This window comes from Melospiza georgiana, chromosome 4 (genome assembly GCF_028018845.1).
Source record: "Melospiza georgiana isolate bMelGeo1 chromosome 4, bMelGeo1.pri, whole genome shotgun sequence".
NCBI lineage: Eukaryota > Metazoa > Chordata > Aves > Passeriformes > Passerellidae > Melospiza > Melospiza georgiana.
In genome coordinates this window covers 12,679,475-12,749,032 of record NC_080433.1, presented here as the reverse complement: position 1 = coordinate 12,749,032, position 69,558 = coordinate 12,679,475, and the positions used below count along the sequence as shown (strand labels likewise).

Here is a 69,558-nt window from a genome sequence, read left to right as displayed (position 1 = left end):
TTGTATGTTAATAAGCTTTAACCAGTACCATGCAAAGCATAGAGGACACTTAGTGTTTGTAACACACCAAGTACCATGTAAATATGTCTCTTCTAGCCAGGGATTCAGCATAAGCACAAACTGAAATGAGAAGTAAATGAATCAGTGTCTTTTGTTTCTTAACATCTGACATTTAAAAACTAAATTTAAGGAGTTAAATGTCTTTCAGCAGATCACTAGTTAAAGAACATTTCAAAATTAATTTTCTCTAATAAACACAATGTTTGGAGAGGGAAGGAAAAGTAAAGGGAATTGCATTTAGGTATAATGTAGATTTGCTTTTGCTGCTGAAATCAGCAGGAACATTGCCATTAATTTCAAGGGTAGAAAGACTGAACTAAGTACAGTACAGTTGCACTAAATGAATAAACAGAAATATTTCCTGCCCATGGGGTTAAAACACTACACTAAAACACAAATATTTAATTTGAAATCTAGTCTTTAAAAAATAAAATTATCACATTACAAATAATCAAGACAGTTCTGCACATTTACATGCAAGCTTAGTCCAGAGACCACTGAAGTCAACTGACAATTCTCAACACATTTCAGCTGGTTGAAACTGCCAGGTAACACTCACTATTGGCCCATTATTGAACTTAGATATTAACACTTGTGTTCCATTAGAAATGTTTACTTCAAATTTATTTATTAGGCTTTTTTCCTGCTATACAATAAAACAATGCAATTGCACATAACAAATTCTGGCATGCTCCCAATGACAGTATTTTGTGAGCCTTATTGTCCATTTTCCTGGGTTTCATGTTAGTCATTAGCCCTGGTGCTAACTGAGGGTAAGACAGAAAAACAGTGGGAGTTGTCCTTCATTTTCTTTTCATTGTCTCAAATGACTATATAAGAATTTGGGTCCATTGAAATATACTGCAAAATTCTCCTTACCTCATAGGAAATCCAATCCAAGTTATGTGAAACATTTTCTGCTGTGGAGATTACTTTAGACATACTCTGTCCTTCAAATAAAATGAAAACTAGCAGACAGTTAACATGCACACATGTACTAACTAACCATATAATTATTATTTTAACATGTCATTTATTAATGTGCAAATTCTTTTGACTCTTCATGGTTGTGTGAATATTAAGATCCATGTTTGAATCATGCAGTTGAAATATACTGGTTTTGAAAAGAAAGGTTTTAAATAGTGATTTAAATTTAAATTTTGGCTTTCAAGATCACTTTTTGTCACTAGATAACTCAATTTAATTATTCTGACAAGTAACACCATACACTCTCACTCCTTTTCCTGTAAGACAGGTCTTTGGCATACTATGATGTATTGTGGAGCCACTGGTCTTTATGGAAGGCATATTCCTATGGAAGTATCAGCTTAGGAGAAGGGGAGATGGCACTTAACTTTCACCAAAAAATTGAGTTTTTCACTTAAAAGAAAATCAATGTAAAATTTTCACTTAGTGCAATCACAAGCTGCACCTGAATTCCAACATGGGGTCACCTTTGTGTTGTTTTAAAATTACTCTGTAATTTTTCTGTTCATTTAATCCCTGGTTTCTGTATTGGATTCATGTAAAGTCTCCAAACAGAAGAGCTCAGAAGGCTTAACAAGATATGCAAAATGGAGAAAAGCAAACTGCCATCTTGTAACAATTGCACAGAAAATGCAAGTAAGAACACTAAGTTTTTACCAAGCTTTCTTAGAGGATATTTCAGGGTCTCAAAGTAAGTGCCCCAAGCACCCTCTCAAGCTCAGAATGTCTCCTCTTCAATATTTAGGGAGGAGTGCTTATTTCTGGCTTTGTGGCATCCAGAGTGCTCAAAGCATTAGTAGTAATTACTATTAGTTATGAGTTATACATTAAATTCATTATGGAAATTAACACTGAGATTGCTGCAAGAATGAAAATCATCATCACATTCTTACTATTCTCCCAAACTTCCTGAAGTACTAAGCAAAGAAGAAACAGACCAAAACATTTCAAAAGAAATGTTTTGGTGGTACCAATTGTGTCTCCTTCTAAACAGCCAGTTTGGCTTCCCAGTGAGAAGCAGGGAAAATAAATCTGCTATGCTGATCAGAAATGTAATTCTCAGACCACATTCAGTTCATATTGAAAGATATCCATGCACACACAGGTCTCTCCTCCTGTGGGGAAAAGAAAACAAGGGAATGAAATTTCTTCTCTAAACTAAAATTTTTATTGCTCCTAAACCAGCCCTTTACAGCCCCTTTAGAATCTAAATTTCAAACAGATTTGCCTAGCCCCTCTGATGTATTCAGGGCAACTTATAAACAGTAAAAGAAAGGTAATATAGTGGAGCCTCTTTGGCTGTTTGCCTGAATCCAAACACAAATCATCTGTTGGCAAGAGAGGAATGGTTTGGTTATGTCAGAAGTGGCATATGTTACTTTAGGAAACAAATTTCCTCTGCAGCAGGAATTTAAACACAAGTGCAGCTCCAAAGTATCTGAACAGTGCTCTTAACTGAACAAGAAAACTTGTTTGAATGAATGAATGAATGAATGAATGAATGAATGAATGAATGAATGAATGAATGAATGAATGCATGCCCAACACACAGGAAGGGATGCAATCTGTCTGAGGATTCAACTAATATGCTAGAATACAAAAAAATTCTAAATGCCATCCTGCAAAACAGTTACTACCATTGTTTATTATAGCTAAAGGATGAGAAAAAATTAAAATAACAAAATTATGATCTATGCTGCTTGTAATTTAGACTTGAGTCTTAGATGCACTGATATTGGGAGAAAAATTCTTAGTGAATGTTCCCTCTTTCACTCCAAGCTTCAAAAATATTCTTATTCCAACTTAAACATTTTGAATTCCTGCACTTTATTATTTACTAGATAGGCCAAGAAATCAACTGTCACATACAATGTGATATTATTTCATTACACGTTAGTCAGACATGAAGAACTAAAGTACTTTGCTAACTTTATAGAACATTATTATTATTATTATTATTATTATTATTATTATTATTATTATTGTTGTTGTTGTTGTTATTATTGCTGTTAGTTTTGTCAGGGGTCAACATACACTGCAGACAACAAATAACATAAGTAAAAGACTTAGTGTAGTAAGAAAATTCTTAATTTTGTCAGAAATGCGGTAATGTATTGCTAGATTTAACATATACTTGTACATATATAAAAATACATTAATTTCATAATCAGCAGGAGTCTTTAGGTGAACTCAGCATCCTAGGGTGCCAACTATAAGCCTCATTTAATTGTTAATCCATTGTTAATGGTGGACAGCATGCTAGCATCTGGATAGACAGGGAATTTTCAGTGAGTAGAAGAGTGATTTCCCTATTTATCCCTTCATTTTAGCTTTATGCTAATATAAAAATATTATTTTCAAAATCCTAAACTTGCATAAATCTCATGAAGTTGAACAAAAAAGAGGATTAATTCCTGTTAATAGAACTAAGCTGAAGTTAATAATGTAAAATATACTTTTCTTAAATCCCTGGAATCCATTAAAGGAAACTGTGTTGTGGCTGTGGTGGACTGAATGTTAATCTAGCACATATGTTTTGCAAATGCCTATTCATACATAAATTCTCAGATGAAATATTTGAAAGCATTATTATAATCTTGTACTGGAATATTCTTCTAGATCTTAAACTGGGTAGTTTTAAGAAATATATACCTTAAGGAACGACATAATTTTTGTTGAGTTTTAGCTGAAACCAAAAAAACACCCCAAGCCCCAGTAGGTTCTTCAGAAATAACCCTTCTAAAGGGTTTTGCATTCTAGACTGCTATAGCAGCCTCAATGAGTCAGCAAATGAAGAAAGCACTATTCTGCTTGAATGAACATCAGCTGGTTTTGAACTCCTTTTTCTCATACCAGGCTTTTAAAACAGAAACATGAGTTTCTACTCACGCTATATTGAAAATATGTATGGCAGATAAATAAGCTTAAAAAATAACAAGACATAAATCCTAATTAAAGTGCCAAAGTAAATGTAATTTTTACTGTAATCAATACTCTCTGATATTGTCTGTACAGTTTTTTATGCCTCAGTTCTCAGTGACAACAAATACAATGAAATGTCTAAACCAGACTGCAATTTGGTCAGATTTGGAAGCCATTAAGTCCATTTAAGTAATTTTGGAAGTCATTAAGTCCCTTAGTATTTTACAAAAATATCAGCTCTAAATTCTTGCTTGGCTATCTCAATAGTCTAATAATGCAGTGCACCACATCCCCAAACAGGTGATTTTGGTCTTAAATTGTGTGAGTTCAGTCTTCATTGTTTTTAAAAAAGAAACACTTTATTTGCACTTCTTAGGAACAGGAATTCAAGCCAGGGGGCCATTTAGACTGGTTTGTTTTGTTTTGTTTTGTTTTGTTTTTTTCTAGCTGTAGCTGTAAGTGGATGCTCATTGAACAACAGAATAAAAACAGACTTTTCCTTTAGAAGTCCCTCAGTTTCCAGTTATATGCAGGTCACATGATTTCCTAAGCTTATTGGAATTTTTTCTGTTTAGTAATCTTAAGTGGATTCCTCTTCAAAGTGTTTGTCCACTTCCCCCTAAAATCCACATAAATATGAGCATCTGCAAAGCCTCCTGGTGAGCAGTTCCATGGGGCTGCTACTTTTTGCATAAAGAAATGCCATACTGTATTTGTTCTGAAATCAGCTTCATCTGATGGTCCTCAGTTTTTCTATGAAAAGAGACAGCAAACAGCTGACCTGCTTTAACTATCCCTGTGAAATCCTGTGGATTTCTTATCAGCCCTCTAAATCACTCTTTTCTGCTAACCTAGTAACCCAGTCCTTCTAGAGAAACTCCATACTTTTGTTACCTTTTTTTGCCTTTGCTGAATATTTTCAAGTTTTAATACATTCCTTTTTAAGACCAAGAGATCAGAATTTGCACAATATCCAAAAAACCATGATTGAACTATAAAGGTACATGGTGGCATAACGGTGTTCCCTGTTTTATTTTCAGTCCTGGAAATGCCTAGCAGTTGATTTGGCTTTATGACTGTCACTGAGCAATGAATCAATGTTTTATGAAACTAAAGATCATAACCTCAGAATCTTGCTCTTGAGTGGGAACAGCTGGTTCAGTTTTATGAGACTCCTGAGTTGTTTCTGCCATGTGTTTGAGTTCACGTTTACTCTGAATTTCAGCTGCCATTTTACTGCCTGGTCCTTTAGTCCTATAAGCTCTCCTTTACCATCTCCTCTTCTTCCCTCTATCCTGAATAACTTAGTAGCATCCAAACTTTTAATCTGAATGTTCACATCTGCTTCTAGGTTATTTATGAGTACATTGAAGAGAGCAGATCTTAACACAGGCCACTCCTGAAATTTTCAAATGACTGTTCATTGTAAAAACTACATTTTAGACTAATCCTCCTTAGCCAGTATTTTAGGTGACTTTTTAGCTAAGCAAGGACCTTCCTTTTTGGTCTCTGCTGATTCATTTTCTTAAAAGCTCTCAGTGACAGACTTCTTTAAATGCACTGCATATCTACATGAACTATGGCCTGAAAAAACAACATGGTCCACAACTTCACTGATCCTCTGAAAGATCACCCAGAGGTCCACAAGGCAAAAATCTCTTGATTCTCTTACATAGATCATATTGAGTTAGGTTTCCCCATTTTAATTTTTATTATGAATTTATAACTGAATTCTGCATGGAACAGATAACTGCACATTAAAAACAGGAAGAAATTAGTATTTCCAAACCCAAAAAGGTACTATTTTACAAATGTGGGGCAAAGAAAGAAAGAAAGGAAAGCACTCACTCAGGGAGGTTGTGGCTGCCCCATCTCTGGAAATGTTCAAAGCCAGGCTGGCTAAAGCCTTTTGCAACCTGGTCTAGTGGGAGATGTCCCTGGACATGGTAGGGGAGGTTGGACTATATGACCTTTAAGGAGCATTCCAACCCCTTAACATTCTAAAATTCCATGATTCTATGAAGCTGCCTTGATTTGGACTTGATGATCTTGGACACCTTTTCCAACCTCAGTGATTCCATTTCTATTCTAATGGGTGGTAAACTGAATTACTTGGATTTTACTATCCCTGGAATGTACCATTCTGTAAGCCAAAATCACGTTTTACCAAAAATGTGACCTCAAATGATTAATTCTTTTCCTTTAATTCATAGAAGAAAAAAGACTAATTAATTCATTAGGAAAACCTAGAAACCTGGAAAACTAAAGTTGTTGAGGAAGAAAACTCATATCATTATTTCAACCCTTTCAAGTACTTGCAAAAACCTTCAAGGAAAAATACAGCATTTAATTGTGATTATTTTCCTTCCCTATGAAAGAATTTTATTTAAAAAGAACTACATTTATTACAATTACCTTTTTAAAGTGATACCCACAGCCAGTGTTCCATAGCCAGCTACACCACCCAGTATCCTCTCCATAAAACACTGGCTCATAGTCCCCTGAAAGCATATCCCAAACTGATACTGTTTTTCTACTATCTAAAAGACATCAAATCTCCTAGGCCCATCCATGAAAGCTCCCTATGATGCAAAATCAATAAGTAAAAAAAATACTGCCTGGATCATGAGATTCCAAATGTATTGGATAAATTTCTAATTATTATTTAAATTGAGTTGCTATATTTATAAAGGCATTTATTTCTTTCTGCATTTGACATTAATTATCACCTAAGTATATTTAAAACTCCACCATGTAGGACAAAATGGGAAACAGAATTCTTTTTAAATGCCAAAAGTATACATGGGCCAAAATACTTCTGATTAAAATTTAGGACAGAAAAAATCAGTGAGAGGTAAACACACAAATAGAGCACAAGCAAACAGAAAGATGGCAGTATTCACAGAATTAAATTGTCTTGCTTGTAATAATAGATGAACTGCTTACCCCCTCCCAGTGTCTTCAGTTTTCATTCATTTATCAATATCAACCCTAAGTCACTTATCAAAGGAACTGTAAAGTAAATTTAAGGGTGTAAAAGGACAAACAGTGCTGGTAGAGAAGATGCAGATCATTGTGCTGTGTGTGGGCAGCAGTTTTACATGTACAGAACATTAGATTTCAATTTCTCCTTTTTAATGAAGAGTAGTTCAGTGCAGATTTTTTGCAAAAGGGAACTGGTGCAAGACACAAGGAGTAAGGAACGTGAGTTTCTGAAGCTGTGCTGTTCATGTCTGGTTGGTGACAGCCAGGCTTGGCCAGCACTGAAGTTGGAAACCATATGGGAAGTGTCACAAACACTTGGAAAATACTGCTCTGAAAACTACTCGAGGCAGTGAGGAGCATGTTCCAATTACAGCATCATACTGTAAGTCCAGTTGGCACGGATGCAAGGCAGGATGAAAAGCAACAGGCTGAAAATCAGAATATGTTAGGGGCAATTGCTGGGACTTTGTCATAAAAGCTGTGCACATGAGTGAACAACTTTTTGGCCTTTAGTAGTTAAAATAATAATACAATTAAGCACCAGGCATAGAAAAAATATGGTGTGTTTTTTACTTTTTTTAAAACTTAAAATTTGCTGTAATCATTTGAGACCGCAGTGAGTTAAAGACTTGATTTATTTGCAGGGTATCTCGAACAAAATACATCAAAAAATATTTTTGTCTAAAATATTAGCAAATCCCAACATCCATTCAATATCATTCAAACAAATCAAATAGCCACATCAGTGTCTGTTCTCCACTCAATATATTTGCTCTATGTACAACAAGATGTGCAGTTCCCCAAAACATTTTATACCCAGATGTAAGAACTGAGTGTGGAAAGACAATGCTTTGTTTTAACATCTCTGTGAGCACAAAGCCTCAATTCTGCACCAATTATGCTTCTACTAAACTGCTGCATTAGGAACACTTAGCAGTCTCTGATAAGAGAGGCTTATTTTCCTCCAGTGCAAGTTTGAAATTCAGTTTACCCACCTCTTCAGTGCACCATAAAATGCGGGATGAAAGAATTTTCCAAAAGACAAGAATCTTCCTAAGAAGAAACTTCTATACGTGAATAATCCCATTAGAAATCCCTCTTTTCTCTACCCAAACACGTAACTCCAGGTACAAATGCCACACCTCAGCATCAGGTAACACTGCTCTCTGCACAACAGAAAACCCGACCTGCCTTAGCAATGAAGGGCAAATGCTTCCCACGCTGCTGCTCCTGCATTTTGTTCCATGCCAGGGAGCCAGTGTCAGGGGAATGTGACAGGCATTGCTCTGCTCAGCACATTGTCACATTTGCAAACCAGTTTTTACCCTGACATGTCTAAAATACCCATTCCTGCTCTGTGTTACTGCATTACTGCAATTTCCTTTTATATTTAACTCTGCTGAGTGATTTCTAGTTGAACTTGTATAAATCACTGTAGATCAGAAGTCTTGTTCTAGGGCAAACATTAAAGGCTAAAAAAAAATAAAGAAACAGAGACAAAAAGGAAGCTAGATTGCCTAAAATACTTTTCAAAACAAAGTTGCTCCTAGTGCTTTCACACATCTCTCTCTCTTGTACATTATTTTCACAGACTGGGCCAAATTCAATAGACACATTGAATGGCCCTATCTGATCTCAGGTCACTACTTAATTAGATGACAGAGAATTATTACATGACAGGGAGCTGGTGAGAGAAAGAATAACCTTGGGCAAAAACAAAACTCCAAATTTGAGATATAAATACACATGAAGCAAGCACCACTGCTTGTTATTTTGCACTTTTTCCAAAAAACATTAGTGCTAAATTAGGAACTGGCATAGTGAACTCCGAAATGATCACACACGGTTGCCTTGGATTCCCAGAAGCAGAAGATTCAGATTTATATGAGGAAGATTGCATTATAGATGATAAAAGGTTTATGTATCATGCTCTAGGAAAGTTTATTATTTCCTAATCACTGGGAAGAGTCTGTGGACTGGAATGTGACATGGGGAAATAGACATTTTTGTGTAAGAGGCCCATTATAACAACCGAAAATAAGCAACTCGATCTTGGCGTCTGTCACTGAAAACAAAAAGCACAAGTTGAAAAGATGGAAGAAAATGGAAGTTTTTTCTTCTCATATTTTTAAACAGCAAGTTGTGCAGAATCTACACATCTTCATGGCTGCCTCAAATTGTAAGATAGAGTGAGACAGAGTAAGATAGAGTTTCCATACTCTCAAGAAGGTGGAGATACACAGGGTTATACATTTGCTCTTCATATTCTAAAATAATTTGGAATATTCTACCTCAGCTGGAGGAGAACACTATCTCACAGCAGGAGAAGACAAAAAACCACCTTCTCTGTCTCTCAACCTTTCCTTCCTCATCTCATGGAACTGCTTCATTTGTAGTCTGTGGGTACTATTTATGCATCCTGGAGTGTTTGTCTTTGGTTACAATTTAAGGGGTGTATTCTTCACCACATACATCACTTTCTGATGAGCTGTCACTGGCTGGTTTTTGCAACAGCTGCCCAATGCACACTCAAACTAAAAGGGGGCCATGTCTGCTAATAGGGCTCCCAGGGCTTCCCAGAATGACCCACAGAATTACATCATCCTATTGTGAAAAGCCCCACTGGGGGTGGTACTGAATGTTCCTACCTGTACAAAATCTGGGGCCTGGGACCCCTCAATACCACCACTGGTGCACAGAGGGAAAGAGCTCTCAACAAGCACCACTGGACCTCCAGAGAAGGACCAGACCTTTCTACAGCATCACCACTTCAACAGGACCACAACCATCATCCCAGTTGGGCTGCTGCCAACACCCTGACCAGCAGGATGCCAGGCTGTATTCTGACATTGTCAGTGTAAGCCAGTGTTTCTGTACTGTTGCCTTTATTGTAATTTTTCCTATTAAATTGTAGTTCTGACTTGGAATCTCTAGCAACATATTTGTGTGGAGTTAATTCCTCCTGCTGGTTTGCCTTCAAAACAATACAGTGTTTTTTCCTATTTAAAAGATAGAAAGACATTGGTTCTGCTCCCCTGGAACTTCCAAGAATGTGTAATTTCTGAGAATTTCTTTGGAAAACCTACATTTTGTATATATGTATTTGTATATGAGTTGACTCATTATGAAAGTAGATTGATTAATTCGGTCCAGAATAACACTACTGAGTAAATAATCCCAGAAGGGATTAAAACTTCCTGGTTTTACATAGAAGAATTTTACCCCATCAGAGTTTTTTGCTGTCAGTGGACAGCATTACTTTTACTACAGTATTAAGTTAATGAATTTAATTTTACTTCATTTTACTTCATTTATTCCATGGAAGAACAAATGAAAGCAATGAGAAATCAACCTATGGAAACTAACAATCTATTTTACTTGTATATTACTTCAAAAATGACTCATAAAGTCTGACTTGCCTTGCTAAATTACACAGTTATCCAAATGGCCCTGAGGTTGTGCTTTAGAACTGTCTAGTACAGAGCTGACATACAGATGTTCCTTCTCTGTTCCTCTGAATGTCACAGTGATATTGATATAAAAGGCACCTAGATACACAAAGGAATATTTTCAATGAAGAAAAAATATATTCCCTTCATTTTTTTAGAGTCAAGAAATGAAATCATAAAATTACAGAACAGTTATGTTTGGAAGCAACCTCTGAAAATGATGTGGAGACTCCCTCAGCCAAACAGAACTACTTAGAGATGGTCACCCAGGACTGTATCCAGATGAATTTTGAGTAACTCTGAGAATCAAGGCTCATTTGCTCTGGGCAATCTGTTACAGTGCTCCACCATTCTCCTGGGAATGACTTCCAAGTACAAAAGTACAGCCCCATGCAAAAATTGCACCACACACTGTCCTATAATGAAATACAATCATTTAGAAAAAAAACACAGAAAAACTAAAACTGAAAATTCACGTTAGCAGTCAAGTAAATCATCACAAGAATACATTGCTCATTTTACTTCATATCTATTTGTGTGTACTTACCTACTATTAGTGATAATACTCTCAACCAAAAGTTTCAGTCTCTGTTTATTTTCTGTGACATGAATATTAAGATAACTCTACATATTCACATTCAATACCATCATATCCTTTGATTAAATCATCAGCACTTGATAAAGAAACAGAGGACACCAAAAGTACTGAGATCCCACTGCTGACTTCAATACCTTTGAATGTGGACATAATCCACTCTGAACCAAAACTCACAATGTCTCCTCAATGTAAATGTCCTTCAAGATTCCAGAAAGAAAAGACATCAGTAAATTTGTATATTGATGCAGCATGCAGCATAATGACAATTCTATGGACTATACATATATTTTCTCTAGACATTCCAAAAAAATACAGCTAATACTGATAAAGACAACTATACTTTACATAGAAAGTAAGAATGAAAAAAACCTTTTATGATATTTAGTTTGTGCACAGATTATTCAGGGCCTGAAGCTTCAGCACAGTCATAACTCAGCTCACAGAAGGACAGTGCTTTTAGGCAGACGAACAGAATTTGATTATTCTGTGCATCTAGGACCTCACATTTTAGCATATTAAAACTATTAACATGGCTCCATTCTAAAGATAAACAACAGTTTCTAGACACAACATCTTTTGTTTGCGTAAATGCTTTTTACTGAATCTGAGTAGAATTTGAAAACCATACATTTTTTGTTTAATGTTCCTTGCCAAGAATGAGAACACCATTTGGACTACAAGCTCAGTGACATCATTGCTGAAGTATGAAATTATTTTCCTGGCTACTTAAAAAACCTGGATACTATATAACATTTTTTAAAGTGTCTGTTCCTAGGATATACATGTCTATATAATTGACATTTCCCAGTGGGAACAGATCTTCTGTTTTCAGAGAGGTCAAACAGACCATGAAGAAGATAGGGCTCATAATTCCTTTTTCCTCAATGCACTACAGAGAAAAGAAAAGAAAATGGTGGAAATTGCTCTTCACAGGAAAATATAAGAACATAACTCATTGGATCAGACCAGTTGTCCATCTATCATAATATCCTGCCTTTGACAGTAACCTATGCATTAGAGGGAAGTAAGAGAAAGGCATAATAGACACCTTCCAAAGAACCTGCCCACAGCTGAACTTCCACCACTGAACTATGAGCTTCTGAGCCAGTGGAGCACTGAGGTATGCTTTATCTTTGAGTATGAACAGCTCCATTCCCTTGAATGAAATCATGCCTCCTCCCAGCCTCCTTTAGTGATTTATCACACAGTGCTCCTTAATAATTTGTTTAAGCCCTGAACACAACTCCTGACATCATAATTTTCACAACATGCCCAAAGTGGTTCAATAGATTCTTACTAAGCATATAAAGAAATTGTTCAATTTTATTAAACCTTCTCAAAGATTCTATTTCCTTACTTTTTGTGTTGCTTTCCAACATTTCCTTCTTCAATGGAAAGCATATTGCCTTCCATTTTCATTGTCTTCTCTTCCCTTATCAGAGACTCAGCAAGACAGCCCATTCACTGTGCTCTCAGTTGTAGCATTTGTGCAAAGCTCAGGCTGGAGACACCTGAGCTAACCCAAACCAGACCTAATCTGGATTGCAACTCTGCACAAATGCAACTCCTCTACTCTTGAGGTTGGCTGCATTTCAGGAGCAGTTGGTGTTATTATGTTGCACAGAAGGCAGCTAAACAAAAGTCACTTAAAACCTGAGGATGCCCATGAGAACTACAAAACTATTAAGTAAAAATAATATGAGACCTTTAATGGCTCGATGTATGTGGGTATTTGTTGAGATATTCAGGCCTACCAGTTACCCAGTAGAACTTGACATCTATTTTACCTATCAGTTTGTCTTATGTATTTTTAAATCTCTCTCTAATGACATAAAATCTTTGGTATATTTATTGGTTTTTGTTCTAATCAGTTCTTCTGCTTTATCTGTCTTTATAATTTAATGCTATTATTTAACTTTATCATTTGACTGCAGTGCTGTGAAATAGTTGCTTGGAATTCAAAGTGAGCATAGAAAATAGATCTAATCTATATATTTGTTTATACTGTTTGCTGTTGAATTGTTCTCATTTTGCAGATTAGAAGTCAAACTGGAGAAAGCTTAAAATTGTTCCGGTCAGACATGACATGGGGCACACCAAGGACACACAATCATTTTCCCCACCGTTCTGAACTATTGCACAAACTGATTCTTTCTGAGATTCAAACATTTTTTCTTTCTCATCTCCAAAATGCTCTCTTTTGTACTTCAGAATTTTTTGGCAGAGGACACTCACTGCCAAGCATAAGGTATTGGGTCATGTTACCATGCTATGTCATTCCCCAATCAGTTTGGGTTTGGGGCTGTGACAAACTGGCTAAAAACTTTTCCTCATCAAGTCTGTACTTGTCTCAGCTCTTTTTCTTCAGTGGCTACAATTTCTCTTTAATAGGTGTCATTATTATTTTTAGCAGCCATTGTCTTCCACTAGCTTTAAGGTATTATCATGCTGCTTACTGGCTTTATCAGTGAAGTGTTGTATGTGCTGCCATTGTAAAAAAACACTTCCTAACATGTCTTGTTTTTCAGAGACCTGGGCTAGGAAAGGTTTGATATTTGTGCTTTGTCCATAGATCCCTGTGACTTGCTTTTTTCCCTATGGTTATAGGACTTGCACAGTGACAGAATCTGTATTTCCTGTCCTGCATTCCATTCACACATTGAATCCCTTACCAGTTTCAACCCAAACAAAAGAAGGGAAAGTTTTCAAACAGAAACTTCTATTAGATTCACAAGCTGAGCTTGGAGAAGGTAGAAAGAAAAAAGGTGATGGATCTGTTCGGGGAAAGGATGCAGCAGTTTGATACTTCTGTTCCATGTGGCTTCTGCTCCACGTGCCCTGTCAGGCAGCACAGATGCAGATCTGAACAAAGCACAGCTTGTGGGCAGGTGACACAGGAGAATTTTACTGCAAAATAGCATCATCGAGTAGAAGTTAAAATACCACTATGTCATTTATGAATTAATTTCCATAAATGCATCATAATATCCAGAATACAGTAAGTCTCATGTGCTAGAGATCTACTGTACAAAATGATTTTCTTTAGTAGAGATGCTGCTATTACTCAAGTACTTTCTCTTGACACTTACCTTCATGACAACATCAACAATCCAATCCTACATCAGCTAGTTAAAAACTACAAAATTTTCCAGTAAACTGTATGAATTAACACACACAGCAGAACTGAATAAGCATTTAAATTCATAGTAAGGCAGATCTGTAGGCCCTGGGACAATGATTGTTATACAGGTATCTTTAAGAGTTCATCTTATTAACAAATAATATTAGAATAAATAGAAGTAATTCACGGTGCTGGCCAAACTTGTTATACTCATTTTTTGTTCATTAACTTTTTTAGTAAGTTCCTCTTTTGTACTGAAATATGACAATAAAACAGTTTCCTAGCACTTAGGAAAGCCCTGAAGGAGGAGGCTGAGGCCTTTCTTTTTCCCCAAGCCTTTGGTATGTTGAGCTATAATTGGTAACTTCAGGGCACATGGGTTTTCTCTGACAGAAAAGAAAAACGTACTTTAGCACAAGTCACATTTCTAGAAGAGAAAAATATGTACTATTTCTTTAAAATCTTTTCAGCCTTACTTATATCTAACAGAAGGCTTTTTTCTGCTCCTTGCTGATAAACTGAATTATGTCATAGTTCTAAGGCTTTACTTATATACAGGTCAAATTGAAAACTGATGCTGTATTCCAGCATCAGTTAATTTAATACAGAAAGGGCTTTCATCTTCAGTAAGGATGCAAAATCATTTTCTTCTTCAACGCATGCAATTAACAATTTGAATTTTACAAGGAAGGGAGGAAAAAAAATCCCAAGCCAGGAGAACACTGCAGTGAGAGCCTCCCTTTTTCTGTAATATTCCCTTTTTGTGCTTCACTTTTTTCAACATGGAATGTAACTGGAAATACATACCCATCTGGTAGCCTGAGATTCTTCCACCTCTATGCAACCTACATCTAGATTATAATTATGCAGGAAGAAATTCAAACTTTTATGTTCCATGTTTCAAAAAAGGTATCCAGGCTGTAAGGGGACTAAGTCTCCCAAGTGTCCGTTTGCATTGAGGAAGCCTGTCCAGAGTGTGCAATTTCTTGTCAAACTATAAAAACTAAATCAGAAATGTGCAAGCAAAAGATTCTAACAGGTATGTAGGCAAACCCTGTCCTCCTTGCAGAATATTAATGCATCAACACACATTGTAAACTACAGAATAAGAAGGGCAGACTTACTTCAGAGTGGAAGAGGCTTTATTGAAACTGTCACCTTCCATTTTCCTGAGCTCAGTACATGCTGCTTCCCATGTTCTGGCAGAGTGGTCACATAGCTGTACACACCTGAACTTTCAAATCATGGCTGCAGCTACAAGTGTCCATAATCCTGACCAGAACCTCAGTGACCTCTGCTCTATTTTGTTCATAAATTACCTGTAAAGAGGCTCAAAAGTGCAAAGATTGGAAGCATGAAATATTACTTTCATAATTTACCCAGATTTTGATACAGCCATGGTTTGGTGTTTCTGACTTTTCATTCACATTTTATGTAATTGTTTTTCTACTTTTTTTGTTTTTCTATCCTGCTTTTTGATTAGATATCTGAAAACAGAGATGATTCAGTTAACCAGCATGAAATCTATTTTCCCATGGCTAAGACAAAACTTGCACTAACCTTTGTATCAGTGAAATTCTATTCCATCACCTTAAAGAAAAACTATAGCTCTATTCCCTATGGGATGCTAATAATTGCTTACCAAACTAAAAGCCAACAGGAAGAGGTAAGGGATGAAATTTTGGTTCCATCAGGGATTGTGTTTACACAGGTTGTGTACCTTTTACTCATACAAAGGTAGACACCACACCAGAACTCAATTCTTTATGCCATACATGACTCATGCTCTCACTTCTGGAAGAACTGTTACACATCCTACTAAGGTCTCAAAAATAGAAAAGCAAAGAGCCTGTAGACCATTTTTTAATGCAGTTCATCAAAGCAATAAGTTATTTCCCAGCTGGATAACACCAGCTGGATAACACTTGGCTAGCCTTAGCAGAACCTCTCATTCTTCAGTCATTTAAGCTTACAGGGAAAAACATTTTCTTTGTAGAAATAAGCTTATGATCTCTGTTGGAATGAACTCTGGCCCTGGCCATCCTTCCAAAAAACTACTATTTTATCTTTCTTTTTTTTTTTTAAGCCAGCAGGAGCTGAGCAGATGGTTTAAAAAATTGCATTTTAATTTCTGTCTATGTGCACACATCTCTACTTACACATTACATGCTCACATATATTGTGGGAGGCTAAAAACATTGATCCACTGCAATTTCAGTTATCCTGAGTCTAGGCTTGGGACTTGGATCTCTGAGCTGCACTTAGGTAACTACAGATAAAAGCAGACCTGCATCTCCCAAGAATTCACAACTCAAAATCAGCGTTGTTTCACACTGGCTGTTATTCCAGTAGAAGCATAAACTCAGGGAATGACTGTGGATCCTTCTGCATGTGAAAAGACAAACAGGATTTTCCAGTTAGAAGGTTTGCTTGAAACTATTTTACCCATCTTGCTACTCAGCAAACCCCAATTATTATATGTCCTTTTAACTGAGTTTTCTCATATAGCATACTATGAAACTGTTGAGCAGTTGTACCATTTTTTCATCCATCTTTTCACTAATTTCCCCACTCATCCTGATTTCAGAGCAGTGTCATTGGTTTCAGGCATTTTAACCAATTTTCAAGACATCATGTTTAAACATCTCATCACTTAATCACTGCTATTGCAATTAAATTAGCATTTAATTGTCATAGCATTAATCTAGTAACTCATATCTTAATATTACCAATTAAATATAATTTTTTAAAATACTAACATCTTTATGTAGCTAGCTGTTTATTTTTGTCAATTTTTCCCTTATATGCTCTATTTTCCAATCCTCACTTCCTTCCTAGCATTTTCAAATAAGAAACCTAAATTAACTCTTAAATTTTATTGATGGATAAAGCTCATTGAAAATCTAATAAAGCTGAAAGGTAAATAATTTTCATTTTTATTTTTCATATCAAACACTCACAGTATTTACAGTACTCTGTTTTTTAGTGTATTTCAAGCACCACTGCAACAGCAAATATTCTCATTAGAAAGGCCATAGTACACACTGGAGCACTGTTTTTTTTGAGTTGGTGTGACAGTGATGCATCTGAATCCTCAGTATTCCACTCTCTCTTGTATTATTGCAAAATGTCATAGTTAAATTAGACTTTATTTTATTTAAAAAAAATACACTTATCCCTATTTTCTAAGGAGCTCAGTGTGATTATTTTTTTCTATGTGAACAGCAATTGTGCAATTTCTACTATGACATCTAGAGGCTGCTGCTTATTTTCTGTGGTTTCTTGTATGGGCAAGATTTTTGTGGTTTCTTCTGTGAAGAATCAGGATTGCTAATGAGAAGCCACAGGAATTAGATTTCTCAGGGTGAGAGTTCAGTACAATTCTGCTAAGCAGCACTACATTTAGTGCATCAACAGCAAGAAACATTCCAGAGGGAAAATCAAACTGTGGCCAAGTTGGATGTAAAACTTAACAACACAGACCAAAAATAAAGTGTAAGGATCTCTAAAGTAGAGGTATAAAATTTATATTCCTTTCTGAATACCTCATAAGCAGGTGATCTTAAAAAGAATCCTGAAGGACACAAAATTTCTTAAAGCAGCAGAAAAAAATAACGGCATTGCAAACAGTTGAAGAAATTTTTTATGTATTCACAAAAAATATACAAAACTACAGTGGTGGAGAGTAGGAATGATTCCAAACCAGAACACTGTGGATCGTATTTGGTAGAGTTTCAAGCTGTTATGTTGATTACAGACAGTCCAGGACAGTGTAACAAAATAGAAAGTAACAGGTTGCACAGAATGAAAATTCCCTTTGAAACTTGCCTTTGGAGGGAAATTGCTAAGCCCCACAAGCCCAGGGTAAAATGCTATTCAACATCATAAAGAAGGAAGTAAATGTTGTGATCATATACTTTCCTGATCTGACTAATCTACCTGTGCAGTGAAAGGATGATGGGGAGATAAAATGATGTTAGATGAAGCTTAATAAAGGAAAACTCAAAAGTGACACATACCAAGAACCACCCTCCCCTTCTCCCCAGTTTTAAGTATATATTTTGGGGGACCTGAACTAGGTCATAAAACTGAAGAAAAAAATATACTTGATATATTTTGAGATACTGTAGAATTCTATGAAAATACCTCTCAGTGGTAAACAATGGCCAAAACCCCCAATGTTAGAATTCTCTAGAAATACACATGTGTTTGCATTATGAAAAATAGGAATTAACCAGAAAATATCATTATTACACTATCTTCTGACCCCCTCATCTCATAAAGGTTATATAGTCAAAATTTTTAAAGTACAGAAGCCATTAAAAAGGACTGAGAAACCTGTATAACTTCTACTCAGGAAAAACTGGACAAACTTCGGATTCTTCTTTCTATAAAAAGGGAAAATTAAATGGTCATGTCACAGCAGTCTAAAACAACTTTAAACATATGAGGAACAGCTATTAAAAACATTTTCATAAAAAGATTAATAAGAAGCAAGAGAAGCTCAAGGATGCCAGGTTCAAAAAACAAACAAACACAAGGTGAGTCTGCAGAAATACTTTTTGGCTGGTACATTTATTTACCTGGGTTCAAAAAGCAAAGGGTTTTTATCACCATTAATGATTGCAATAACAACCAGCTATATATTATAGCTCTGGAAGTCCTTGAGACAGTTTGCTGGAAAGCAGTATTCCCCCATCTTGGGGAAGATGATGGCTTAGCTGGATATTTATTCTGATAAATTTCTTAGTCCCTCTTTAGGGAAAGGAATGGAAGAAGGGGAACCATACCCAGAATTTCAAACTCATTTGCTTACACCAATTACAATAATTTCCAAGGTTTAACTATGCACTTTGCATTACATCACTATCAGTGAGAGACAGAAAAGAATTACATCTCATTTACATATATAATTAGATAGTTCATGTGTCAATGAACAAAAAAAAAAGATCCCAATCAAATTTCTACAATCACATCAAAAAATGCTACTCCTCTTTAATCAGTGTTTTGAATCAGGCAGCAAGATTTTATCAGTGTGATCCCACAGGGCACTACTTCAGCTGAGCAAACAGACCTGTTTAAACAGTCCCCTTTCAGAAATGCTTCCTTCAAGCATCTTTAAAATCTTCCTGCTAATATCTCAAGAACCATGCATTCTTCATTATCTTCACAGAGGTAAGATAACTCATTTGAGTTTACCTCAGCCCTCAGTTTTTCTTAAGCATCTTTCCTCCTTTGCTTGGTGGAGGCATGTTCAACCTGTTTCACCACAAAGTTCATTACCAAACATTACCATTATTGCTAAGACAAAGAATCACCAGTGGACTCCAAACCAACATCATCAGGATGTTTGTACCTCAGATTTATGTACTGTTTGCTGGCAAATTACAGGTTGAGATCTGTTTTCATAAATGGGCTCTATTTTTATTTAAGGTTCACAATATTAGAGGTCTTGGATTTTTAGCTGAGTCTCCCATCTGACTCATTTTTTGTCCTCTTTCAGATATTCTGACTCCCAGGGTTAAGTCTTCCAACCCTTTTTGCAGTCCTTTCAATTCAGCTCTTTGTCTTCTGGATTTAATTTCCTTGTTAGCTCCACCATCCATTTCCCTTATGCAGTTACTTTCCTACATTGCTTCTCCATATTTTCTTTCTCTGTGTTGTGTTTTCTCCTCTTTCAGATCTTCTGACTCCTAGGTTAGTCTTCCAACCCTTTTTGCAGTCCTTTCATTTCAGCTCTTTCTCTTCTGGATTTAATTTCCTTGTTAGCTCCACCATCCATTTCCCTTATGCAGTTACTTTCCTACATTGCTTCTCCATATTTTTTCCCCTGTGCTGTGCTCAGCCATTTTCAGATGTCAATGAGAGGCTCTTTAATTGCTAAGTCAATACTGTCACCATGAAGACAGGAAATACACAGGTTTCATGAAACCTGCATAAGCTGAGATTTTTCTCCTTGACTTTGGTGCACACCTGCTTTTTCACCCCTTTTCTGTCACACCTGGGAATTGTCCCCACTCTCCTTCAGCAGCACATTACCTGAAACCTCCTCCATTATTTCCAAAGCATCAGGGTGTATGTAGGAATACTTTCCCCCTGCTTTTTCACACTAAATCTAACACACATTCTGTTTCAGTGCCTTGCCTCAGTGCAATAATCACCTCCATGACTACTGAACTCTTTTCTCCTTATTCCCACTGACAAACTTGATCACTTCTTCCTTTTTTCTTGCATTTCTGTCTGGCTGAGTTTTTTGCTTTTAGAGAATCCAAAACAAAAAACCCAAAATCAAACCACAAACAAACACAACATTTTCTGCCTAGGTCATGTTCCTTCCCTCCCAGAGAAGTGCATCTCTTGTGGTCTCTGGGAGGCAGCATTCCCCTCTGGCCAAGCTGCATAAAGCAGCACTAAAGTTAAAATTCAGATTTCTTTCCAGAAGTTGATTCCTATAGGCATGAATAATGTAAATATTACAGCCTGAGACACAAGATTCAAACAATCTACTACTGAATCTACTAGTCCTATCAGAACAACAATAATGTTTAAAAATGATTACAATGTCTTTCTTTCCTTAGAACAGATCTGTCTGTCCTTTAGTTTGGAAGCAGTGTTTGAACAGGGCAGGGAACAGATAAAAACAATAAAACATGAGATTGCTCAACTGAAAATTTTAATGTGTCTACATACTTCTGTATAATTCTGGTTGATTTATCCAGATCATCACCGGGTGGTTGTATTAAACTGTGCATAAAACTCCTCTGTTGGAATATTTGAATACTCTTCCTCTTTAAGATAAATGTTCCTAGAAATAAAATTTTTTAAAAGCCATTAGTAATTTTTGTTATTATTCAGAAGTAGCGTGAGAAATCTAAAAAAGATATAATGCAGTAACACCCATAAATGTTCATAAATTATTAGAAATGGAATTTAATGTAACTAAAACTTGTTCTGCAAAATTTATGCCACATCTCAATATAGAAAAGTTGGTTTTTTGGTTCCTGAAATATCCTTCCAGAAATCTCAAGAGTAAAAAAGCCTGCATTAACACAATCCCAAACTTTTGTTTTCATAATAAGAAGGCATCATGTATTGGAAATTCATTTGTAAAAGGTATATATGAACCTGAGACTGGCTCAGTTGGTCAGAGCATGGTGCTAATAATGCAAAGGTCAAGGGTTCATTCCCCATATGGGACACTCATTTAAGAGCTGGACTTGATCATCATTTTAGGTCCCTTCCAACTCTGACTATTATGTGCTTCTGTATTCATGCACAAAAAAAAAATCCAAAACCAAAACTGGAAAAATAGAACACTAAATCATTATGTTTGTTTTTCTTGTCCTGCATGTGTTATCCTTCTCCTTTCCCATAAGAGCAGACACAAGAACTGCCCTCCAAGACACATTCAGTGGTTAGTTAAAGAATCATCTAGGTCTGTCATACATAATGGAAATGCTGTTAGTGTTGCTAGCTTAACCCTGAGCTATCAGAAACTGGCAGGTCTACTGGCAGTTCATCCTTTTTAGTTTCAGATATATTAAAGAAGCATGTAATGGTTTTTCACCTTATAATACGATTTTCTGCATAGCTAATTATATTTATTCACTATTTTGCCATCTATATAAACAGTCTGTTGTCAGTGGAATGCTTTTAAGAATTACAGATTCATGTCAATCGGTAACACTCAAAACCTACTCTCTGAAGTTTGATTAAAGAATAGTGGAAAACACACTTCAGGTGAATCGTTGATTTTTTTAAAAGCATGAACTTGTAACAAAAAACATTACAAACAGAACAAGTCAAAAGAGCTCTTTGAAAGCTGAGCTATTGGGTTAATAATGATGAAGAGCTTTTTTCATTTGAACAGTGCTGGTTTGGTACTTACTTTGCTCTTTGCTCCTGAGAGAGCCCTGCATTGACAGCATCCAGGTCTCGGCGCTGCACCTGGTCCTGGCGCTGCTGGTGCCGCTCCCAGAGCAGCTGGGTCCTGGCAGCCTGCACGCGCTGCCTGTCCCACTCCGCATCCCTTCGGCGCTCCTGCTCTCTGGCTCTCTGCAGCAGGGAGAAAAAGGCTTCATTTTCTCTGTCCAAGATGGAACTCTGTAGATAAAGTCTCATGGGTAACTTTATCCAAACCTTGCTTGCCTTTATTGAGCACTAGGGGTAGCATTTGAATGGGGAGAAGGGAGCAAGGATTTCTAAACCACGCAGAAGCAAGATACGGCAAAAGAAAGAGCTATTCTTTTCTCTCTGTAAAACCCCAGAGCAGCAAAAGATTGTTTTTTAACTATTGTTAGCAAGAGTTGAAATTTCTTGAAGCAAGAAGTGCATAGACATCAGTATGGCTTACAATATGGCCAACTAAAATAGGGGAGCCACGAACACCACATGAGTAGAAACTTTTTTGTCCTCTGCCTCACTTCTTGTCTGACACCCCACTGAACAGAAATAAAAAAACAGGCCTGCAAAAAACTTACTTTTCTTGGCTGTACTCATTTTCAGCCAGCCTAATGACTTGAATGGGTTCATTTCAGAGAAATAGGAGAGGCAGGGAAATAACAATTCTACCTTCAGCTTTAATAACAGTACTAGGTAAAATATAGTATAGCCTACGGTGTTGTAAGGACTAAAATATAAAATCAAACACTATTCCTTAGCTGTCATAAATGCAGCCTATGCACAAGGGAGGCAAGTCACTTCTATTCCACAATATCTAGGCCTGAACACTCTTGACTTCATAGGAGCCTAGATGTCTTCATTTTAACTGCCTGCTTCTATACACCTCTAGAAGCAGGTTACCATTGAAATTCTATTTTATAGCATGGCCTCATAGTTGTGTGGGATGGGAGAAATGAAACTCCATCACATTCTTACATTCATGAACTTTTAGGCTTCTGAAATATGCACGAGCAAGGTCACTGGGCCTGCTCTATTTGCCTTGCTTGGGCACCCTTGAGCATGAGAATACTGCTTTGGCCTGCCCTGCTTTCACCTTCAGCTCCTGGATCTTCATCCCCCATGGAGCAGCCTTGCAGGCATCTTGTGCACTCTCAGGTCACCATGAAGCCTGGGTCTTGGGCAGGGCAGGACTTTGCTGCTCAGCTGGACCATCATGGACCATGCCCTAAGACCTCCTTGGCTCTGGGCTCCTTAGCAACCTTCCTCCCAGTCCAACTCCAGGGCTCCAGCCTACTCCATGACATCTCCCAGGTGCTTCAGAGGTACTATGTTCAGTTATACTGATTAAAGTTTGGGTAAAATCCAGATTAATGGAAAACACAGCCTCATATTGGCATGTCCAGGGCAAACAACGGCATTTTTATTTTACAGACATTGTCTATAGTATTATTACAACCAAAAAAACCAAAAATACATGAAAATGCATGTGAGCTGAAATACCTGTTTCTCCAGAACTTGCTCCTTTTGGAACTCACGAATTGCCATCAGCTGCTCCTGTGTCATCCCCTTCCATCGATCCACCAACACACCCCCAGGACCGATTGCTTGGTCTGGGTTTTCAGAAAGGAAATCTCCTCGAAGCAGGCAGGTTATTTCATACATATCATCTTTCATTTTTTGAGCCTTTTCCAATTCATTTTTGTGATCTAGTTCAGCAACCTAAATTCAATGGAAAGAGAGAAGTGATGTTTTTTCCAAGAAAAATATGAACTAAGGGGTGAAAAAATGTTAATGCATCATAAGAGATGATTTCCAACCTGCATACAGTTGTCAAAAGCATCACCTACAAAAAGTGATCATTGTCTTATTGGCCAAGATCAAAACCCTAATATCAAACAGTTCTTTAATGCTGTCATATCACATATAGCAAGTAAACTGGGGAAAAATAACTTTGTTTTATAAGAAAACACAGCATTAAATAAAAAGTAATTCCACATTTATCCTCAAGTAAATGACGAGTATATATTTGGCAGACAAACACAATATGGAAGAAATTTCAATAAACATTTACAATCTCGAATCACTAGACTTGATTTATATATTACACACTGAATCTAGGTGAAAAGCATGGGTAAGCCCTCAAAACAAAGACAGGAGATGTCCAATTAAGGTCTGAGGATGCAGCCCTGATTCTCTTTGCTGATACAAAATGTAAACCTGAATCATATTACATGAATGTATCTGAAATACTGGAGATCACAGTGTGCATTTTCTATGGAAATCACTGTTTCTAATGTTCATGACAAAGCACAGTCTCCTACTCAAAGGAAATTTTCCCTTTACAATACTCCAGAAATAAAATACAATGATCTTAACTGCACATAATTACCTTTCAAACAAGAATGAGACTAAATAAACTAATTTGAAGAAGAATGATAATGCTATGCATCTTTCATTTCTAATAGTGTCTCATTCTTCTGGAACAATGCCTGGCTCCAGCATCCAGTGGACAGAGAAAAACCTTCTGCTTGCTAGAGCACACAGAGCACAGGGGATGGAACAGCCTTGGAAGTCAGGTGACAAGAAACCCCCATTGAAAACGACTTCTTATTCTGATTTTGTGCATCCTATTTTCCTTCTCTGTCACCACATTTTCTAAAAAAATAACAAACCAACTAAGTATTAATTTACCTGGATTTTATTGAAATTTTTAGTAGCTGCACAAACAGCACGCCTGCTTTCCTCTTCTTTTCTTTGTTCTTCCATAATCTTTCGGTCAAGTTCAATCCTAAACTTGTCATAAAGATCATCTAAATTAGATTCAAATAAAACACAGTCAATATTCATGGATTTGATGTGCCATATGAGTTAACCAGGGGAAGAGATAGGGGGGAGTTACAGATACAGTAAGCTGAAAAACTATTTCCAACTATTTTCCAAATCCTACCATCAAAGCTGTCCATCTTGGGATTTCAGGTGATTAACTAATCAGTTTAATATGTAATATGCATTGTATTAATATATAGTATGTACAGTTTAATATGTATTTATGTTGTCTAAACACTTAGTGTTAAAATGAAAGAAGTATGTTAAGTACTACAGAAAATAATGTTTCATGACAAGCTGGGAAAGAAAAATCTGTATTATTTTTTGTGCTCTAGGACAGTAGGGATGGGACAGTTTGGCCTGATGAAGCAAGCATACCAACTGGAGGCACAAACTAGAAATGAAACCTGGGTGACATTAAAATCACATGTTATGAAACAGAGACTTCCTAAGAGAAACAGTGGATACATTAAAGCCTATAAAGTAAAAACTGATCTAGTATTTCAAAGTTAAATATACAATACCATATTTTCATCAGATACACCACAACTTCAGAAAAAGAAGATTAAAACTACCTTATCTCTTTTGTTACCTGCCAATTTTTGGTCAGCTAATGCATTTTTTAAGTCTTTCTGTTGCTGAAGAGACCACTCCCTTATTTGCTCCTTTTGAAACTTCATCCTCTGATCATGGTTTAAGTCTTCACCCACAAACTTCTGCATGCCAGAGACAGTACAGCGAGGATCATCATCTGAGACTCGAGCAGGTCTGTCTTTCTTTAGGGCTTGTGGATCATTCAGGTCAAATTCACGTCTTGTTTCTGGCCCCTGAAAATTCTTATGGAATTCAGTTAGAGCCCTATTGATGTCTCTGATTTCATTTTTCTGGCGTTCTTCTAGCAGACACATGAGCTTGTCATTTTTCTTCATGTGATGAGCTAGACAAAAATGAACACAATGAAACCACAAGTCTTAGGGGTCCATGAGTCATTGGACTGCACACATAAGGTGAAAATAAAATTTTTAAGATGAATACACAGAATATAAGTTTTCAAACTGTTATGCATTAGGAGAGTATTTGATCCATAAGTACCAGCCCAGCAAACACTCTAATGTTAGTAATATTTACTTTTGAAATATTTTCAGCTTTTTAGGTATAAATTATTTTATTAATGTAAGAATGAAATATGTGCATGTGAAACAAATACAATAATAAGTACCAGAATTATGAGGTTTCATTTGGTGAAAACCTGCTACATAAGAAATGTACAGTAAACCAGTTGATCCCACTTACTTTTAGTTTACAGCTAAAGCTGAAATACATTGTTGCTTGCCAGGAAGCAAACCAAAATTGTCCTGCAACTGCAAGGAATATAGGTAGCTCTTCCATAGTTCCAATGATTTTTCTAACCATAGCACTAAAATCATTGGCTGGTATCAAATTTTGAACAGCTTAAGAGCTCCTGCCCATTTAATTGGGACTACATAAATTCCAGCATTTTTAAGAAAAACATACAACAAAACTCCTGCCCAACTAGCCATTTTAGTTATTTAAAATAATTTGCTAGAAAATATAATTTCCTCTTTTGCCAGAAACTACTGCTGGTAGTTTCCCAAGAGTCAGACCCTGACAGGTGTATTTTCCAGCCAGGAAAATCACAAGCAGCTGTAGTAGAACACAGCATGGAAGTGGCACCTCCTTTTTAGCTCCTCTTGAGGCACACAGAGAGCTCAGGCTGTGGGACCCTTTCATCTGATAGCCCAGGAAAGCATCCCAGGCAGGGAAGACCACAGGGCACAGCATGAAATATTTGTGTGGCTGCAAGTTCTGACTCAGCAATTGCTCCTCTTATCACCTTACTGTACATGACTCATGCTTCCAGCAATAACAGCCCAGAGAGGATTCCACAGAATCCATATATTCTATGGAAGAATGGCTAGACAAAAGATGAGCTCACTCTTCATAAAAGCAACTAAAACAGGTTAGCCACTACTATACTGAAAAGGTATACTTACCACTTACAGTGGTAAGTAATTATTTTTTTTTTAATCCTGTTGCATACTCAGGTTTTTAAGTGATGCTATTCATCAATACCTTTTAAAAGAAAACATTGAAAATTCTGGCCTATCAGGCAATGTATCCCAGTTTAATCATGTCAATAGAAATCTTAAGATAACAAGGAGAATACATAGTGTGCCAATGTAGATGTATGAACATAAATAGAACATAAATTGGATGACTGAATTTAGAGAATATATGAAGGGATAAAAGAAAGCAAGAAATGGATTAAAACATTTCGCTTTTCACAGAAATATCACAGTGTCTAGGAATTTACCAAATCTTTCATGCTCTGCTTTTTCAGCTGCTTCTTGAATTTTCCTCTCCTTGACCTGTGCATCCAATGCATCTTTATCAATCTATTAAAATAAAAAAAAAAGCAGCTCTTTAGGAGAACAATTAAAACATTGTCAATCTACATTGACTCACAGTTGTACAAGATAGATATAACCCCACTAGCAACAGAATTTATACACATTACTAATGTAGGTAAAACAACATCCAGAAAGAGAAATATTCTTGTTTGTTTGCTTTGTTTTAATAAGGATAGGAATGTTCTTGCACCTGATCAGATGAAAATACCACATTTATACATGATACATAGAGCTATAAATATTTTCAGCTGCATTACATAGAATATGTTTCCCCCATTACAGCTGGCAATTTTATTTTATTGTTCTGCTTTCATTTATAAAGCAGGTAAGTATTTTAACAGTAAAGATGACAGAAAGTTGTAATAGTTCATATTTGAAAAAAATACAAAGGGTTCACTATAAGAAAGGAATGGAAATGTTTCCTGTCTTATCAGAGAGAATCACATGGTTGCCAAAATGCAGTACAGGATACAGGATCTGTGATGAGCTGCCAGATATGGAACAGAACATCCACATCCATGGCAAGTGGGAGCTGAGCAAAGGATAATACAGGTCACATCATCAAATGGGAGCAGACACCTCCATTTTGGGCAAAAGAATGTGGCCCCACATTTGTTAGCAGATTGTGGCAAATTAATGGGCAGAAACATGGATTTTACTTCTTTTCTTTTTTTTTTTTTTTTTTACGGACAAGTCACTTAATGTCCTAAAAGTTTTGTCAAAAATACAATGACAGATCTTCAAGAATCTGGTAAACAATTTTAACAGACTTTGTCTAAAACCTATTCAGATGAAAAGAGAAACAGATCACGGCTGAAAATACTCATGGTTAATGCTGTAAAGAACAATTGACAACAGCCATCCGCAAAGAGCTAAGTTTGTAAGCAAGGCTGAAACCATCAAGAACTCTTATCCTCCAAAAACAATGCTGTTGTGGACACTAAATATCAACTCTTCCAGAGGTCTCATTGGGAAAGCCAAGCTGACAGTATAACTACAGGAAATACTGCTAAGAGAAATTCAATACAAGTTCTTAGAGTGGCAATAATAGAGGCAGGTCAGTGTATCCACTTGTGTTACACTGTTGGTTCTGACCCCTCCAAAACACTTTCACTCGACACAAAAACATCCCTAAAACTGACATTTCCAGTCACATAAAACTATAGGTTTCACTTTTAAGCATTTAAATAAGAAATCTGTGAACAGTTTGAGGCAGCTAATTTCTAAAGTCCTTCTATTTATATATAAAGTTTACATGTAAATTGAAAGTAATTTTTCATTTGGATTACTCATCTGAACTCTTTAGAAAAATCAGTGATTTACTGAGGATAGATTCTTCAAGCTGTAAGTGAAGAGGGCATTATCTTATTTTTACATTACTCAGATAACAAAACAGATACAGAAGTAAAAGTAATAATAAAGCTAGTAATAATCAAGGAAAAAATACAAAATCTGAGTTCCCATTCTGCTCTCCAGTATATTACCTCCATGTTCTTAAAATATTCAAACCCTGCTTTAGGATTTCTGGTTTCTAAGTCAAATATTGTCTTGATTTTTAAATTTTCTCAGTGACTGCCAGTCAGGTTAAGTGGTCAGAGAACTGAAGCAAAGAATCATAAAACCACACAGAAATACTGATATAGAATAGCTCTGTATGGATTTCCTGGCTCTTTATGGTTTAGACCTGGCTTTAATTCAAACCATAAGAACAGTCCCTTCAGTCAGCATCATTGTTCAGGTACATTGAATGATGTTAAATCAAAATAAGCTGCTAATCAAAATTCTTCAGATGAACTCTTCTTCATTTTAGATGTTTGTCTAATGTAAACAGATCTATCAAAACCTGCTCGAGTCAGTTCTACAAAATAAGGCAATTTTACAAAAGTATTTGGGTAAGACCTTTGGATGGTGTACTCCAGTACAGCTCAATAAAATGCACCAGGATATGTTAGTTGTCAGCTATTTCACTAACTGAGAATTTATGGTTTGCAGTTCATTTTTAAGACTTTAGAAAAGCCACTTTATAGAGAAAGTATGTCTTTCTGATTAAGAAATTTCAAGTATCTTAACCCATATCACAACTGCTAAAAAATGTTATTAGCTGCTTCCACTGAAGTATATTGTTGGTGAGTGTGGGGATGCTGTACCAGCTGGATACACCTGTCGTGATCAGTGAGAACTGCTAATTGCTCTGCAGATACAATGACTCTTGCATTAGAGTGAAAAGAATAAATTCAAGGCCTTGTCAGAAATAAGGTGAAGATATTTTTCCACTGACTTGAGACATGTTTCTGTACCGAAGAGGATCCAATTGACACCTGTTGCAATTTTACCAGTTCAGTGAAGTCACCTCACATCACTCTTCCCTCCATGCATGCTCACAACATCTTAATGTGGGCCTTTGGACATATCACAGGGAGATTTAAAATACTATTGCATTCAAAGTCAAATAGGTATAGAGCACATTATTTCCTGACGTTCAGGATGCAAACTGCAGAGTGAACTCTGGAGAAAATCCACTAGCCTGAAGCATTCACATTTACACATCCACACCAAGAAAAATCAGACACAACAATTAATTAGATATATATAATCAAGGATGGATCTGTCCTATTCATCTGATGCAAAATGTGGGCTAATTGCAGGACACTTACAGCACTAAATCTCCCACAGCATCAATTCTAGCAAGGTCCAGGCAGAAAAAGACAGGTAAAAAACAATTACTTGCTTCATCCACATTTCATGAACTGACTCTGGAAGCTTCTGGTTTCCATTTAAGTATTACTACACAGAGATACAACACAGGGCTTGATCCCTCTGCGCTGGCAGGGGACAATGACACCTTGCCCTTGAATCCAGAGCAGTGGGGCAGAGGTACACATGAGAAACAATGGCCATAAAGGAAAACACAAGAAGCTTTGCCTCAACAGGAGGAAGAATCTCTTTCTATCGAGGGTGGCAGAGCACTGAACAGCTGCCCAGGGAGGTCACGGATCTTTTCCCCTGAAGACATCCCAAACCCATCTGGGCACGTTCCTGTGTCACCCGCTCTGGGTGACCCTGCCGTGCACGGGGGTTGGAGTGGATGATTTTCAGAGGTCCCTTCCAACCCTAAATATTCTATGATTTCTTTCACCGGTAACTTTAAAAGCGACTCTTAAAGTTGGATCTGGGCCCTCTCTTCCTGCTTACTCCCCCTCACATACACACACCTGAGGAGGGGTCACTGGGTGCCGCTCTGACCGACTCAGCCGCCCCTTCCCTCCCTGAACCCTCCCCGCCTTACGCCGTTCTCTTCAGAACGGGAACACCGGGGGAACACGGCGCCTTCCCTCCCGTGCTGCCGCCCTCACCCCTATGGTGCGGATCCGTGCGTTGAAGATGCGGCCCCGCCGCAGCAGCTCCCGCCGCCGCCGGCGCTCCAGGGCGGCGGCCTCCTCCAGCTCCCGCTGCGGCCCCAGCCCGCTCATGGCGCCGGAGGGAACACCAGGGCTTAACTGAGAGCGGTGGCCGGGAACAGCGGCGGCGGCCAGCCGGGACACAAGGCGGCCGGTCGCGATGGGAACAGCGGCACGGCGGCGCTGGCTAGGCGGGACACAAGGAGGCCCGTCGCAATGGGAACGGGAGCGGCGCTGGCCAGCCGGGACACAAGGCGGCCCGTCGCGATGGCACCGGCCAGGCGCCACACAAGGCAGCCTGTAGCGATGGCACCGGCCAGCCGGGACACAAGGCGGCCGGTGGCGATGGGAACGGGAGCGGTGGCACCGGCCAGCCGGGACACAAGGCGGCCCGTCGCGATGGGAACGGGAGCGGCGACTCCCGAGCGGCACCGCGGGGCGGAGCCGCCGCACGAGGCGCGCAGGCTGTGAGGGCGGGGCGGGCTCGCCCTTCCTTCCCTTTGAGGCGATAAAATCGTCGAAGAGGGTTGGGGGGGGTGAGGGTGGTTTTTTTGGTGGGTAAACTGGCTGGTAAAGTATCATCGTTGATTGTTTGAGGGGGTTGAGGTGTGGAGCTCGGCAGCTCCTGAGCCCAGCTCCCCGCGGGGATGGGTTACCTGAAGCTGCTGGTGGTGACGGACTTCAAGTCATGGAGGGGCCAGCAGGTTATCGGGCCCTTCATGAGGTTCAACTGCATCATCGGGCCCAATGGATCAGGTATTGTGGGTGGGTGGGGGCAGCTGCTCCGTGAGCTGCCAACATTGAGGACTCAGTTTGGTGGAATTTAGCCTCACGGACCTGCTGAAAATCACCTCATGTGCACCTGAAGGTGTGGCAGTATAAATGAAGCCTAGGAAACACCTGCTCTGTAATTTTTAGCTGAAAGTGTAGGTTTTCTTCAGGATGGAAGGGCAGGAGAAGGCTGCGGGGGAGAAAAGTTCGTGTTGACTTGGTGATTTCTAGCTGAAGCAGAAAGCCTATTTTGCAAACAGCACACCTTGTCTTGGCCATCTCAGCTTACAAAAATCAAATAAAGATAGTTTTATTTTAGTTCTCCGGGCTGTAGCAGTGGAAACCTGCTTGTTGACGGGAGTCTGTGGGTTTTGCTGCGCTTCCTCCGGGAAGGGGAAGGTGGCTCTGTAAAATGGCGGCTGCTGTGGAGCGGGGCTGGCACCGACGACGCTCTGAAGGGGCAGCAGCACCGTGTGATCTCAGAGTGCTGGATATTCTTTGTGAAAAGCGCCAGTCACTTGTTTCTAAAATTTTAAAAGTTTAATAGTCATAAAATGTTTATAAAAATAGCAATATAATTAGAGTAAAACTGGTAGTATACATAGTATCTTGTCTGGGTCTGTAAGTGGGGTAGCTCCTTTGAGAAGGAAAGGGATAATCCCCTGATAGTAAATTCACTTGGAAAGAAGCTGTCTTTGCAGCCATATGGCCACAAATGTTTGTAAAACTATGTGATAGCTGTTTTCCACTGTCTCCTCTTTAAAATAATTTCTGATCAATTAATGGCGAACCTGCAGGGTTGCTACCTTAGTTTGTGACTCTTCCTACACTGCACTTTAAAAGCATTTGGTCAGTTAGTCATCACTTAGCAAATTTGTTTAAAATATTTATATTTTAAATTATTTTATATATAAAAATTTTTAATAACATGAGAATGCTGGAAATACTGCACTAATTTTGGGCAAAAATATAAGTGTTAATCTGCAGATTGAATGGGAGGTGCTATAAGCTTCCCTGAATAATAAGAATAGTAAAAAAGGATAAAAAAAGACTGTAGGTGCGAACTGTTAGGTATAAGCTTTGGATTGAAACTTACTGTAAAAAAATTCAGGTTATTATAATGCCAGATAGGCTTATTTTCTGCTGCCAGTGTGTTACATCTTAAAAATGTGTTTATTATGTGCTACAGCTTTTCCTCGATAAAGTCACAAAATCATAGAATGGCTTCAGTGGGAAGGGACCCCCTATGTCATCTAGTTCTAACACTTCATCAAACATTCCACTAGACCAGATTGTTCCAAGTCCCATCCAGCTTGCATTGAGCACTTCCAGGAGTGGGGCATCCACAGCTTCTTTAAGCAACCCATACCACTATCCCACCACCCTCAGAGAGAAGAATTTCTTCCTAAAAGAATAAAAAAATACATAATTAGAAATAGAATTTTAAAATAATTTGGTGATTCCCCAGATTCTTTAATTCTTAATAAAATACTTCCATTTATGTCATGTCAAAAATGTCTGCATTTTTTTTTTTAATTTTTAAGGAAAATCTAACATAATGGATGCTGTTAGCTTTGTGATGTGTGAAAAAACATCAAACTTGCGAGTTAAAAGTGTTCGAGAACTTATCCATGGAGCACATGTTGGAAAACCTGTTTCTTCTACAGCCAGTGTGAAGATTGTGTATTGTGAGGAAGATGGGGAAGAAAAAACATTTTCAAGAGTTATCCGTGGTAGGTTCTAGATTCTACTGCAGGTACTGTCTATTGTGTGATATATAAAGAAATGAAGACCAAAAATACCCAAGTTAGAATTTCAGATGCCCAATATTAGTTCATAGTTGGGCAGATTAGTGTAGTCCTTCAGATGGTGATATAAATGAAAAAATAGATTTAATTAGTTAAAAAATTAAGCAAGTTCTTTGCTCAGTATCCATCTCTAGATATTTCTTTGGGGTCTGTGGATGATGTAGGCCCTAAGAAATAGGGTCTGACACCTTGCTGCAGGTATCAGTTCCTTTAGAAAGTACTAAAATTGGAAACTAGAATTTTTAAACAGAAAAAATAAATTACTGAAAGGAATAAAGAAGTAATTGAAATCTGTTGTGCCCTCTGAGAAAACTGCTCAGTTAAATTATTCCAACTAGTTTAACTTTTCCAGTGTTTTTTTTTTTTTGTTTAGCCATTTTCAGCAGTATTTTTTTTCCTTTCCTCCTTCAGGTAGTTGTTCTGAGTTTCTTTTCAATGACAAGTCTGTCAGCCGATCTGCTTACATATCTGAGCTAGAAAAAATAGGCATTCTTGTCAAGGCCAGGAATTGCCTTATTTTTCAGGTGAGCATTCAAGGTACTTTCAAAGGAAACCCAAAGATTCTTAGGTTATTTCATAGAATACACAGTTAAGTTTTGTCTAGAAATGAGAGCACCCTTAGCCAACTACAGGGCAACATACTTTTTATTGATTTTTAGCAAGAAATACAAGACTACAAAATACATTTAATGGGGTTGGTATATAAATGCATACACTAGTAAGAAAGAGGCTAATGTGGAAGAAGTTGAATGCTTCTGTTATTCACAATATATAGAAAAGTATGGGTCTGTATAGATGCTTAGTGTATTTAATTGCAACAGTGCTAGGAAAAAGTAATTTCATCTTTAAATACTGTTAGTAAAGACACAAGAAAATGTAAAGGATTTTTTTTAACATTGAGGGGTTAAAAATTCTATTTAACTATCAGTTGTCAAGAATTTTATGACATAGGCCTTAAGCTTTTGATGAATAATACATTTCACAAAATCATGTTACTTAGAATTGCTGACAAAAAAGCCTAAGGAAAGAATAGATTTTTCCCTTTTACAGAAACATCTATAGAAATCTGAGTGGCTGGCAAGGTACTCAGATTTTTGACATGAATTTTTCTCCTCATTTTGACATGAATTTTTTCCTTGAGCTTGAATCTAGATGCATTTCCACCAGCTGTGTTGACCATAAATAAATACAAAAGTCAGTCTGTACTATATGCTCCTGAATTCATAAAGCATCAGAATGATCCATGTTGCTGCATAATTTATTTATTTTCAATTTTGGTTTAGGGAACAGTAGAATCAATTGCCATGAAGAAGCCAAAGGAGAGAACTCAACTTTTTGAACAAATTAGTAATTCATGGGAATATGCTGAAGACTATGAACAAAAGAAGAAGAAAATGCAGCAAGCAGAAGAGGATGCACAGTTTAATTATAACAAGAAAAAAAGTGTGGCAGCAGAACGCAAACAAGCAAGGATAGAAAAAGAGGAGGTAGCTTGAAGTTAATCAGTTTTTTCATGCTAAGTTACCAGATTTTGCATCTCTTGTGAACTTCAATAGTGTTTGTAATAAGCACAACAAACCAACAAACCAAACCCACAAACTTTTTTTTGTTTTAGTCCTGTAGTTTTTTTAGTATGGCATACTGTATAATAATTTAGTATCATTTGAAAAGGTAGAGGGATACATATAATCTAAATAAAAGAAAGTATAGGTTTGCCAGTATAATTAATTAAAAGTATTGACTTCAATATTTGAGTTTTATGATTAGTGACCATTACTGGAATTAGAGCTACTTGTACACCATCAATTTCATCACTTGAAATTAGACTGCTAATGATAGAAAACAGTTTTTATAAACGATACATTAAATTTTAATGTTGGTAGGCAGAGCATTACCAGATGTTAATCAAGGAACTGGATGAAGAAAGGATACAGCTGCAGCTTTTTCAGCTTTATCACAATGAAAAACAAATTAGCTTTCTGAAAAACAATTTGGATGAAAAGAATATGGAGGCTCATATCAAGAAAGAGGCTCTTTCTACAGCAGAAGATTCATTTAAAGTCAAGAAAAAAATGTTTGGGATACTAAACAGGGACCAACAGCATATGGAGAAAGAAATGAAGTAGGTTTTCCAATCAGATTCTGTGATAGTTGAATAAAACATTATCTGCACTGGGAATTCCTTGGCAGGTGTGCATTTCCTGGTGAAAATGTGGTTGATAGTCCAGTGCTGTGGAAATCAGTTCCTGGTAATTCACTGAAGTAAAATCCAGAAATTATTTTTACCTCCTATACCATGCCTAGTTATATTTTTCATTATATAAACACTTGTTTGCTATTAAATTTTAGGAGGTTATGTTTCACTTCTTAATTTACTGTTTTCACTGGATATAAAAAAAATCTTCTGTGGGCATACCCACAGTGTAAACCCTACCCTTACAGTTTAAAACTGATTGTTTGCATATGTTATCAGCAGTGGGGAGGGAGTGTCTTTTCTATCTTCCCTCTCTCCCCTTTTCCTGTGGCTTTGCACTTTTGGCTGTGTCTTGTTGGGGTTGGTTGTTTTGGGCTTGTTTCTGGTTTTGTTTTTTTAGGACTCTGGAGGCATCACTGATTCAGCAGAGACCTCTCTATATAAAGGCAAAGGAAAACACATCCTACCAAATCAAGAAAGTAGAAATGTCTAAAAGATGTCTGAGGGACAAGGAGAAAGCCTGTGATAAGGAAAAGCAGAACATAAAAGAGCTAGAGATTGAATTGAGTGATATTGAGAAGGCATGGAGAGCATTTGAGGAGAAAACTGCAGAAGAGAGAATGGAGAGAGCAGAAGATATTGAGCTGGGGGAAAGTCAGGTAAACCTGGAGGCCCAAAAGTGCTGTTTACTAGAGAAGTCAAAAATGCTCCTGATTACACAGAAACTGTTATTTCACCAATGTCCTGTGATTTTTAGTGGTCTTTTTACCCTTGAACTTAAACAAAACCAAAATTCTAAATTTTATTTAAACACATGGTACACTGTGGGAGGGTAGGACAGAAAATGTTTGTCAGGGTCTCAGGGTGAGTGATTTTTGAGAACTGTTCATCTGAGGTATCAATTAGGGAAAACCAATGAAGACTTGGTAGTAGACATAACATCTCCTTTGAGAGGGAAAGGGCTACATCCCTTGATAGTAAATTCACTTGGAAAGAAGCTGTCTCTTCAACCATGTGGCCACAAATGTTTGTAAAACTACATGATAGCTGTTTTCCACTGTCTCCTCTTTAAAATAATTTCTGATCAATTAATGGAGAACCTGCAGGGTTGCTACCTTAGTTTGTGAATCTTCCTACACTGCACTTTAGAGGCATTTGGTCAGTTAGCAGATTTGTTTAAAATATTTATATTTTAAATTCTTTTTTGTATAAAAATTTTTAATAACATGAGAATGCTGAAAATACTGCACTAATTTTGGGCAAAAACATAGTGTAAATCTTCAGGTTGATTGGGAAGTACTATAAGCTTCCCTGAATAATGAGAGTAATAAAAATGGACAAAAAAAGACTGTAGGTGAGAATGGTTAGGTGTGAGCTTTGGATTGAAAATTAATGTAAAAAAATTCAGGTTGGTATAATGCAATCAGAAGCTAGAGGAGTCTTCTGGATAATTTTCATAAAATTTAGGTAGGTAAAGTTGCTTAAGGCTGTAACAACATGAGTTTTCTCACTTTCCAAGGAATGAAAGTTTTTTTTTGTTTCTTTTTGTGCAGTTAGAGCGGTACAAAGAGCTAAAGGAGGTGGCAAGAAAGAAAGTAGCTACGCTGGCCCAGCAGCTGGAAAAACTTCGTTGGGAGGATAAAGGAGATCAAGAAAGGCTGAAACTTAATCGCAGGAAGAAAAATGAAATTGAGGTATCTGTGTCAAACTAGAATTAGGTTCTTAGGAGAAAAATGTCTCTCTGGTATAACTCTATATAAACGTGTTCATTGGTTTGAGCTAATCAAATCCTCAGCAGAAGAGAGATACATTGGAAGTGCTAACTTAGTTTCCATGTTGTAGCAGGTTTAGCAAAATGGCCTCTAAATTTGTTCAGAAATCATGTGCATGAGCCCACACTGAGGATTTGGGTTTGAAAGCCTTGGCTCTCATATTTTACAAGTACTCTCAACATTGGCTTAACTGTCAGCAGTCTCTGGTTGTGTAAGTGTAGTTTTTCTGAGGTGTCCCACTGCTGTTCTATGTGTGTATGATACTCAAACCCTGCCGAGATGTATTTTGATCACAGCAACGTCTTTGCTGAGATGGTTTTAAGGTCAGTTGTGTGTAAGAATGTCTTGTAGTTGGAAAAATCTGTTTCCTCTCTTCTCTTGCACTTCATAGGCAGCTTTTTTGTGTGAATACAGTTGCAGTGATTTTGATTTGTGATATCTTTTGTCATTGCAGATCCAAACATGTAAGAATAAAATAGGTGCATTTTTCACTCTGGCTTGGTTACCATTCCTGATGGTTGCTTCTGATAGAAGTAAAAAGGGCAGAATGCTGTGTGCTGGCATTTCTGGTCTGCTGGAAACCTTGGCCTGTTTTGGGTTTTCTGGCTGTATTTTTTGTTTTTAACTCTTGCATTTTTGTCACCTACTAAGAAGTTAGAGAGGCAGGATGGAGTTCTTCAGCATTTAGTTACAGAGTCAAGATTTGAGGGAGACTGCTGTTCAGAAAGCTTAAAAATGCATCATATGAGGCTTTACAAGTGATAGAGCTCCAAACACCTAATTCTTGAACATATAAGCTTGCTTCTATGGAAAAGTCTGTATTTTACTCCATGTTTATGAGGATATAAATAATAGCGAAGATAATGTTTGTACATCCATTTTTACTTCATAAATTTTTTTTTAAATTACTAGTTACCAGAAAAATGTAGTTGGTATCTAGAAGTGAAATAAATTCCATTGCCTGTGCTTCTTAATCTAGCAAGTCCCACTGTGTTGTTGAGAAAAGAATAATGGTTACTTAAGAGTGCATGAAATATGTATATGCAACAATGTAGTGGGTGCAAGTTAACTCTCCATCCTTACAACTATTTAAAAAGAAGTCCCGGGATTAAATTAAGGTTTAATAAACTGTGTAGGTAGCAGTATTTTTTTTCCTCTCTACTTGCTTCAGTTAATGTGTTTTTAATAAATTTGAGTAATTGAAAATTATTTTTTTACCATTGGTGGGGTTTTTTTACTGCAATGTTTTGTGTCAGTTTGGAAACTGTTTCAACTTTTTTGGAAAAAGCTATTGATGTAGGGCCAAGAGTAGCACCTCTTTGTTTCAACACCTATAATTTCCTGGTGCTTTGTTTAAAGGTTGGTTTTTTTTTTGGTGGTGGTGTCTTGATTCTCTGTGCTGAATAGGTTTTCCCTAAATTGTAGCTGAACATGGAAAATCCCATAATGGCCTTGGTATAATAATTTCCCCATGTCATTTGTTCAGGTGTAGCTTGGCACCTACTGTTGCAAAAGAGATGCTGTCACTTCACCATGAAATAGCAATAAAGAAGAAAAGATCTATCTCAGTACTTGTAATTAATGTAGACCTGTATCTTAAAAACTTAAAACTGTCATTTTGCTCTGATTTATTTTTAACACATTCTATTTGTGACTGCATAGGAAACCATTAAACAGACTGTGGAACAGGTAGAAGAGCATGAAAAGCGCATAGAGAAGTTGGAAGAATATGCTAAAGTATGCATGTATGTGTAAAAAAAATAAAAGCTAACTGGATTTCTTTGGTGTTAATCATTTTCGAAACATAGCAGGTTTCTATTTCCTTCTGATTATTTTCTTTGAAATTTTAATAAGAACTAGAATTCTTACTAATTTTACTTAATATTTCAGTCACTTTGGCTGTCAAAATAAAGTAGGAAGTATGATGACTAATCCATATTTTGTTTGAATCAGTTCTATAGGTATAAGTTCTCACAATTTATGGTACTGTGGGTATGGGGCTATTATTGGACAAATTCTGAGCAAGAAAACAGGAGAATTTTGCAGTTGTGCTGTTCTGGAAAGCATTAATATTTACATTGTGTATTAGCACACCTTGGATCTTGCCTCCTGGGTCTTGTCTTCTGCCTGATATTTACTGCTTGTGAAGTTAGGTGACTTCAGAATGACCTTCATTTATACTGAAAGGGTGTATAAATGAAAATGTGAATTGTTTTTTATTTTTGCTTCTGTTCAAAGTGGATCACTAACAGAAAAAAAGCAGCAGGAGGAAGTGCTGGCTAAGGAAATTGAGAATGCAACAATCCGAATGGCTGAAGTGAACGAGGACTTGAACAAAATAGTTGGTGAGCTGCAGAATGCCAAGATTGATTACCATGAAGGGAGGCGTGAGCAGATGAGAGCAGAGATCCTGGAAAGTCTAAAAAGGCTCTATCCAGATTCTGTGGTAATGGAATGGCCTCATTTAAGTGCTTTATTTTAGAGTTAAGACTTAAAAGTTCTACAGCAGGCTGAGTAAGCAGCTGGAGTAAATTGGACAGTCTGGAATATCTTTCTAACTTTTGTTCTTGCTTGAGTGTATAGTATTAATATTAACTAATACTTCTCTGTATTTTAATCTTCAGTTTGGAAGATTGCTTGACCTGTGTCAGCCTATTCATAAAAAATACCAGCTTGCTGTAACCAAGGTATTCAGCAAATACATGACTGCTATTGTTGTTGCCACTGAAAAAATAGCAAGAGATTGCATTCGGTTCCTAAAACAGGAACGAGCTGAACCTGAAACTTTTCTTGCTTTGGATTACCTTGATGTAAGTATGTTTTTCCTTCTCCTGTCATCAGCAAGTTACTATACTTTTAAGTCTTGATACTGGCTCATTTTGAACAGTCTTGTTTATTCTCCATGCATTGGTGTCCTTTGATTTGATGCATAGGTTATACAATTATATGTTATGCCATCATAAGTAGCAATGCAATAGGTTATGCAGATTGAAGGACAATGGTGTACAGAGAAAATAAACCTCAGATCTGTTTTTAGTCTTGCAGTGATTGAGCTCCCTGTTGTGTTGATCTGTACATCCTGTCCCCAGACTACTCAGATTTGGACATGCTTTGCTTTAACAACATTTAACAACACTGCTCGTTTGCCTTACAGGTTAAACCAATTAACGAGAAGCTAAGGGAGATAAAGGAAGCTAAAATGATGGTGGATGTTGTACAAACTCAATTTGCTCCACTGAAAAAAGTGATTCAGTTTGTGAGTGGGAATGCCTTGATCTGTGAAACTATTAAGGAAGCAAAACACATTGCATTTGATGGACCAGTGAGGCTGAAAGTGAGAAGCCAAAGTTTATTGCATACATTTTCCATTGCAGTTATGTATTGGATGCCATTAAATAATTCTTCTGTAAACATGCTGGAGTACTGCAGATAAACACAGAGCTGGTACTCTAATCCCACAGAAACAAATCACTAGATACTTCACTTGGCTGATTTTGCCTCTGACAGTAAGTTGAAGTGGTTTTCTGGAAAAAGGAGGAAAATGAAAGGATAATTAGTGTCCAAATGTGGGTGTTGGTGTAGTCCTTGTTAAGAGGAGTAGGAGGAATGGATAATTATGTTTCTTAAACTGTCTTATTTAAAAACACAAACTTTATCTTATAAAATACTTTAAAATATCTGCCAGAATATCTTGGTTATAGATATGGATTATATTAAGGGCTGCAAGCTTCTCTGTCACTTTCTGCAGTTCTTTCTTCGTATTCCTGTCTCTATTGCTGCAGACATTATTTCATTCACTTAATAAACCTTCTAAAATTTTGATTAAGAGAGTTTTAAGTTGAAGGTGAGTGTGAAGTCATTTTTACTTGAAATAAAGTCACAAACACCCATGTTCTTTACACAAATGTACATTTCACAAGCTGTTTGCCTTTATTCTGTTACCATGTTGCTTGGTCTCTTCTACCAAGCTTAAAAGGTCTGTTCTACACTTTTTAAGTGCAAGTGTATACACAAGGGGCTATATGCAAGGAAATGATAGTTTCATTTTATGTTCTGATCAGCTGTAATAATACCAAAATGTGATTACTTCTAAGAAGGAACAGACTTCTGTTTGCTTCAAATGCCTCATGTTAACAGGTTTGAAAGAGAAAAGAAAAATTTGAGTCCAACTCAAATGTGATTGTTACTTGTTTTACCACCATATCTTGGGCACTAGTGCATGGGATACTTTGGCTGGGTTTTTTTCAGATTTATTTGGATATAACTTGTTTTCTTCCAGACAGTGTCTCTTGATGGAACTTTATTTTTGAAATCTGGAGTGATTTCTGGAGGATCAAGTGATTTAAGATTTAAAGCTAGATGTTGGGATGAGAAAGAAATGAATAAAATGAAAGAAAGAAGAGATAGCTTGATTACTGAGTTAAAGGTAGGTCTCTTAAAAGCACTTAACTGCAGAAGTCATGCTGTGTCTAATTCACCTCTGGGAAGGTGATTTTCTAAAAGTATAATTTTTAAAGCTTCTGGAAGATGCAGACAAGACATAATAGCTGTTCATCCTCTTCTAGGTAATAATGAACTCTGCATCTCAGTTCTTAGCTGTGGTTCTCAGCTCACAGGCAGAAATGCAGGACAACACTGTTGGTCCAAGCTCCCTCCTGGAAAACATTAAGAGTACCTGAAGACTTGTAATGAAAATGACAATATGGTTGTGTAAACATGGGAATGTTTGCATGAACCAAAATCTGCCAGTGTAAAATGATTTGTCATACCTTTAGTTGGCTTTTTTAAAGAGGAATGGAGTTGTAATTTAATCTGCAAGTGGATGCTTTCTTGGGAGAAATAAATCCATTATGGTATTAATATTGCATATGACCTGTGCTATCAGCCTTTACCTTGAATGAGGCCTAGGTCAGTGGGGCTAGCTTTAACATCTGAAAAACAAGTAATTTTCACAGTTGATCTTCTGTTTTTCTCCCACCATAACACTTTCCAGGACTTGATGAGGATCAGACGGAAGGAGGCTGACCTGAAGCAGCTGCGTGCTCAGTGCCAAGGAACTCAGACACGACTTAAATATTCCCAGAGTGAACTGGACATCATTAAAAAAAAACATCTTGCTAATCTCTTCATGGTATAATATTAAATCTTTATCATTTTCATGTTTGATAATTGTTTTAACTGCAATTAATGATCGAGTAATGCTACTTCCTTACATAGTATTTAAAGTCAGTTAAAGTTTTACATACAACAGTTTCAGCTGAAGAATTGATAAAATATAAAAAACAAAGATTGCAAAGTACTTCACATGAGGCTTTTTCTATTGTGGTTTAAAACTTGGGTTTCTGGTAAGCTTGGTTTATCATCTAGTAACCTTCAGAAATCTGTAAGTCAAAGTGCACTTTATGAGGTACTTAGTTTGCTTTTCCACTTGTTAAAACTATAATTGTTACATGCAGATTGGCACTAATAGTGGCTAAGTGGCTTTTGCGAAGAAAATATTTAATGTTTTTAATTAGAAAAAAACCCAGTTAACCTGGAACAGAGGTGTCCCTTAATTTCTAGAAAGTTGATCTATTGAGAAAAATCATTGTCTTTTTCCTCTCTATCTAGGAAAAATCAAAACTGGAAAGTGAACTGGTAAATATTGAGGCTCAGCATGATATGCTGAATGAAGGAATAGTACAAAGAAAAGCAAAAATAGAAGAGTTTCAGAAGAAAATTAACAAGGTAATGCCTTCTGTCAGAGCTTTTAGAGCTCATGCTATTAGGCTACAGAAGCTTAAGTTTTACTGATGTAGACACTTTGGCCATCTCATCCCTTGGTTTCCCTGTAATTTCCCAATCTGACAGTGGTCCCTAGAGCAGTTCATACAGACAGTGGACAGATGGCAGAGCAGGATTGTGATGAAGAGGCTAAAGGCATTCAGGGAAGGGAATGTTAGTAAAGCATAATGTGATGCCAAGAGGAGTTTCTTGCTGGGTTCTGCTGGAGTAGGCAGCAATTGACCTCTTGGGGAAATAGGCACCTCATCCCTACCTGTGTTTTGAAGCTGCCTTTGCTGCTACTCTTGTCAAACCAAGAAATCTGTTATAAGCTGTGGAAAAATGGTACTACAGTTTTATCTGGGAAATACAGAGCCCAGGACTTAGATGCTGGTGTAAATGAATATTGTTGGAGAAAGAGACATTCCTCACCACTGTCTGCAATAACTCAGGCTGTATCATACATCTGTAATTTAGTTCCTGGCTTCTGACCCATTCTCATCAGTCAGTCTGGGATTAATCCATGACTGGAATTTTACATGTAAGAACAAGCCAAAATTGCTGCCTGTTCTGTGTCTTGCTGGGGGTGCAGGCATGAGGGAGTGCAGATGTCTGTCATCTGCAAACACTGAGGAAGTCATTGATGGTTAACCATCTAAGGATTCCAGATAGAGAAACTTTTCTTTTGCTTGTTCTGAATAAACAAAAACATAGAGGCTATCATTTGGAACTAATCATCAGTTTCCAATGAGTAGTGTAACTTGGACAGTATAACTTGGTTTGATGTAGTATTTGATACTTGGCTAAAAAATCCTGAATACTAAAACAATATAAATAATACCAGGCTTTGACCTGTAGAGTTCTCTTAAAATTTTGTTCAGTCCATTGGGTTTCCTTTTAAATAGGAATTTATAGGAATGGACTGTTGCTATTTCTTCTTTTAGTCCAGCCATATGCAATGTACCTAGTACTTGCCTGCTTAAATTGTAAAAAAAATTTAGAATTGATTCTGACTGATGCTTTTGTTAATATATGCTGTATAATTAGGAAATGAGCTATTCTGTGACAGAGTTTTTGCTATGACTTTTCTATAAACAGAGCATAGTAGTTAATATTGATGGATCTCTTGAAAGGATTCAAATAAAGAACTGAATTACAACTCCAAGAAACTTAGTGTATCTGATTAGTGTCCTGTCTAGCTTTCTCTTCTTCAGCTGCCTGGGAACAACAGGCAAAAGCAGGGAAGCTTGTTCCACTGTGATGACTTCTGTCTTCAGAATGACCAGCTGCTGTCAAGAAGAGCATAGATAATGCCTTATGTCTGACATTTGAACTGAAAATGTTATTTGAAAAATCTCAAGTACAAATTACTTCTCAGTAGTTGTCAGCTGTTTTCTTGAAGTACCTTAAAAATCTAGCCTGTAGCATGAAGTGATTGAATATTTTACATCTGTGAGTTTCAAAATAGTATAATCATTTTTTGTTCCATTTCTCTGCTTTTGAAGGTTGAAGATGATGTGTTCCGGGAGTTCTGTGAAGAAATTGGCATAGAAAATATTCGTGTGTATGAACAAGAGCATGTGAGACAGCAAGAGGAGATTGATAAGAGAAGGTGATATCTGTCACTAAAATGTGAACCAGTGGTTGGTATTAGATTGGGCACACTGGTACTGGAGAAACTCCCTCACAGGAAACAACACAAAGTCATAGGAGAATGTAGAAGGTTCTCCTTGTCACTGTTAGTTAGGCCACTGCTGTAGATTAGTTAGACAAGGATTAGTTAGATCACTGCTGTGACTTGGGTTTGTTAGAGTCAGTGACAGCTTGCAACAAACTTGATAGGCAACATTTACTATTTTGGCATCAGTATTGTAATAAAATAAAAAATAGTTTTCTAATACCCACATTGAAAAATGGTACTATCCCAGATTGAGAATAGCATGAAGGGTCACTCGTGTGTGAATAAATCTTGAGGAAAACTGGGTGTAAGATGCAGGTGTTTGGTGTAGGAACATACTCTTGTAAGGAAGACAAGTTCTTGAGTTTTTCCAGGCAACCTCAGCTAGTGTTTCTCTCACAGACATGTGTCACTGCACCACAGATTTGTATCTTAGAAGGAAAATGTTAAAATGAACTGATGGTTGAAGTTCAGGTGTCACTTTCCATATTGATATGGCTATAATCTATATTGTATTTGTTTAACCAGTATCACTGTATATTTGTGATTTCCCATATATTCACAGGATGTTATGTGATCAATGTAATGCAGATTTTTGTGTTCACATAGAGGATACATAATGGTATCTAAATAGAGTCCATCACAGTTAATAGCCTGCTTTGTAAGAAATGGTTTTAAATCCTGTACCTTGACTAGACTGGAGTTTGAAAATCAGAGGACACGACTGAACATTCAGCTGGAGTATAATCGTGATCATCTGCAAAAATTAACAAACTCAGTCAGCAAGTTGAGGGAGACAATTCATAAAGATGAAGCTGAGATTATCAAGCTACAGAAGGTAATAATAAAAACAATTTCTCTGTCTCTGTAATTCAGTACATTCTTTCCTCTCAGTTTGAATTTAGAATAAATGTAGTTGATGCTGTGGATTAATTTTTCAAGGGGTTAATTCAGGGTTGACTTTGTAATTGCTTAGACAAATGCAGATGCATATTGCATATTAACTTTGGAATAAACTGCCATATTTGAATGCTTATTTATTATTAAAAATAAGCTTACTAAAAATTAGGTTTTGGATTACTGTCTGTACAGTATTATTTTATATTTTGTTCAGTTAGTGTATTCTGTTGCTATGAAGAGGCAACATAGTACTGTAGATAAAACCAGCAGCATGTGGCTCAGATTCAACAAAGATTTTATGAGTAAGAGCAAGCAACTCTGGTGCTTTTACATCTTTAAGCTACTTTACAGCCACCAATACATTTGAAATAATGCTATGAAACCAATTTAGATTTTTAGTTCAAATAATATGTATGGGTTCCTCCTTCACAATGTTCTTTATCCTGTACTGTGTGATGGTGCTTGTTAAAGAAACAAGCTTGTGCTTGTTCACAGAAAAGGGAAGGAGAAGATGGGTGCTTTGAACAGAAACCAAAATGTGAAATGTATAAAATTGCCACAAAGTGGGGGAACCCCCCCCCAATGCCTTTCAGATCTTCACTGTAGCACATTTGAATGTAACAGGTTTAACTCCTTCTTTCTGTATAGTAGAGGTTCCAGATCTAGATTCTTAGTGGGAGGTTAAAAATCTAAACATTTCTCTGCAGGATGAGGAAAAGCTTCTAAAAAAAGTGAATGAACTTTTGGAGGAGCAGCAACGCCTTAAGGATAAACTAAGTGCTCACAAAGCTGAGCTTGCAAAAAGCCAAAATGAAGTTGAAGAGTTCAGAAAGACAATGTTAACTCTTAATAGGTAACTCCTACTTCTACTCCTGGGAAGATGATTAAAGGGATAATATTTAGAATGGATTTACTGATCACATGTTTGGATTTATCTTTGGTTTTCTTGTGGAAGATTTATTAGAGATATAATGATTTGCATCTACAGTGTGCCTTAGTTGAACAGTGTTTATGATTCAGTGTGTGAAGGAGAGTTTTTCAAGAGGGCCATCCCATAAACCATACAGAATTATTTTATTATCTACCTAGTCTTAAGTCTTACTGTGATCTCTGACCACAGATCTCTCATCCCTTGTGGAGAATATGAAGTAGCATACAGCTTGATTGGCAGCATGTGACATTCCCTTGTAGTTTCACAGTTCAGTTTGGGTTGTACAGTGGGTCTGATTAATGGGAACACTTATTTTCCAATTTTATTATTATTTTTCCAGACTTTTCATATGTTGGGTACCTTAAACTAATACTATCTTTAGGTCATTTTTTTTTTCTCCTACTGTTACATTAAATCAGCTCCTTTTTGGACAGTTTATACTTCAGTTCTGTTGTGCTTGCTCGTTATTGATGTCCCTTAATCAGAAGTCACCACTATGTTTAAAAACCCCATCACACTGGCACAGTATGGTTATGTAAATTTGTGGAATTTTCTATTAACTCATGACTGTATGCCTTGTAATTTATGTCGTGTATAATTTTAACAGTGTTTTGCTGGTGGTAACTTGATGCTATCACAGGAGTTGGTTGTAAAGAATCAAGCTGTTTCAGGGAGAGTAATGGTAAAAGATACTTGGTTACCTGTTAAAGGATCAAATCTCCATACATGTTCACTAGAGCTGAACAGAACAGAGGCAGTCTGTAATTAGGAAAGATGGGTATTTGAATGTGCTTTTAATGCACTGAGACTGAGGCTCCCTCTGGAGTAATTTGGGAGAATGGAGGGGAAGGCAGAAATACCATTTTCCTTTAGTTTGGTGGGGGTTATTGAAGAGGAAACAGCCCTCTTGGTGCTTGGAATCTGTTTTCTGTGCTGTATTTTTCATGCTGTTTTTCTGTGGATGTTATTAGCAGTGATGTTTCCACTTTTGAGTTGTTTTGTGCCTTTTTGCACATAGAGAAGCCACAAAGTTGCAGAGGGAAGCTACAGCTCTAGAAACCTCCCTGGAAGAGATGAGATTAAGGGGACACAATCTGCTGCTTGAGTGCAAGGTGCAGGACTTGAAAATCAAGTTACTGGCTGGATCACTGGATGACATCAGTGAAATAGAGGTACTTTTAGTGTTTACAGAAGATAGATATCATGGAGGAGCACTTACTCATGAATTTAATTTATCTTTCCTTACAGGACTGTTTCTCTTACATAGTAATGTTCAAACCAGTGCACTCTATTCATGTGATCAGGTCTCTTTCATTCAAAAGGAATGTAGACAGAAATACTGTTTGCAAGTCTTTTTGCTTGTGCTTGAAACATACTCTTGTGAAATATATAAAATCTTGTTATACAAGAAAACTGGTATGAAGATAAGTAAGAGGATACACAGGGGTGAGTTCAGAAATGTAAATAAATATGGTGTGTGCAAGATCATATTTGGTCTATCATCCATAATATAAATGCTGTGTATAAAATCATCCTTTTGTGTTCAGTAGCTGTAGATATTCACAGAAATCAGGGATAGGCTAAAATAGAAACATTCCTTCTATCTGATGGCTGCCCCTCATTATTTGTCTTCATCTTCCCTTTTTTTCCAACACACCTCTTGTGAGGAGAAATAAACTTTCTGCACTGTTACAGAAGAAATGAGCTGTGGGTTTTGAAGAACTTACAAGTGTGTGAATTTGGAAGGAGTCTTGTTGAACCCATTCCTTAGAAAGGTGTTTTTGCTGGAGGATAGGTGTGAACTGGGCAGCAGACAAGATGCAGGCAGTGAAGTGGGGTGGGCAGGGCAGTCTGTGAAGGGAAAGAGGAACTGCCAATGATCCAAGGATGTGAGAACTCTGCTCTCACTGTTTCTGAATAAGGAAGAGAGGAAACCAAGGAGGGGAGCAGAAGGAAATAACAGTGTGGATTCTTAATCAACCTCACAGAGAAGACCAGCAGGATTTGGTTGTGAGAAAAAATCTTGGTGGGAAAGGGGTCTAATAATGAGAGACAGGACATGTTTCATTGTTTGAAATTCAGGTGACAGGCAGTACAAGATTCTCTGCTTGTGCTATACAGAACTGAAGCTCCTTGATTCTTTTGAGTGGAAGGAATGCCTCAGCTTACACAGCCTTCCCTTGGAAGGGATACACTGGTATCAGTGAGTTTACATTTTCCCAATCAGGAGATTTACAGTATTTACAGTGTTGTAAATATGTAGTAAACAGGTTGCTGCTGCTTTTAGCATGGCTTCAAGCTGAGTTTGGCAGATGTTTTCATCTTCATTTAAAAGGTGTGTGTGTTAATTAGGCTCATGAGATCTTAACTCTTCATTCCATTTGGGCCAAGCAAGAGCCATGGATTACATACACCTCATACCATGTTACCATTGTCTCTTAATTTTAGAATTTTTTAATGAATTGGTTTTACAGTTTCAAAGTTAACTGTTGTATTTCTGAACTGGAATGTTGTTCATCTTACAGCCAGGAGCTGAACTAGAAGGAACCCAGGCTCTATTAGGGATCTATGAGAGGGAAGAGGGAATTCAGATAGACTACAGCACCCTAGAAGCTGACCTTAAGGTAATCTTTTGTCTGAAATTATTAGAGATGGAGTGTCTGATTTTTATTTTTGTGAAAGGTGTTTTATTTGTGGTTTATTTTGTTCTTCCCTAGTCTTTAAGTGCCACTTGGTAAAACCACTGCTAAGCTGAAGGGGATGTGTATGTGTGCTCTGGTTTTGTACTCGTGATGTAGCATTGATGTGTGGGATTTCTAGAGAGGTCAGTTTCCCATGTAACTGGCTTTAACTTACAGCTTACCTGAACCACAAAAATGGAACTGAGGGACTTAATATAACCTTGATTTTTTTTTCCTTCCTCCTTTACCTTCTGCCTGCACAGAACAGAGGATGAATCTGTCATCAGTAGAACTTATCTCGAAGAATTCACTGAGAACCTCTTCTTTAAAAATCAAGAAGTGAAGCACAACTCCTGCTCCTGTGTTGTATTTTAAAAAGGGAATTGAGAGAAAATAATTGACTTCTTGTTTTTAAAGGTCTTGGGGAAGAAGAGTGAGGGCCTGGTAGATTCATTGCAAGAAATAAGACCTGGGTGGCATTTTCAGTTGTGTTTCAAGTTAAAGCTATTAATGAGTGGGGTAACTGTTTCAGGAACCATGAGTGCTTGCTGTATGTATTGAAGTGTCTTGGCCTAAAAGCAAATTGGATTGCTGTGTTGTTTTTTGTTTTTTTTCCTTTAGGAACTAGAATCTGATAAAGATATAGAGGATCAAGTGATGCAAATGCAGCAAGAAATCAAAGCTAAAGAGGTCACATTAATGAAGACAGCTGCTCCAAACCTGAGGGCAGGGGAGAAGTTACTGATAGCTCGGGACAAGTTCCAAGAATCAATAGATGGTAACACTGAGTCTTTCATGTCACTCACTTCTGTGATTCCACCCTCACTGAAATTCCTCCTCTTGGGGTTGGTCCTGCTGGCTTTGCCTGTTTCAGATATTAAGGGATTTTTTTTGTACTCAAGTGTTTATCCTCAGTTATCTTTTTACTTATATGTTCAGCAATTCATTAACATACACTTGAGTGTTGAGTAGTTTGTTGAAATACAGTTTGAATGATTGGGAAGATATTTGTTCCCCATGTGACATCATAAAGAGTTTTTTACTAGCTTTCTGAGAAGCTGACTTTAATGTTAAAATTGCTTAAATTTTTCTTACATAACTGAAGGAACTGTGTATGTTGTCCTAAACTCATACATGAGCATTTCTGCAAAATTACTATTATCTCCAGAGAGTTTTGAAGATATTAACAATGTAAGAAACTTCAGGGGTTCTGGAGCGGTACCAGGTCAGTGCTGGTGCTGCTTAGGGCTGCTTGCTTCCCAGAAGGAATTAGGAGAAGAATATTGTTCCTTGCTCCAGACAAATGTGGCACAGAGCAGATTGAATACATCACAACTTTGCAGGTTTGTGGGTCTTCCATTTGGAATTTGGAAGGAAACTCGCACAATATTGGAATGTTCCTTTTTCTGCAATAAGTATTTTCTTTGATGCTGTTCAAAGTACCCACTATACATTTGTTCTGTGTATTTGCTCAAAGACTTCTTAAGGAGTAATTTCTTAAGAATTATTTTATTTTTTTTCCATAGCTTTTGAGAACAGCAGAAAGGAGGCCAGAATATGCAAGCAGGAATTTGAAGAGGTGAAAAAAAGGAGATATGAGCTGTTCAGCAGGTGCTTTGAGCATGCCTCCATAGCCATTGACAGGATCTACAAGAGGCTCTGCAGGAACAGCAGTGCTCAGGTGAGTTGTGTGCAGGGGCTGTGCCTTGAAGGCCATACTGGATGCTTTGTTATCTAGAATAAAGTAGCACTGTTTTCCAAAGACCTTAAGAAGAAAATCACAGAAATAAAGACTACAGAAGTTTAGGGTCAGAGAAGGAATAGGCAGTATGCTTGACATTAGACAGAGAGAGGTAATCTGTGACCTTGGCTTAGTTTAACTCTGCTTTTAGCAGACTGGTAATTTATCACAATACAAGTGTGAAATGTAATTGAGTACTTCATTTAAAAATAACATTGGTTTACACATCAGGTTACACTAATAATAATCATGAGTACAGACAACTGAAAATCATAAATCAGTGCTAGTGTTCTGTACAAGGTCTTGAAGCACTTTCTATCCCACTTAAATATTTAGAAAACATATATAGACATAATATGTTTGCAACTTTTAAGAAACATGCAGAAAAATTGTCTCACAATTATCATTGTTACTGTTCCTGTGTTAATACCAAAAGTCAAGAGGGAACTCCCAAATGCTTTGGTTATGTCAAATACCATAGACTGTGGAATTTTTAAAGGATTGAACTCTTAAGATTTTGTGGTTTTCTTCAGCATGTTGTGTGTTTGTTTGGGTTTCTTCCATGATGTCTGTGATTTGAGAGGAGACGTTTGAAATGAGGGTTAAGTAAGGAAATTTCTCTTACCTGTCTCCAGTTATGCAGAGGGGAAGAGTCTCTATTATTTTATTGTCTCTTCTATTAATGAGAAAAAGAAAACATCTAGCAAAGATGTTATCAATCATACCTTTATGACGTTAGGAAAATGGTAATTCTTTTAAAATAATGCTTTTAAATTTTGTCCCTGGGAACCAAGATACAAAGTACAGAAAAAGACTTTAATACAAGCAGTTTTTGTCCAGCTCAAAGCTAAGTTCTGTAAAGCTAAACTTTCACCAAAAAAGGCAATTTTGCAAATATATTGTCTTCCCGGTGAAAAAAGAATAAATCTGCTTTTGAAGTGTAATATTTTAATAATTTAAAAATACAAAGCCATTACATAAAGGGTGATAAAATCAAGGTTATTCAGTAGTTGAAAGTCTGGAAATAACAAATAAGTGGCACCATTTCCATACTGGTTTTGTTACTGAGCCTCTGGGATCCTGGTTTGTTGACAAAACCATTTTCTCCAGGAACTGGATACTGCTGCTCTCAGAGTGGATGAACAGTGAGAAACTCACTGGCTTCCTCACTACCTCAGGCAGTATTTAAACCTAAAGGATACCCATCTAAATACTTGGATAAATCTCACTATTAATTAACAATTAAATGTGTTTGTTTCTAGGCCTTCCTTAGCCCAGAAAACCCTGAGGAGCCCTATCTGGAAGGGATTGGCTTTCACTGCGTGGCTCCGGGCAAGCGCTTCATGCCCATGGACAGCTTGTCAGGAGGGGAAAAAACTGTGGCAGCCCTGGCTCTGGTGTTTGCTGTGCACAGGTAAGAGAACTGTTCTAATTATTTAATTACAATAAATATAAGAATAATATTGCAAAATGCTATCAATTTTATTTATGGAGTAAGTAAGTAATTAGAATGTTGATTAACATTTTGGTATCTCCATGCAAAATACTGCCTTGTGTTCTACAGCTTTCGTCCAGCTCCTTTTTTTATTTTGGATGAGATAGATGCTGCACTGGACAACACAAACATTGATAAAGTAAGTTGCTCTTTTACCAACAGTATCTGGTACCTTCTGTAAAAGGATGGCTACTTGTGTTGCAGGGTGTTGGGATACAGAGATTGTTTAGCCTGACTGAATCTGATTTAATTTAATTAGGTTGGATTTAGGGCTGAACTAATGAGTCTATGAGAGAAAAGTCCCATGACTTTTCTTCATTAAAACACCTTCCTGCCCTCTTAATTTCTCTTTCCCTTTTTGCCAGTAACTGTTCAATGTAACAAGAACTGAGGCTGGAGCAGAAACAGCAGAGGTTGCAGCTGTGGGTGGCAGCCCCTGGGAAGGGGAGGCTCAGAACAGGGAGAATTTTGCAGGGAGGAATCCTAAAGCTCCCCACATATGTCTGGATTTTCTTCTGTGGAAGTATTCTTTTTCAGAACAGTATTTCTACTAGCACTACTGCTAATGTCAGTCTTGGTGGAGCCTAACAAACAAAAGCAGTTGTTTAAACAACAAATATTTTGGTTTTTCCCCTGATGGCATTAACTGTGATGTGCCAAGTACCCCAGAGTTTGCTTGGAGGGTACCTCTGGAATAGATGTTTGGAAAGCTCTACCACTTGTGCCTGCCAGATAGAATTAAATTCCTTCTTGGACATTACTGACTCACTGTGAGAGGTTCCTGGACCTGAATTCCCTAAATAATCCTTGGGTTGCAAGTCCACAGGAGTTACCCAGGCCCTGGGGCTGTTTTAGCTTTGTGCAGTGTGTTTCAGAAGCCTCAGATGGGATGCAATGGGGCTATAATGAAGATCCCTGAGGAAGTTTTAGGGTTTGGCTCTCTCACTAGTTAGAACTATACTCTGAAGTTTGTAACTTACTAACAAGAGTTCTTCCCATAACTTACTAACAGTTCTTCCAGTAAAAAATTAATTTCCATTTCATGTAGATAGAAGTGTGCAGAAAGAGGGCTCATTAACAAGGTACTGGTTTTCCTTTATGCAGCATTTAATTTATGTTGAGGGAAATTGCAATCTCACCAGTTAATAACTTAAATTTTCTACCTTTAAGTTGCATTACCATTGAGAAACTTGCTGCTGTCTGCAGTGAACTAATTTAAGATTATTATACAGCCAGTAGCAAACTTTTCACACTTCTAAAAAAAACTTTAGGGATTTCCACCTTTCTTTCTAGTTATATAAAGTAGAATTGTTATTCATTGTCACTGCTGTCTTTTTATAGCTTTATTCACTGGAATGAACCATTGTTTTCTTGAATGTTTTCAAAAAGCAGCACACCTGAGGAGTTGTCTTAAAACCATGCAAAATATCTGGCTTTTACAATTTTTTCTCACTTTAGCAATCATGACGGAATTCTGCAGCTAGCACAGTTCAGTCCTTCCCTCACCATTCCCTAATCACAGCATTGTTTCAGGTTGCCAGAACTAACTGAAATACTTGGTTTCTCTCCAAAGGTCTCGAGTTTCATTAGAGAACAGGCACATGAACAGTTCCAAATGATAGTTATTTCCCTGAAGGAAGAGTTCTATTGCAAGGCAGATGCACTGATTGGAGTGTGTCCTGAGGTAACAATAATTGTGGGTAAATAATGCACAGGGGGTTGTGGAAGTGCTGGGTCACACCTGCAGTGTTGCTCACAGTTGGTGGCTGGGTGTGTCCTGCTGTGCAGGTACAGCTTTGGGGAACTCCAGCTCATGATTGCATCTCCTAGTTACAAAATGCTTATTTCAAGTACCAGCAGTGTGTTACATGTGCTCCTCCCTGTTCTCAGTATGATGATGTCATGTTCAGCCAAGTCCTCACCCTGGATCTTACCGAGTACCCTGAGGAGGAGGAGCAGGACACAGCAGAGAAGCCCAGCCAAGGTTCTTTCTTCCAGTAGCGCATGGATGGTGTCAGGGCCAGGTGACAGCAGGAACTGGGCTCACAGCTGGCTGTTAAAACCTGAGTTTGAATGGGGCTGTCAGAAGTTGACAGGGAAATTTTAATGTTCACTTTTCAAGTGAAGCAGTTTTGCAGATTAAGGGAATCAGCTGCTACTCCTTGATGCAGTTTTGTTAAGGAGTGAGAGCCTGAGGCTGTTTCTGAGGTGTGCACACTGGTACCCAAAGCTTTCATTCCAAGTATTTTGGGTGTAAGAAGTGCTGCAGGTTCATTTCCATAAGTAGAGTGTCCCAAAGAACAAGCCTCTTGTTTTTCTTAGGAAAAGTCCAAAGTGCCAGCATGCTGTTCAGGTGCTCACTGCTCCAGTCAGGACCTTTTGTGTTGTAGCTGTCTCTGTTTGCCTTCAGAATAGGATTATTTCCTCTTTTCTAAAACAGTAAGGCACTGGAGTGTGTTCATTATCTGGGGTGACTTCTGTGACAATCAGGTTTCAGTTCTCCACTGCAACCTTACACAAGTACTGTGTAAAACTTTTAACAGTACAAAAACTTGGGATGCAGCTCTAGAGCTGTGATGTAACCTTGAAAAATTTCACCTCATAGAGAAGTGGAAAGAATGAGTCATGCTATAGAGGCAAATGAAATATATACATAAAAATATATAAAAATGTAATATTCTTATGTAGCTGTCCCAGTACAGTTAAGTTACTTTGCTGGCTGTTTCTCATCTAAGCAGATGGAAGTTAATGAATTTTTCATCTAAAGTTAATGAAGTTGGGTAAAGGAAAATGAAGTTAGGTGAAGAAAACTGAAAGCTGGAATCACTTTATCTGGCTTATGTTCCACCTCTGTGTGTGCTGAAGAGCTTCCCTTGGTTTGTGGCTGTTAATAATTTTATCTTGTGTTCACAGAGGAGGTTCTTTTTGTCCTGTGGGTTGCTTACACACACCTACCTTGTCATGTGCTGTGAGCCCTGAGTTTGTGCTGGGCCTGTGAGGATCCTGCCTCAGGGAGGAAGATGGTCTGAGCAGGAGTGTAACATGTTTCACAGGATACAGATGTTCATCAAACACTTGTGTTGTTGCCACAGTTCACTGAATAAAATAATTTACTCTGAGGCATGAGCCAGCATCAGTGCCTTATTTCAGACCTGGTAACAGATGCATTAGGAGATAAAACAACCCCTCACTCCTCTGTTTTTGAGGATACAGCAGATGGCCCTCAGGAGGCTGCTGGACAAGCTCCAGTTCAGCAGTGTCTACAAGGGAAGAGTCACCAGTGCTGGGTGTAAGCTCATCCTTACCAAGGGGAGGGATGGCATTTCCTATTGTGGACCCAAATCAAATCAAATCCTTGTGATAAGGATTTGCAAGACTTTACTACCATTATTTAAACCCTAATGAGGGTCATAAATACCTCAGTGCAAGTGATGGATTTTGCTTGGCTTGAAACAACAGGTGCACAGGTTCTGAGCTGATCATCAGGATCCACAAAAGTCTGAATGGGCACTTCCCAAAGCAGCACTTCCCAGCAGCTGCAGGAGGTGGCTGTGTGACAGGAGGGTAAAGACCTGCTGAACCAAAGGCAGCACCACCTGTGATGCAGCAATATTTAAAACATTTGCACAGGTCAGGGAGTGCCAGCCCTGCAGTCTTGTTCCTGCAGATGCAGCAGTGTTCCAGTCTTTCCTCCCAAGGTGATCAGACAAAGGAAAAAACAAATCCTCATGCCAAAAGTGGAAAGCAGGTGGGTCACTGTGCTGTGGTTCCATAAATGTGGAACAGCACTGTTCTTCAGCACCTGGGGATCAGAGACTGAAGCCTGCAAGAATCCAGAAACCCACCTGCAGTTCAGCTGATGGGAGAACTGAAACCCCTCTATTTCAAAGGCACTTTTGACAGATTCAGATGTTGGGTGGCTTCACTTGAGGAGGAGCTTGGTTCAGTGCTTCACATAGAGGCAAAGAGAAGTTGCATCTGCTTCTGTCTGACCCTGCAGGTCCTGCCTGAGTGGTCTGGCAGGGCCAGGGGAGGGACTCATTTTACTCTCAAGCTTTACATATGACACAGTTATGGCTTTAGAAGAGAGAAAGCTAGTATGTACAATTTTATTCAAATTAAAATCATGAAAATACCATCTCAAAACTTTCCATGCAGCAGATGTTAAACACCTACTGTTAAAAAGCTTCTGGAGTGGGCCTTTGGTGTCTGGAGTTTTTTTCATTCAAGAGTGGGCATATCTGACTCTTTGATCCTCTTAGGAGAATCAGTGCCACTTTCTCCTAACTTCCTTTTAGCACAGTCCACACATGATGCTCCTGGGGTGAGAGAGGGGGAAAGGAAACACATTAACATTGCCATATCCATGTGCTTGGTGTACTTTTTATTCTAAGCACCAGCTAGCAAGATAAACACAATCCTGGTTCTCCCCAAGGTTCTCATCTTTGGGTTCTGCTAAATGTCTGGGCTCAAGCTCTCCCCCAAAACTGATCTCTAGTACTGACACAACAGGAACTCAGCTCAGGATTCAGCTGCCTTTTGCCACAGCTAATTTAACACCTGTGAAGTTCACACCTGAGTCTGGATCCCTTATTCAGAGGCCCCAGCTTGAAAGAGATTACCCCAGTGGTCCTAACTTGAGCCATCCCTGAAGTCTGCAGCAAAAATCCTCAGTGTAAGCTGCTGTTGGAAGTACATAAACAGCATAACTGGAGAGTAAAGTGAATGGAATAGAAATTCCTTCAAAAGCAGAAGGTTGTGGGGTTTTACATGCAATAATCCTCTTGGGTTTTTTACCTGGTCTGTAGTCTGAGCTACAAGTAAAGAGGTGGTAAAACTACCTAAAGATGATGCAAACAAGTTAGTAAAGGAGGAGTTGAAAGCAATGTTAAGAGGGACTGGAATAAATTGTACTCTTGGTTTCTGTACTGCCTAATTGTACTTACTGAAGTTGGGATTTATGAACTTAGTTGAGAGACAGGTAAGTTTAAAATCTCATTGGAATTACAAAATTAATCTCTGCCTTTACACCTGCACACAAGTGTCTTGGAGCTTGTGTGCTTTTTGACTGGTCAGGAGCAGGGTTTGCACCTCCTGCACTGCCCAAGGCCCTCACATGCAGTACCAAATGATACAACTCTGATGTTGGCTGCAGCAGCACAGAGCTCTCAGGAGTGGAATCTTTTAAAGTTGTTTCACTAGATCTTCTCCATCAATTGGAATGTATTATTGCTTGGGTTATTCACAGAAATAATACAGAGCAACCTGAACAGCTCAGCTGTAAAATCACCTGCAGTATCACACCCTTGAGATTCACTCTTCCTGACCGCCTTAAGGGAGGCTTTTGGAACAGAAACATGTATTTGGAAATCTAAGGCAAAAATCTCATTGATGTTAGCACGTAAAAGCTCCAGAAAATGTAAATAAAAAGTTACTAGCATTCACCAGAGTACTCTGAGGTAATAATTTGTCATATGATAGACCTGAAAAGGCCATTAGTTACCTGCTGCTAAGCAGAAAGAAAACCAGAGAGTAAAAAAGAGCATTCAGCAAACTTTCAGAGCTAAATGCACAGTAATCACTTAATTACTTTGGAAATCATTTTCTTGTGTGGGTAGGATAATGGAACTTTCTGTAAAAATAAAAACATTACTTACCCAAGAGCGTTGTGCTGTCCACCCTGTCAGCATCTAGAGAAGTGTAAGAGACATCAGCAACACACATGAGCATCCAGGAAGTTTTTACACTTTTATGCACCATCCCAAAACAGCAAGGTTGTATTTAGAATCCCACAATGGTCTGGGTTGGAAGGGATGTTAAAACTCATCCAGTTCCACCCTCCTGCCAAGGGCTGGGACACCTCCCACTATCCCAGGCTGCTCTAAACCTGTCCAGCCTTGTGACCATCCAGCCCATTTTTTTACCCACATCCCCCAAGTTTGCAATTTTTCCCTTTTTAAAAGTAGGGGTTGTAGGTTTCCTCTTTTCCAGTCAGTGGGAACTTCCCCAGTTGACAGAGTTTTTCAAATCATATGGCTAAGCAACTTCATTCATGGTTTAACAGATTGAGAATTCCACCAAGACAGGATTACTCCAGTCCAGGTTACTACCAACCCTGTTCTCAGGTGCAGCTGAGCCTCTCCTCTGTTGGGCTCTTTCACCTCTCCTAGGAACTGGTCCTCAAGGCATTCCAGGATTCCTGGGCTGCCTGTGGTATGCTGTGTTCCTTTTCCTGTAGTCCCTGGTCTGCATCAGGCTTATCTTGGTTTTGCATTTCTCATTTCTTTGATATAACTCTCTTAACAACTCCCCTGCTACATCTTAGAATAGAGTTTGTAAATAGGCACAAAAAAACCAAATCCTGACAGTTGGGTGATGTACAGAGCACTTCTGCACACCTGAAAATGGGTTTGTTTGGGATCTTGACTTGTAAATGAGATCACAAGGTTTTCAAATCTGAGTAAGGTCCCTCTTCTTACAAGTCTGCTGCAAATCAGACAAACTTCCTGAAACCTCTGTGGTGTGATAAATATTTTGTCTACCCTTCATGGAAAGAAAAACATAATGCAGTCTAATTGGAATATTCACCAAGTCACAAAACCCAGGATATTAATTTGGACACACACTTTTCAGGGAAAGGTTCCTCCTATGCAGCAACTGGGAATAATTTTAGACAAAACAGTTTCACTGAAATGATAAATAGAAGAGCTGTCAAATAGTGATTCTTCCCAAGGTCATTTGGTTATTTTCCTCTGTTCTCTGGATAAACCAAAACTGAACTGTCCTTGTTTGGAAAACATTAAAGAAATCTCTCTCCTTAGACATACAGTTGTTGTTTCTCTTCATTCTCTTCACAACCCTAAGGGTACTAAGCCAAACACTTACTGGATGCAGTGATTAAATTTCCCATTCTATGCTCAGTCAGATATTGTGGCTCAACCAGCTTATCCCACCAGCTAATCCCCTCAATTCTCTTAATCTCTTTTCCTGACAAGTCAGATTTCTGACAATGTAATACTCAATAAGCTCAAGTAGTTCACATCATAAATACATATTAAGTGAACATCTTTACCAAATACTAACAAAGACACAAATCCAGAATTCAAGATTAAATTTGCAAGAATCCACAGACCCCTGAAATCCACAGATTTAAATAAAAAACATCTAGTTACAGTTTGGCCACATGTCCCTCACAAGCAGCAAAGCTGCACATGAGGTCAGTGCCTTGGATCAGCTGCAGAGTTCAGGCAGGGCAAACTGCCCAGGACCTGCTGCAGACTGTGCTGTTGAAGAGGCCACATTACCTGGACTTCTCTGTTTGCAGATTTGAGCAGTCAGATCCTGGACATACTCTGGGAATTGTTGGAAGCAGTCCCCATAGGACACCACTTTTATTCCATGCAGCAGCATATCTGCCTGCAGCTTAAAAAAGTGGTCTTCATTTTCTTTAAGCACCAACATGTAATGTTCTAGATCCACTTTGTTCTTTACTGTGTAAAGAAAAAGAGCCTGGAATATCTGGTCACGCAGAGTCTCTCCACAGCCCAAAAACAAAAAGGATTTGGTTCTGTACAAGTTCTGGAGAACCTCCTGTGAAGGAACAGAAAGAAAGAAGAGCCACATTTACTTCAGCAGGCAAAAGCCAAGGTCAGAACTTTTAAAATACATCAGCCAGAAAAGGTTCAGCAGAGCAGAACCTCACTTGTGACTTGAAAAAAGCAAATGTTTTAGGACCAGGCCAAACTGACATTTCAAAGCCATTGTTCCTACACATTAAAAAGGACAAATTTGTAATACAAATATGGGAGTAGGAACAAGATGATCTTTAAGGTCCCTTCCTGCCCAAGCCATTCCATTTAATTTAAATAGGCATGTAAGTGCTGCCAGCAAGGGAATTTAAATTGAAAGAATTGGGGTGACAGAATATTGTAAATCAACCTCTAAATATGGAAAATGAGTATTCCTGACCAAATGTTTGACTTCCTATGAAAGCTAACATGACATTAATCCAGGATCCTGGTACTGGTTTAAACCCCTAGAAACCTAGCAATCATATGATGATGAATCCTTGTCCTGGTGTCCAGTATTTTGAGGTTCCTGTTCTTTCCAGAGATAAACACAAACTGTGACCTCCAGCTGAGGGGTTTGGTTGTGATTTACACAGCCAAGGGCACAGACTGCCCTTGCAACAGAGGCATCTTCCTGAATAATTCTGAATAGTTCCTCTGGTCCCCAAGTATTTCATTTATATGATCCCACAGAACCTTAGATATCTTGTCTGCAGTGATTACAAGAAAACTGTTTGGCAAAACATAGTCAAAATTTTAAAGGTCATACAAACCATGACTTCAGGATCTTGAGTAACATCTTTATATCCTGAGGGATCGAGCACCATTCCACAGGGATCTGTATATAAGCCATGAATATGGAGAACTCCATATTTTACATGGCCCCTTGCCCACTGAAGAACCTAAAGCACATCATGCAAGATACATCCTTTTATTATTATACACCACACTCACCATGAATCTGCAAAACTATACAGCTGAACTGACTCATAAACCACTTAAAGCAGAAACAACTCCTTTAGTACTTTGCTACAGCAAGAGATTGTTATGATTTAAAGTGAGCTGTGTAATTAGTAATTACAAAGAGGTGATGGCTGGCACTGCAGCTGTCTCTGGCTTTTTGGGTTAAACAGCCAGTCAACCAAGGAGCAAGTTCCAGCAGCACTGACAGAAAGGTATGAACAGCAAATTAACTACCAGCCAGGTAAAATTCTATTTGGCATTTTAACAATGACTTTACACAAGTTAAATAATTTGTGGGTTTTTCCAGTTGACAGACATGTCGCTGAAATTCTCCTTGGTAACTGTTACCAGATTATTCAGAATAAAGAGATATGTAAAAGAAATGTCTGGGCATTAAACAGGAAAACATCTTTCAGTGCAGCTTATGTGCCAACTTGTCATAAATTAAGTCTAATAATTTTACAGCTCTCATCGTACCTTATCCTTATCTTTAAGGTCTAAAGATTCCATGGGTTTACCCTGCTGCTGACCAAATATTTCAAGCAGGTTATCATAGTTTGTAGTCAGAACCATCGTGCCTCTCTCCATGAGCCTCAGGATGGACTGCAGAACCACAGGGTTCTGAATGTGCTGCTCTAAATTATCAAACACCTCCATTAGGCAATCCTGGAAGAAGTTGGGCTTGGTGTCCCCGGTACGCTGAGGAAAGAGGAGAGGAACAGTTGTCTGGGTTTCTCAAGAGAGCTTGTAATACAAGTACAATAGAACAACACTAAAATTAACTCACCCTGGATTCACACACCAGTATTTTATCAGTATTCAGCTATTCAGTATATCCTGAATATCCCTGGGATATAGTACAAAGAGGGATTGGGGGAGGACAGCAATTTCTGTGTTTTCATTCCTGGCTGATAAAACTTTATAGGATTAAATCTGCTATGAACACATGCAGACTTATTGTCACACTAGAGCTGTTGAGAGGCTCACCCCAGCCTACATTTAGCACTATGTCTGCCATCCAGATTATTTAAACTAGAAGGAATACTTGGCAAAGGTCTTAACACTGAAAACCTCTGGAAACTCAGATGGATGAGTGAGACTGGGCATGCACAGGCTGTCCTCAGGGAAGAGTGATCTGCACTGGTTGTTCACAATGTTTGGCCCCAAGGCCATCAGCAGGATCAAGGCCTAGCTGTACTTACAGGGTCTCTCCAGTTATAGCCACAGATCTAGAAATTCCTCTTTCAATCTCAAAAACATTACAGCAAATATTTAATAGTCAGGACTCCTGTCTGCATTAATTCTGATGAATGCTAACTTATACTAAAACCCAGGGATTTTTTTAGTCTCCCCAACATGTACAATGTGCTGTGTGATTGTGGCATTCACATCCCCTGAATATAATTCCTTTGCCCAGGGTTTTTCTCCTGGGAAGCTGAAAGGCAGTGAGAAACCTCAGAGAAAAGAAAAACAAATCTTAGCTCATTTGCTTCTCCTGTGTTGTGCTCATGTAGAATGTGCTTGGAGATTGTTCACCCACAGGGAATTGTTTCATTGGATTCTGGTGTGAGTTGTTTTGCCTCATTAGGGCCAATTGGGGCCAAGCTGTGTCAGGACTCTGGAAAGAGTCACGAGTTTTCATTATTATCTTTTTAGCATTCAGTAAGTATCTTTTCTGTATTCTTTAGTGTAGTTTAGTATTCTTTAATATAATATAGTAAAGGAATAAATTAGCCTTCTGATAAGATGTAGTCCTTCTCATCATTTCTTCCTTCATCAGTGGCCCTGCATTTACAGTAATATGATTACTCACAAAATTTCTATTTTCACCATTAAAAAAAATCAACTTTTGGAAGAAATGTTCCCTTAGAATATAACCACATTAGGCTTAGAAATGAACAGAGGTAACAAACATACTCACTGGTGACATCTTCCTGATGAGATCATGTGCCACCACAAGCAGGTCCCTCTCTTTGGCCACCTTCTTGCGGAATTCAGCGACATCCCCGGGGTGCAGCACCTCCAGCTGCTCAGCTGCTCCAAGCACAGCCTCGATGCAGCTCCTCCAGGAGCACAGTGCTGGGATTCCTGGGGCCACTGCAGCACTCACCCCCGTCCCAATCACCAGCAGAAGGTCCCGAGGCTGCTTTCTTATCAGGCTTTTTAGGAATTTCCTTAAACACAGAAAACAAAAGCGTTCATTTCTCACAGCGCGTTTCCTGGCTTGCATGAAGAGCTCAGGGACCGACTCCACAAGTTCACCTGAGCCATGAAAGTGTCTCCAAAACACCAACAAACCTGCAGGAACACAGCTCTCCATTCCTACACAATAGCTCTCCACTCCTACACATTCTCCTCTATTCCAGCCACAGAAGCTCACGGCCTCCCCCAAACCAACAAATAGCCTTGATGCCTTTTTGCCATTTCAGACAAATAAATGTGGTAAATGGTTAATGCCAGCCAAAAAAAGGCAACAACTCCAAATCACCACTATCTCTGAGATCCAAATTGATAATTGCCAATTTCCAGGGCAAGCCAAACACCATTTCCAATGAAATTCTGAAAAAAGTAGGCAAAAGATTGTCCAATGACTGAACTAATACATATGTGATAGAGAGGAAGTACAACTATTTCAAAGGGACAAGCCACACTATTCCAAGAAAACAAACTTTCAGTTTTTTTCAGAGAAAAAGTTGACTATTTTATTCTCATTTCTGAACACTGTAGGATATGTGAACATAGCAGCCATGCTGGTGCAGATCAAGGGTTCATCCAACTCACTGTTTTGACATTACTACCCACAGATCCCTCTCAGAGGAGTGTTGGTGTTACATCCAGTCTCTGCAAAAACCAGCACAGAGGAATGTGAGGAAAATCTGCCTTTCATGATTACTCAGCAAATAAGTGAAAATGCATACAGCAAAATCACTCTGTACAAACAAGGATTTCAGCAGGACAGAAACCCAGAACTCCCCTGACTTTCCAAACAGCCTTTACAGATTTTCAGTTCCTGGCAACATGGTAATAAAGATGATTAACACATTTTATTTCACAATCATCTGAAACTATGCAGGTCAAACTATAATGGTCAACTTGAAATGGCCTCAGGCAAAGCAATAAACATGCAGGTATGGTTGCCAGCTAGTGCCTACAAATAAAATATGTTTGATACCCCCATGCCTTCCTGCTGCATTTAGCCCAATTTTTTTCCTCTCATTGTTTACTCCTCACTAAATAACTTGAGTGAGTGAGAGAAGTACTTGGTCAGTGAAGGAACTAGCTCCAGGGATAATTTCAAGTTTTCTGGCATGATGTTGTTCTTGTATTCAATATTCAGTAGTTTATTCCCACTGTGGTTTCAGATGTTCATTAAGAGATGGTTTTGTATCAACTCTAATAAAAGTTACCTGTATTTCTGCTCACTTCTAATGGAGGCCCCTTCTGGTGAATCCATCTCTGAGCCCTGAATAAAACAAAAAGCAAAAGAGTTCTCAATGCTTCTACCTTAGAAAAAGCCAAAACGAAAATCAGATGAATTACTGTTGATTTTCTTTCTCTTTATTCCTTAAACCAAGTGTTTGAATATCAAGGCTCCATGTGTCACATCCTAGTGAAGCCAGGCACTGATGGAAACAAACCTGCCAAAGGACAAGTGTCAAACCCAGCACACTCCAGTTGAGCTTCCAAATGCCACAGGACTGGATAACAGAGATGCAGCTATTCATGCAGCTAAAAAATACTTGTGTCTACATTCAGGATAAAATTTGTCACTCCCACTAAAACTACAAGTCATTACAAGTCAATTAATGAGTTTCTTGATTTTATTTCCTGCTCACAAAAAGCCCTCTGGCTACAGGACCAGACTGCAAGGTATGAGAGATTTTATTTAAAATACCTGCTGAGAAAAAAATAACTTATTTCTGTATCACCTATTATGCCTTATTCCTGAAGTACAGGAAAGACTTTGTCTTGGCAGGAGAACTGGCTATGGGGTCATTACTTAGAAAGCCCCAAATTTCATTACAGGGGTTTATTTTTTTATGAGAATGTAATTTTTGGTTGGCTTTGAGACACAGTTTTTGGTGATGGTGATGGCAAACTGCAGTCCCTAATCCCCTAAATAAACATTGTGCCAGAGCCTAGGGCTCCTAAGATAGCTGCCAGCTCTCTCATTCATGTGCTGGAAACTAATTTGGAAGCAAGAAGCTCCAAGTTTGGAGATGATTTGACTAACAAAAAAACCCCAAACCAAACCAAAAAATACAAACAAAAAACCATCACAAGCCCCCCTCCAAAAAAATTTAAAACCCACAAAAAAAACCCAAAACAAACCCAAACAAAAAACCCCACAGATGTCTTCAGCAAATGCACCCAGGGTGTCTTTTAAGGCAGAAAAATCTTTTCTTGTTGTAATATTTATTTTCTCTGTACTCCCTTCCCTGACCAACTGTACCCTATGGAGGTGCCCCCACTGTTGTCATTAGCACATCCTAAAATCAGGACAATAATCTGTTTAAGGCAAAGCACTTCAAAATCACACAGGCTGACAGAAACCTTCTGGATCACCAAGGCCACTATCCCAGTGTCACCATAATCACCTCTAAAACACGTCCCCTTCATACATGGAAACATTACGAGTGCAAAAGGCAAAATACAAAAACAATGTACAAAACAAATGCAAAAACAAAAAATGTGCAATGCAAAAACAAGACAGCAAGAGAGCGCAACTTATTTTTGTGGAAAAAACAGTTCTTATTTTATAACCCCATTCAAAAAAGCTTTATTAATATTATTATAATTTTATTAAAATCCCCACATTTAATAAGAACATCTCACCACGGGCTGCTGTCAATACCAACATTTCAGGCCTCGCTGTTTCCTTTTAGCTCCCGAAGTTATTCCTGGAAGGCGCAGCGGGAGCAGCGATCCCACCGAGGAATGGCTGCGATGGGGGATGCAGGTCACATCTCCCGGTGCTCCGAGCGCTGCCAGCCGCTCCGGGACATCCTCCGGGCCTGACCGCAGGCGTGGACAGCCGCTTGCCAACCCGGCTTCCCCTGGAACTGGGAGCTCACTGTGGGATGCCCGGCAGCCGGGATGGGAGCTGGCTCCTTACTCCCAGCACAACGAGGGGACATCGGATCAACTTCTAACCTCGCATCTTTCCTGCCCTGCACACTCCGGCCTTATCGGTGAAATAACAGCTCCGTTCACCGGCTGGAGCTCCGGGTCACCGCGCTGACTCAACAAAGCGAGTGTTCCCAGACACTCCGATAGCTGAAAACAGCCTGAAACGTTCAACCCTAAAGGAATGCCCGGTCCCGAGCCCGCCAGCTCCCGCTGAGAAGAACCACGAACAACGCCGGGAGCAGGAGCCAAGCCGGGCCAGCCGCTCCCAATTCCCTGAGGGCTGTTGTGTTCAGGAACCGGGCCGGGCCAGGCGCTCCTGCCGCTCCCAATTCCTTGAGGGCTGCTGAGGTCAGGAGCTGGGGCAGGGCAGCCGCTCCCAAATTCCCGGCCGGCTGCTGAGTTCAGGAGCCGGGCCGGGACAGGACAGCTGCTCCCAATTCCCTGGAGGCTGCTGGGTTCAGGAGCCGGGGCAGGACAGCCGCTCCCAATTCCCGGCCGGATGCCGGGCCGGGACAGGCGCTCCCAGTTCTCTGGGGGCTTCTGGGTTCAGGAGCCGGGCCGGGACAGCCGCCCCCAATTCCCTGCCTACTGCCGGGCCGGGAGAGCCACTCCCAATTCCCTGGGGGCTGCTGGGTTCAGAGCAGGGCCGGGACAGCCGCCCCCAATTCCCTGCCGGCTGCCGGGCCGGGAGAGTCGCTCCCAATTCCCTGTCTGCTGCCGGGAGCAGGAGCTGGGCCGGGACAACCGCTCCCAATTCCCTGCCGGCTGCTGGGTTCAGAGCCAGGCCGGGGCAGCTGCTCCCAACTCCCTGCCGGCTGCCGGGCCGGGACAGCCGCTCCTGCCGCTCCCAATTCCTTGCCGGCTGCCAGGACGGGAAAGCCGCTCCCGCCGCTCTGAATTCCCGGCCGGCTTCCGGGAGCGCCCCGGACGCACTGCGGAGCCGAGCCTCCCGCCGCCCGGGAAACAGCCACCCCGCCGCCGAGGTTCCGCACAGCTCGGAAATGCAGATTGCGATCAGAATCTGCTCCCAAATCGCGGCCGTTCCGCTCAAACCCCCAGCAGGGTGGGCGGCGGGTCTGTCCGCTAGGTCCCGGTCTGGGATCGGGCATGGGAGCGGCTCCTCTCACTGGAAACCCCTGAGAGGCAAGAGCGCCCAGCTGCGGGTCTGTGTCAAGCACAGCAGCAGAAAGCGACCTGGCTAACCCGCGTATTAAGCATTTGGTGCTCTGAAAACGTATTGGCGATAGAGATGTTAGAGATGAAAAACATTACAGTGAGGAAAAAAATAAAATAAATAAATAAATAAATAAATAAAAGCAGGCATAGACGGCGGCGTTACCTTGTGCGGCTCTACTGACGGCACGGTGGGGCTGGCGGGGGTGGCCGGGGCATCGTGCATGAGGCGCGGTGCTGTGAGGCCGTGACAGCAGTGACAGACAGCAGGTGGCACAGGCCACCTGGGACAGCAGTGACAGCAGTGGCACAGGCTACCTGGGCACGTTAACCTGCCTGGAGAGCAGGGCAGCGCAGCCCGGCGCTGCACACAGCCGGCCCCCTCAGCGAGTCACAGCGCAGCACCCACAGCGCCTCCCTCCTCCTCTTCCACTTCCAATCCTTCTCTCTCTCTTTTTTTTTTTTTTTTTTTTTTTTTTTTTTTCCCCAGCTTTTAATATCTTAAAGCCGAAGTGTAACCAGGTCCTTCAGCATGGTTTATTCTGGTGTTTGGTTAACAATAAAAAAGCTCAGTTGCAACTTTTTTCCCATCAGCAGTTTCCCCTCCCTTTGAAGCGCCTCACTTTAAATCTTGCAGTCAGATAACTAAAGGCTCTCATTGTGCCCAAGGAGGCTGTAACAGACCTGTACCCCCAAATTCCTGTTGCAAAACTCTGTTGAAAATGCCTAATTCTCTGGTTTTAATTCCATAACTGGGGTTTTCAAGGCTATGTGCAGAAGGAATTCTTTGCTGTGAGGGTGGTGAGGCCCTGTCAGAATAAGAAATTTCCCTAACAGAGCAGAAATGTGAAAAACGCCAGTCACTTGTTTTTAAAATTTTAAAACTTTAATAGTAATAAAAATTGTTATAAAAATAGTAATGCAATTAGAGTAATAATAATTTGTACAAATTGAATTAGGACAATATGAGACAATAGAGACAAAGAGTTACGGACGTCCGGGTACCTTTTTCTGGGCAGCATAAGCCCGAAAAAGGACACCCGTTAACAGAGGATTAACCCTTAAAAACAACAGCCTGTTGCATATTCATACACCTCATACATGATGCATAAATTCCATTCAAATACAGGATTCTGTCTGGTCATCGTCAATTTCTTCCTCTGAATCCTAACAGCACCTTCGAGACAGGAAGAAGTTCGTTTCTTCTGAAAAGAGGGCAATAAATTCTTTTTCTCTGAAAGATTTAGGTGTCCTGTGGCTACTATCTTGCTGCAAGTCCTCTTTTAAAAAAGTATCCTAACATAGCATAGTTTCTGTTTTAACATTTTTTATAACTTAAAAAAATATTTAATACAGCACTTAAGAGAATTAATACAGCATTACTTTCTAACACAACACATATAATATTCATTTTAATATTTGAGAAAATCCAACCATAAAATACATGCACTTTACACAAGAAAGTTTGCTTCTCAATGTAGCTGAAGTTTGTTAACAGACCAAAACTTGTACTCATACCACAGCCTTCCATGTGCCTCAATGAGCATGCAAAAAATACCTATTCATCTCAGAGATTGATGACACTCTTGCTAAAATTAAATTAATTTAATATCTTAAAAATGTGTGAACATTGTATGCTCCATCTGTGCTCACAGGATGTTCTGATCCTTTCCCTTTTGTTTATTTAGCAATTATGTCATTAGCTTATGTAGAAAATAAGATCAAAAAATAATTAAACAGTCAAGCCACAAGCACTATTTCTTTCTGCCTGGTAATAAGAGCTAATTCCAGCAGTAGTTATTAATTTTCACTCAACTTACTGATTCCTTCCTTGGTCCTTATGTAATCACTGTAACTTGCATGAGCATGGAGGATGTACAAGGTCTGGTGGTTGGAACAGGAGACCAGACAGTTCCTCATCTTGCTTGTTATGTGAACCTGAGAAGTTGTTTTCACAGCCTTTACAATTTAGGTATCCCTGCCAAGTGAGAGTAAGGCTGTTTATGTGCAGCCAAACAAAAGTACTGATTTACTGCAGAAAAGCTGTGCTGAGTGATAGGACTTACCTGTGTCTTGTTTTCCCCCATTTTTACAGCACATGAGAAAATCTTCCAGGAAGGAACAAAAATGACATTGTTAATTTAAGTGATTAATGCTTTTATACACACACACAAACAGGAGTTCTTATAAAATATAGTTCTTACTGTTGTTATCATCTCAACTCACATGTAATCTTCCAAAGCTCAATAAAAGGCTGTTGTAAAATGTGAGGAAGGAAAAGAACAAATTTCAAAAATAACAAAGCCTAAG

General features: G+C 38.6%; 3 protein-coding genes across 7 annotated transcripts; 1 reads left to right on the top strand and 2 right to left on the bottom strand.

Annotated features, from left to right (window-relative positions):
• Positions 1–18,705: 18,705 nt before the first annotated feature.
• RIBC2 (RIB43A domain with coiled-coils 2) lies at positions 18,706–30,752 on the bottom strand. The gene is made up of 7 exons (XM_058023446.1): positions 30,636–30,752; positions 27,186–27,267; positions 25,443–25,787; positions 24,716–24,834; positions 23,525–23,743; positions 22,011–22,177; positions 18,706–20,927 (listed from the first exon to the last, which is right to left on the bottom strand). Exons 1-7 carry the CDS (start codon positions 30,750–30,752, stop codon positions 20,846–20,848), a joined length of 1,131 nt encoding a protein of 376 aa, XP_057879429.1. The 3' UTR covers positions 18,706–20,845.
• A 575-nt stretch (positions 30,753–31,327) lies between these two features.
• Positions 31,328–56,414, top strand: SMC1B (structural maintenance of chromosomes 1B). 3 transcript variants are annotated; one of them, XM_058023422.1, is made up of 26 exons: positions 31,328–31,436; positions 32,996–33,184; positions 33,671–33,783; positions 34,543–34,746; positions 35,143–35,381; positions 35,854–36,112; positions 37,007–37,147; positions 38,888–38,970; positions 39,464–39,671; positions 39,850–40,035; positions 40,380–40,559; positions 41,505–41,651; positions 42,219–42,356; positions 42,836–42,952; positions 44,494–44,600; positions 45,363–45,504; positions 46,274–46,419; positions 47,516–47,669; positions 48,797–48,800; positions 49,030–49,121; positions 49,800–49,956; positions 50,705–50,859; positions 52,182–52,333; positions 52,484–52,553; positions 53,988–54,098; positions 54,305–56,414. In XM_058023422.1, the coding sequence occupies exons 1-26, from the start codon at positions 31,328–31,330 to the stop codon at positions 54,413–54,415; spliced, it is 3,714 nt and encodes a 1,237-aa protein (XP_057879405.1). In that variant the 3' UTR covers positions 54,416–56,414. The 3 variants fall into 3 exon arrangements, with proteins under 3 accessions (XP_057879405.1, XP_057879404.1, XP_057879406.1); XM_058023421.1 differs by lacking the exon at positions 48,797–48,800 and having other exon boundaries at positions 49,023–49,121; XM_058023423.1 differs by lacking the exons at positions 48,797–48,800; positions 52,182–52,333; positions 52,484–52,553 and having other exon boundaries at positions 49,023–49,121.
• An 89-nt stretch (positions 56,415–56,503) lies between these two features.
• Positions 56,504–67,625, bottom strand: FAM118A (family with sequence similarity 118 member A). 3 transcript variants are annotated; one of them, XM_058023443.1, is made up of 8 exons: positions 67,415–67,625; positions 64,353–64,408; positions 62,867–63,119; positions 61,423–61,644; positions 60,756–60,884; positions 59,719–60,004; positions 58,072–58,104; positions 56,504–56,733 (listed from the first exon to the last, which is right to left on the bottom strand). In XM_058023443.1, exons 1-8 carry the CDS (start codon positions 67,472–67,474, stop codon positions 56,636–56,638), a joined length of 1,137 nt encoding a protein of 378 aa, XP_057879426.1. In that variant the 5' UTR covers positions 67,475–67,625; the 3' UTR covers positions 56,504–56,635. The 3 variants fall into 3 exon arrangements, with proteins under 3 accessions (XP_057879426.1, XP_057879427.1, XP_057879428.1); XM_058023444.1 differs by lacking the exon at positions 67,415–67,625 and adding an exon at positions 65,782–66,886; XM_058023445.1 differs by lacking the exon at positions 67,415–67,625 and adding an exon at positions 65,805–66,886.
• Between the last annotated feature and the right edge of the window lie 1,933 nt (positions 67,626–69,558).

Bases quoted from the DNA above. Each gene is read 5' to 3' on its own strand.
- SMC1B (XM_058023421.1), top strand. From the start codon at position 31,328: ATGGGTTACCTGAAGCTGCTGGTGGTGACGGACTTCAAGTCATGGAGG. The intron at 33,185-33,670 runs GTAGGTTCTAGA...TTCCTCCTTCAG, and splicing joins ATTTTCAAGAGTTATCCGTG to GTAGTTGTTCTGAGTTTCTT. The intron at 41,652-42,218 runs GTAGGTCTCTTA...AACACTTTCCAG, and splicing joins GCTTGATTACTGAGTTAAAG to GACTTGATGAGGATCAGACG.
- RIBC2 (XM_058023446.1), bottom strand. From the start codon at position 30,752: ATGAGCGGGCTGGGGCCGCAGCGGGAGCTGGAGGAGGCCGCCGCCCTG. The intron at 24,835-25,442 runs GTAACAAAAGAG...AATCTAATTTAG, and splicing joins AGCTGACCAAAAATTGGCAG to ATGATCTTTATGACAAGTTT. The intron at 22,178-23,524 runs GTATTTCAGCTC...TCCCTGCTGCAG, and splicing joins AGCAAGTTCTGGAGAAACAG to AGAGCCAGAGAGCAGGAGCG.
- FAM118A (XM_058023443.1), bottom strand. From the start codon at position 67,474: ATGCACGATGCCCCGGCCACCCCCGCCAGCCCCACCGTGCCGTCAGTA. The intron at 61,645-62,866 runs GTGAGTATGTTT...CTCTTTCCTCAG, and splicing joins TCATCAGGAAGATGTCACCA to CGTACCGGGGACACCAAGCC. The intron at 60,885-61,422 runs GTACGATGAGAG...GATGTGCTTTAG, and splicing joins ACCTTAAAGATAAGGATAAG to GTTCTTCAGTGGGCAAGGGG.